At 42.4% G+C, this 63,248-nt stretch overlaps 5 protein-coding genes across 7 annotated transcripts; 2 read left to right on the top strand and 3 right to left on the bottom strand.

The window, feature by feature from the left end:
• Nucleotides 1-4,615: 4,615 nt before the first annotated feature.
• klf5a (Kruppel like factor 5a) lies at nucleotides 4,616-13,371 on the bottom strand. 2 transcript variants are annotated; one of them, XM_030070645.1, is made up of 4 exons: nucleotides 13,069-13,371; nucleotides 10,816-11,923; nucleotides 9,084-9,143; nucleotides 4,616-7,051 (listed from the first exon to the last, which is right to left on the bottom strand). In XM_030070645.1, the coding sequence occupies exons 1-4, from the start codon at nucleotides 13,231-13,233 to the stop codon at nucleotides 6,873-6,875; spliced, it is 1,512 nt and encodes a 503-aa protein (XP_029926505.1). In that variant the 5' UTR covers nucleotides 13,234-13,371; the 3' UTR covers nucleotides 4,616-6,872. The 2 variants fall into 2 exon arrangements, with proteins under 2 accessions (XP_029926505.1, XP_029926504.1); XM_030070644.1 differs by lacking the exon at nucleotides 13,069-13,371 and adding an exon at nucleotides 12,672-12,881.
• A 947-nt stretch (nucleotides 13,372-14,318) lies between these two features.
• Nucleotides 14,319-38,823, bottom strand: pibf1 (progesterone immunomodulatory binding factor 1). Its single transcript, XM_030070643.1, has 18 exons — nucleotides 38,099-38,823; nucleotides 37,739-37,839; nucleotides 37,032-37,230; nucleotides 36,367-36,486; nucleotides 33,646-33,779; nucleotides 32,562-32,670; nucleotides 32,169-32,288; nucleotides 32,018-32,079; nucleotides 30,990-31,115; nucleotides 30,616-30,714; nucleotides 26,297-26,462; nucleotides 23,749-23,899; nucleotides 23,208-23,298; nucleotides 22,360-22,462; nucleotides 20,452-20,582; nucleotides 19,040-19,124; nucleotides 15,676-15,858; nucleotides 14,319-14,926 (listed from the first exon to the last, which is right to left on the bottom strand). The coding sequence occupies exons 1-18, from the start codon at nucleotides 38,360-38,362 to the stop codon at nucleotides 14,873-14,875; spliced, it is 2,298 nt and encodes a 765-aa protein (XP_029926503.1). The 5' UTR covers nucleotides 38,363-38,823; the 3' UTR covers nucleotides 14,319-14,872.
• A 256-nt stretch (nucleotides 38,824-39,079) lies between these two features.
• On the top strand, nucleotides 39,080-48,330 carry dis3 (DIS3 exosome endoribonuclease and 3'-5' exoribonuclease). The gene is given in 21 exon segments (XM_030070025.1): nucleotides 39,080-39,556; nucleotides 39,840-39,997; nucleotides 40,734-40,930; nucleotides 41,022-41,095; nucleotides 41,223-41,390; nucleotides 41,504-41,686; nucleotides 41,970-42,077; nucleotides 42,343-42,480; nucleotides 42,642-42,788; nucleotides 43,041-43,157; nucleotides 43,272-43,373; nucleotides 43,773-43,837; nucleotides 44,080-44,164; nucleotides 44,312-44,439; nucleotides 44,760-44,846; nucleotides 45,048-45,204; nucleotides 46,013-46,227; nucleotides 46,444-46,612; nucleotides 47,201-47,359; nucleotides 47,536-47,658; nucleotides 47,927-48,330. Coding segments are annotated over 21 exon segments (2,868 nt in total). The 5' UTR covers nucleotides 39,080-39,337; the 3' UTR covers nucleotides 47,996-48,330.
• A 217-nt stretch (nucleotides 48,331-48,547) lies between these two features.
• On the bottom strand, nucleotides 48,548-54,754 carry bora (bora aurora kinase A activator). Of its 2 annotated transcripts, none has more exons than XM_030070021.1 (12): nucleotides 54,659-54,754; nucleotides 54,210-54,359; nucleotides 53,553-53,659; nucleotides 53,229-53,274; nucleotides 53,053-53,131; nucleotides 52,863-52,907; nucleotides 52,700-52,756; nucleotides 52,301-52,587; nucleotides 51,979-52,141; nucleotides 51,174-51,775; nucleotides 50,365-50,505; nucleotides 48,548-49,789 (listed from the first exon to the last, which is right to left on the bottom strand). In XM_030070021.1, exons 2-12 carry the CDS (start codon nucleotides 54,357-54,359, stop codon nucleotides 49,769-49,771), a joined length of 1,698 nt encoding a protein of 565 aa, XP_029925881.1. In that variant the 5' UTR covers nucleotides 54,659-54,754; the 3' UTR covers nucleotides 48,548-49,768. The 2 variants fall into 2 exon arrangements, with proteins under 2 accessions (XP_029925881.1, XP_029925882.1); XM_030070022.1 differs by having other exon boundaries at nucleotides 54,210-54,364; nucleotides 54,659-54,702.
• Nucleotides 54,755-54,790: 36 nt separating this feature from the next.
• Nucleotides 54,791-58,419, top strand: mzt1 (mitotic spindle organizing protein 1). The gene is made up of 3 exons (XM_030070024.1): nucleotides 54,791-55,140; nucleotides 55,595-55,740; nucleotides 57,789-58,419. The coding sequence occupies exons 1-3, from the start codon at nucleotides 55,089-55,091 to the stop codon at nucleotides 57,810-57,812; spliced, it is 222 nt and encodes a 73-aa protein (XP_029925884.1). The 5' UTR covers nucleotides 54,791-55,088; the 3' UTR covers nucleotides 57,813-58,419.
• The last annotated feature ends 4,829 nt before the right edge of the window (nucleotides 58,420-63,248 follow it).

Here is a 63,248-nt window from a genome sequence, read left to right as displayed (position 1 = left end):
TCACTTCTTTGCTGACCCATGGCCAAGCTTCGTGCCAGCTTTTGTGAATGCATTTGCAAACTACAGACCTCTTTGTGCAAAGCCCCAGCCTCTCTCAGGTATGCCGTTGTCACAGGACATGTCCCTTTTAGCCAATGAGCATGGAAAATTGGGGCAGTGCCATCTTGACCCCTGACCAAGCTCCCCGCCGGGTTTCATGATGTTATGTGGATGTCTAAGGAAACTACGGCCCTGTTTGTGCGAAGCCCTACCCATTGCCACGCCCCCTTGACGCCGATTGGCCATAAAAGTTCATCACATCTTTGCTGGCCCATGACCAACCTTAAACCAAACTTAAGGTCAGACAGGGCGAGCACATAACCCCTTGCTGGAGGTTTCACCTCCTTGGCAGAGGTAATTATTTTTAAAAAAAAATATAAAAAGTCACATCTCGACATAATGAGGGCTTCTCAAGTGTGTTTCAAGGGTAAGTGCAAATTGAACAAGAAAATTTGAAAATGATAACATCAAAGCTGTTGTGTTTCAACAATGTGTACAATGTGGCTTTTTGTAATTTTACAGAAAACAACAAGTTTTCCCACACTGATTTGTTTGTGGCTGGCCAAAACAAATAAATTTCTCAAACTGAAGCACAATAAGATGATTGAATCCAGGGGCTCAAACAAGCCAGGGGCCAAGTTTGATTCATTGAAATGCAAGTCCGAGTCGAGTAACATGTCATTAAAACTGCAACTCGAGTTGGACTCAAGTCACCGATGGCCTCAAGCACTGAGACACTGTGAGATGAAACTGGTGAGTTTCCAATTACAAAACAGAACAACTAACCAGAGAATGAGCACATGTGCCTCTTTGCCTCTAATCTACACAGTCATAAAACATGTGAGAAGACAAGAGGAAACTATTAACTGTTTGGTCAGGGAGGCATTCGATACAGTCCAATGGTCTAGAAGTCAACAGTTAGCAAACAGCCGTGATTAAGTGTTTGTATGTCTTTATCATATATCTGCTACATGATATGCACACAGACCCTGCTCTTTTTTTCACAGATGATAAGAATTAAAAAAAAAAAAAAAAAAAAAGACCTCCACACTTGAGAGCAAAATGAGTTTGTTGTATACTCTGGAGTGTCATAAGGAGTGTTTTGCAGGTGCACTTGTCTGATATGGAGGAAAGCCTAATGGGTTCGTCCTTTGAACTCATTGTCCATGCAGAGGAACCCACCCAGGGAATGACTGTAGCTCAGTCTGGCCTCAGGCTATCATCAAGTATTAGATTTATGCAAGAGTTCCACTAAAAAGCTCAATTATTAGCAGACTGGTTCCTCGAAAAGGGCCTTTATCAGGGACTGTGTTGATCCAAGATTATTATGTTGGGCTAGTTTTTGTAGAATCTGTCACCTTATTCCTATTACTCATTGCGGAGTGATGTTGAAACATCTCGATGACTGATATGCCGAGGCTATGCTGTAATGTATCGCATGCTAAGATAGTGAAATAATAAAGCTGGAATTACTGAGAATCAGCAGATCGCATGTTGAAAAAAAAAAGAATATTATGAGATTCCAATATTCAGAACAGCAGCTGAAACTACTGAGGCTAGTCTTCTTTTTAGATTTCTGTTTGAGGTATTCGTTTATTTGAAAAAGAAGGACATCCACCAGAAATTAGACTGTTAGTCTTAAGAAGTCGGTACAGGTGGATAGATCCAGTTTCCCATTCTTCTCTGGCATCTTTTTTGTACTTTGGGTGAACTGTTCCTTTAAACAATACTTTGCTGTCAAGGTTGTTTAAACTAAGCATGATCTGTCATCTCATCAGCAGGTTGACATGTTGAGTGTTGATGAGTGAGACGTTACGGGTTAAGAAGTGCACCGTCAGAGTGATGGGAGGTGTGGAAGTGGAATAAACTTTGAACTTTGAGGATGTGTCAGGGTTTTTTTTTTTTTTTTTTTTTTTTCACTCACAGCAGAACCTGTGTGATGATGAAGCAGAAGCATATATCAGCAGCTGTTACACTGAATTTGTTGACAAAGGTCTAACATTTTTGAACTATTGGGCAATTCACATTTTCCAAAATGGACGTAACGTCTTGGAAAGAAACCCTCCTGGATTTTCTACCTCTGATATTATCTTTAACTTAGTGATAGCACGTCAGCTGGCCTGCTATCTTTTCCAATCTCTGATAAACATGTTCTATTCTGAGAATATTGGGAAGGGTTGACTTTGGAGGGAGGTACATGTGTGTGTGTGTGTGTGTGTGTGTGTGTGTGTGTGTGTGTCTATCCGGGCTCCCTGTGGTCATTGTATTGGTCTTCTGAGTGGGTGGTCTGTTCCAAGAGAGCAGTACTGGAAACATTACACCTACATACACACACACACACACACACACACACACACACACACACACAGAGAGAGAGAAAGAGAGAGAGAGAGAGAGAGAGAGAGAAAGAGAGAGACTCCGAGGAAAACTGGGAATCACACCAACGCAGCACAGCAGAGGGTGGAGCAGGCAGGAGCCTTCTTCCAGATGTGTGACATTAATTTACTTGATCCAAAACATGAACCGGTAGCTCCCACTCACTCACTCCCACTGTGTGTGTGTGTGTGTGTGTGTGTATGTGTGTGACAGACTCTATCCCTATACACTTTGCTACATACACAATATATACCTACATGTCACATATATCCAGAAATAAGAGCCCAGAAGAGAAAAGTGGAAAGAGACAGACGAAAACAGAGGAAAAAGGTAAAACAAAAGAGGAGGAGGAGTGTTATCTCCTCTTTTCAGATTTCATCAGTCAAGTTTTACCTCTGAAGGACAAGAAAAGGGGAGGAGGACGGAAAGACAAAGCAGAGAGGAGGGGAGCAGGGGGACGAGGTGCGTGAAGACAGAGGAAAAGATGAGGCGAAAGGAGCAGGTTATGAGAACAGTATCCACTCTGACCTCGGGAGCAGCGCCCCTGGACTTTCATACAATACTTTCCACCGGGGAGGAGAGGGAGGCGGGGAGGAGGGGATGGATACGGTGTGTGGAAAGACAAAGAACGAGAAAATGAAATTAAATAAGAGCGGAGGAGGAGGAGAACGAGAGGAGACGTAGGAGGACGGAAGTGGTTGATTGGGTCCCCCCAGAGATTCTTTTGTTTAGATTGTTCTGCATTTCACTTCTTTCGCTTCTCTTGCAATCCCCCTCTCTCTTCTGACATCTGAGGTAGATTACAATCGAGACCCTGGGTCACATTTATGACTTAAACCAAGAACATATGGTGTGAGTGTGTGTGTGTGTGTTTGTACGTGTGTTTGAGTGTGGTGGGATTCCCCTCTAGTCCCCGAGTGGTGGTCAAATTTATTTTCTTGTCCATTGTCTCCTGCTGTGATATCAAAGGCCTATTGTTTGTTGATCAGCAAGGGTGCTGCAGGTTACTTGCAGGTCCCGGACCAGAGCACATCTCCTCTCCTCTCCTTTCCCGTTCGCTCCCCTCTGTTCTTATTTCCCCCCCTTTTACCTTGTTCTTTTCCGAACACTTCCCTACCCATATCTCCCCTTATCATCTCCTTCTGTTGTAACTGCAGTTTCATGCTGGATCTAATGCAGAAATCTCATGTATCGGTAGCTTGGATTAGTGCGAACTCAGATTTTAAAGGAACACATCACTGAAAATACAAAAAGACATTTTCCCACTTACATCGAGTGCAGTATATGTCTCCATAGTATTTGTGCGATTTGGTGAGGTTCCCTGTCTCCCTTCCCTTAAGTGCTATGACCCTGAGTGGGTATTCATTTGTGGAAAAACACAGTAGCAACAGCTCTTTTCACAAACAATGACATGGATACCTGACATGATCCAAAATGTTTGTGGGCAAGGAGTTTTGTTGGGAAGTGTGTCCTGTCAAAGAACACAGGCAAACTGTATCTATCCGCAATCGAATGAGTGCAAATTAGAGACGGATGGATGCGGTTTGCTGCTGTTTTCTTCGGTAGGCAGTTGTTCCCAACAAAACTTTCCCCCCTTGAGCTGTTGCTGATGAGCTTTTCACAGCATTTCTGAGCTCCACAAATGAATGCCCATTCATCCTTATTGTACTGGGGTACCGAGAGACAGAGGAGATCAGGGCAGACTGGAAACCTTGCCAAAAGCACATGGAAACTATACAGATTGATAGCTTGAACTAGGGGGTAAGAATCCATCTTTTTTTTTTTATTTTGGATTGCAGATGAACAGCTCCTTGAAAATTTTGTCTATATCCCTTCTTCTTAAGGTGAATCCTTGAAAATGCAGTTATTGAAATAGGACTATAGAATTTCGTCAGGGGGATTTTGAGTGAACTGATCCTTTAAAGATTAAGGGGAGAGTGGTTATGCCTCCAGGGATATCAAGCAGGCATCTGCCGTCACAGATGTTTCATTTAGGCGTTCAGCACCTGCAGACGTGCTCATGTAATGTCTGACAACACACTCGGCTATTCATTATCATGAGCCTCTTCATCAACAATAGTTTCAACATAAACCGCACGCACATCAAAAACTCCAGCGCACAGCCGCTGAACACGCCTCCTGTAGGCGCCGGAGAAGAAGAACAAAAGTCCCACCATTCACCTCAGTAAGAGAGCACGTCTGTAAAAGTGTCAGTTGACTTTATTAGGATTGGCTTCACTCAGTTGAAGAGAAAAAAAACAACTTTTGTCTTTGGAACGTTTACCACAAAAAAAAAAAAAAAAAAAAAAAAAAAACAAGATCTACAAAATAGGTTGTTCGAAGGACAATATAAAACAATGGCATCAAAATATCTTTGACAAGGAAACAAAACAAATAAAAGGCTCAAATAGTTTTGGATGCAGGGCATGTTCCTCTCTTTGCCCATTTGTTTACAAAACAAAACTCATAACAAAAGAGGAAAAAAAAAAATCAATAGATATTTACAGTGCATATATTTACATTAAGGCATTTTAGTTGGGGAGAAAACGGTTGATCTGATCCAACCCCACTTCTACACAATCAAATAAATAGTCAGATTTACCATGATACATTACAGTGCTATATTATCTTTAGGCTACCTGCAGTGAATGAACAAACACAGTTATAGACACAGGCTAAATCAAACAATCAAAATGGACACCGATGCATAAAAGCACAAAAGACTGTCCACGTCGGATCAGTTGATGTAGCTGTTGCCAAGTTGCAAATTATTTGTGTTACAGAGCCGGAGGGCGAAATCCCTCCAAGAAAGAAGTGACTCTTGGCTAAAAAAAAAAAAAAATCGTGTCCATGAGGCAACATGAGCCGAGCTGTTACACTGTAGTTCCTGTGGGCCTGGATGACAAATGACCTTGTGGCTTATTATTACTGAGTCAGGCCGAATATCAACACTGATCTTTAGAAAGAAACAAAACAAAAACAGCACCATGTGTTAAAAAGAACTGCCCAAATTGATCACAGCTCTCTGCTACCATTGATCAAACCAGAGATGGAGGCACTTAAAACAATAAGTTGATGATGAAGACGGCTGATACATGAGACGTTACTTTGGTTGAGACACACTGGAAAGCAATAAAAAACTTTGGACAGATGTACAGAAATTTAGCTTGTTTTTTAAGACAGCAATGTGTTCCAGATGCTCCACCATTGATTTGGGCTTGGGTATCGAATGCAGTCATTTCTGTTTAACTCTGCATCAACTCCACAATATGTCTACGGCTTCGGCGGACATTTTCTCCGGTTGAACAGCCGTCGAAACACAAACTGAATAATTCATCATCTAATTGCAGCTCTTTAGCAACCATCCAGCCCCCCTCTCTTTGTCCATCATTCCCAGGTCTTCTCTCAATCTAAAATCAGAAATCTCTCTCCATCTCGCTTTCTCTCTCTCTCTCTCTCTTTCCCTGCCCTGTCTCTCCACTCACTGGAGTATTCAAGGCTTTAATTTTTAATATCTAAAAAGCAATGATTTGTGTAGTGTTCAGTGATTTGAGTCCAGTGGCAGTAGTGATGGTTTTCCAGTGGTGAATGAGATCTCTGGGCCAAAAAGCCTCAGACAAATTGACCAATTCAAGTGCAAACCGAAGGATTGGTTTAAAAAAAAAAAAAAAAAAAAAAAAAAATCAAATAATAAAATAACATAAAACCTCTGGATCTTCCAGTTATATCAAACAACTAACAAATAAACAAACCGACAAATAGACAGACATTTGGTTTTACTAGTTTTGAAAAAAAAAAAAGAGCTTCCCCTTTATAAAAAAAATAATAATAATAATGACAAAACAAAACACAATCATGAAGCCAGTTCTAAAAGTTAGAACAGAGACTAAAGCTTTACAGGTTTTGAGTGGTAAGTGCTTTCATTCCAGTCATACTAGACAATCCTAAAAGGCTGGAAACCAAAGTTGGAGCTACCATTTTTTTTTTTTTTTTTTTTTTATTGTTTGATTTTCTTGTTCTTTGTTTTATTTTTTTTTATTTTTATTTATTTTTTGTCTGAGGAAATCAAATCTACACCTAGGTGGCGGATAGGGAACCAGGATTTAAATCGTCCCATTTTCCATCTTCCAAAACGATCCCCTCTTTATTAAGAGCAACACGTTTATTGGGCCACCCAGCCATTTTAGCACATGATCACAGTGCCAGTAAGAGCTGCAGCGTCAGTGGAAGCTGCTTTGCATGACACAGCTTGTAACATTTTGTGTGTGTGTGTGTGTGTGTGTGTGTGTGTGTGTGTGTGTGTGTGTGTGTGCGTGTGTGCGTGTGTGTGTGTATGTGTGTGCCTGTGTGGCAGGTGGAAGGTGTAATGTAGCGCTTTTTGAGGCTTGTGTGCCCGGTGACATGGCACAAGGCAGCGCTTGTTTACTCCTAGTGTGTGTTTGTCTTTGCGAGCGCTGTTAGTTCTGGTGTCTCTTCATGTGCAGGGCGAGGTGGTCGGAGCGGGAGAAGGAGCGCGAGCAGACGGCGCACTGGAAGGGCTTGGCACCTGTGTGCTTCCGGTAATGGCGTGTCAGCTCGTCTGAGCGGGCGAAACGCCAGTCGCAGCCGTCCCACGTGCACCTGTACGGCTTCTCACCTGAAGAGGGAGAGAGAGAGAACGAGAAAAATTGGTTTTGGCTGAGCACAGCGGCACTCTTTAAAACAGCGCAGGGTGTTCTCTTGCTTGACCACCGCTGTACCATGTGATCATGACCGAAAAACTACAACACAGTATGACACACTAGAGAGACGTGGGACTTCTGACAGAACCAGTGGCACTGATGTTATCAGTAATTTAATTGGAACAGGCACCCATTCCCTGACATCCCAGGAGTCATGTATTAGGGTGGAGGAACTGGGAAAACAGGCCTTACTGGAAAGTCTGGTTGTCTAGCAACAAACGCACTCGCATCAGTGTCGCTCAGGCTTTCATTTATCACTCAGAAACACTGAAAGGAATGGAATTTCCCAAGGACTACTTGCCCAATTGTCTGCCTTTGAAATTTCATGTTTCCCTTTTGATGGTTATGCTTTTTTACTCCAATAATCTCCAGCTGCAAACCCAAGCCCCAGCTGAAGCCCCACAGTCTTGCCTCCCAGCCGCTGTCCTTGCCCCCCCGTCCTGCCACAGTCGCAGCCGCAGCCCAGGCAATCACGACGAAGACTCGCTTAAACAAGCACGCCAACCAGGGGTGGCATTAAAGCAACAATCTATTACGAGACAAGAGTCTCCAAACTGACTCACACACACCTAAAACCTGAAGCTGGGCCATGGCACAATGAAAAGAGAGCAACAAGGACTGCAAGACAGGGAGGAGTGTTCGGTTCTCACATTCACAATGCACTTACACACATACACACACACACATACACGCAGGCGTGCGCACACACATGCACACAAACAATCACGGTAATGGATGTTGATGGGGATTAGAGTGGGGACTCCCACGGGGGCACAAACGCATTAGGAATCATCTCATACAGATTACTGACAGGTGTGTGTGAGTGCATGAGTGTGTGAGAAAGTGACTGAGTAAGAGAAAAAGAATGAGTAACAGACACAAAGACGGAGAGAGGAGGAGATTCAGAGAGGTCGGCTTGGCTGAGCCGGGAGGATGGCAGAAAGCAAAGAGGAAGGGGGTGAGGTGAAAATGGTGGGGGGAAAAAAAAGAGAAAGTGACGGAGAGATTGACAAAAAGAGAAAATAAGGACGTTGCCGCTACAGCATAGCTGGAGCCTGTCCCTCGTCATGTGTCGTGTTCTCATCTTGTGGTCTGTAATCATCACGCCGCAATCAGCCTGCAGTATGAATGACGCCAGAACTAACTGTTGTGTCATGATCACAACAGTGAGATGGAAACCACACACACACACACACACACACACACACACACACACACACACACACAAGGAGCTCTGTATCAGAATCACTTGGAGATTTTATGTGTGTGTGTGCAGCCAAGGAGAGTGAATGTGTAGATATCAACAGAAGCTTGGCTTTGTTAGCCTATGAGGGAGGGGCGGGGGGGCACCTAACCACTTGTTTGTTGACTTGTGAACCCACAAGTATTTGTTTTATGCAAATGTGAGACAGAGGGGAGGAAAGAAAGAAAGAAAGAAAGAAAGAAAGAAAGAAAGAAAGAAAGAAAGAAAGGAAGAACAGAGATGAGGAAATGGATCTTGAAAGCCCCCAGAGGAATGGCAGAAGTACAGATATGAGGGATATGATGATCCAGGATATTTTGGTATCAGTACAAACAGATCTCGTATATTTATAGTGGCAAACAACCCAACTAGTCACAGAAAATCAAAATATTTTAAGCAGTGATGTCTGAACAGGAACCCGGGGTCGCAGGGGAGACAGCACCACCGTCTAGCGCTGGCCACAGTGACAGTCGTACAGTCATGCGCTGGCAGAAGTGTGTCACTTCCACCTGTTTTGATGGAATAGTATATTGGGCAGAGGATGGGAATGGGGTAGGATAGACTTACACACACATGCCAAGAACACAACACTCTGCCTAGCAACATGGTGCCAGCGCAGATACCGAAATATGAGTCGCGTGGGCAGCGACGCTTTTTAACGAGTCCCTTTTAAAAAAGATATGTTAATTAGAGGAGGGTCTTACCAGTATGAGTCCTGAGGTGGGCTTTCAGATGGGAGGACTTGGTGTAGACCTTCTTACAGCCTGTAACAGACAGAGATAAACACAAGAGGGGTGGGCTTAACATCCAAATCAAATTAATCCAAGTAATACATGTGCCAAAATGTATTTACCAACTTAACTGCTGTACTGCATGCCAGAAATTTGATCTAACGGATCGGTCAAATCTCATTAATCCAAACCACCCAAGAGCAGAGCCAGTTTGAACTAGACAAATGTCTGTATTATGGAAATTATTGGTCAACACATCATTTAGATTATCGAACAGTACAAGTAAATGCACTGCCAACTGGCCCGCGCACACTCATTAGCCAGAAGAAGTGTTTAATTAAATTTTATATATCAAAAAGGAAATTCCAACAATTTCTTGCAAAAAATGGAATGTCATTCTTGCAGCGCTGAAAACTTTTCTTCATGGTGCCAAATAGTTTGACACAGTAGTGAAGTAGTAGTTTCAGATGACTAAGATCCTAACTGCAATGTGTTGCAGGCAGCATGTTGACTCGAATGATGCAAAACCAGTTTTAAATTATTGTAGAGAGAGAAGCAGAAAATAATTATGTTACAATAACGGAAAACACAGATAGTGTTCAGTTTCCGATGCTTTCATATATTGCAGAGCAGAAACAGAGAGCAACTGCAATTAAAGAGTGAGCAGTGTGCGTTTGGTTAAATGGTGGATGTGTCCAGCTTGTGTAGCTGTGAGGGATCTGCTGCATCTGAGTCTTGGAATAGAGTTAAAGAAGTTATAAAAGTCCAATCTGGCAGTGTGTGTTCAGAGACGTGTGCTAACATGCAGCAGGAGGCTCCTCTAAGCCCATTTTACACACTGCCACAGGCTAGTTGACATTACATGTCCTACAAGTAGCTGCACATCGTATAACTTGTGTGTGTGTGTGTGTGTGTGTGTAGCAGGTTTGACAGTACTTGCGTGCCACACAAGTATGGCATGATTATCACAAAATGACTTATGAGGATATTTTCTCTGATCCTCAGAAGGTAAAGGGCGATTGTGTGTGTGTGTGTGTGTGTGTGTGTGTGTGTGTGTGTGTGTGTGTGTGTGTGTGTGTGTATGTGTGTGTGGGAGAGAGACAGAGGAAGAGATAGAGAACAAACTGTCTTCGCGCAGTAAACACAGTGGGTCAACCATCAGCAGGTTAAACTTAATCTATTAACCATGTAGGTGCATTCAACAAACACCCACACACCACAGGTTCATGCTACTGAATCACACCAGAGCTCAGTTTACAGCCACAGCCATCTAGCAGAGCTCATTGTTCAAAATGCCACAGACGTTTGAGGTATGATAATAGATGGAAAGAAATTTTCAATCCGAGCAGCTAATTGAAAGGCAGTGAGTCATCTGCTACTGCCAATTTAACAGTAGCAGTTTTCAAATGAGAATCTTCCAACTCTAATTTTTTTCTTTACCTGAAATAAATGTTTTTTTTTTATTTTTCTGTGCTGTGTGCTGAGTGCTATGAATGATTCACAGGCCTGTGAATTTAATTAAGAACACACCACAATGTCAGAAATGCATGGGTGTCTGTGCAGTCTCAGATGAAACCTATTTTCTTAAATCTGACCTTCTGTGGTTACTAGATATTCACCTGACTGCAGTGCAATGAGAAAACAAAGCATCAGTGTGGTGAGGGAGTGTGTACACACGGCAGTGCACACGTGTCATAGCTCTAACCTGGATAATCACAGTGGTGGATCCGCCTTTTCTCCAAGTCAGGGTTGTTCCTACGGTTGTAGCGGACAGGCATGGTGGTCTGAGCTGGGGTAGGGGTGGAGGCAGGGGGGAGGCCTCCAGCTGGGCCTGGGACTGCGGTCGGACCTGTGGCCAGGGGCAGGGCTAGGCCTGGGCCGGGACCAGGGCCGAGCCCAGGGGTGCTACCTGCCAGCTTGGAGGCGATGGTGGCTGCATAGGAGGGTGGAGGAGACAAAGTGTGGAGCAGCTCCTTCTGCCTGTCAGGACTGCCCGGTTCAGAGCTTGGCGGAGAGGGGGGCAGGTAGGGCACCTGCTGCTGAAGGAAATGGGTGTGTGTGTGAGCGTGAGGGTGTGCATAAGCCCCGCTATTCAGACCGCAGTAGGCAGGCTTTGCGGTCTGCTCTTGCTGAGATGCGGAGGAAGCTACTGACAAATCATGGAACGGTGTGTGGATAGGTGAAGGGCCCGTGTGTGGTATTTGCTGCTGCTGCTGATGGTGCTGCACCTCCATGCCATTACCATGGTGATGGTCCAAGTCGGAGTTTAGGAGCTGAAACAACGAGCCGCTGTCGTCATGGTGGTGCAGAGAATGCTGCTCAAACTGTGACGTCATTTCCTGTTTCACAAACACCTGTGACACCGAGTCAGTGCCACGGCTACTTCCCGACTGGTTGAAAACACTGAAGTCCGGCAACCCTGGTAATGTCATGTTTATGGCTGACGTTTCCATAGCAATACCCCCGCTGCCATGCCCAGAGGTGCTGCCAGCACTGGTGGGGGTGGTGTTGCGGCACTGGGGCTGCATGTTGGGGGAGAAGGACGGGGTGGCGGACTCTGTCTTGACTTGGGCGAGACCTGTGTGGCTCTGCGGCTGAGGGTGGCGCGCCTGCCGACACAAACCCATCCTCAGGTAGGCCACTTCAGGCAGGTAAAGATTCATGTTGAGGGTGTAGGGAGCCCCGGCTTGATCATCACCAAAGAACAGATCCACTGAAGATGCACTGTCTCTGTGTGATTTCTGCTGGTTGTCCCCAGGTGGTGGAATGGTGAGAGGCTGAGGGGAGAGATACCTGTCCAGCTCACACTTCGCCTGCAGACACCAAAACAGAGAGAGAAGAGGGAGTTATTTCATTTTATTGTCTTAAGCTACACTCTGGAAGGAAATTAAATTCACCCGGTGATGAGCCTAGTAAAATGATTACTGCCCAAACACAGGTTCCTCAATGAACCAAGTGCTCCATAACAGTCATCACCAAGCTATTCTGGGGCGCTATTCTGAGAAGACAAAGGTTTGATAGGACAGTCACCACTAAAACATTTATCAAGTAGTCATCAATGGGTGGTTGCTAAATTCCCTCTCTGCTTGCAAGGCTGAACTCATAAGGCAACCAGACAGGGCCAAGTAGTTGAGGATCAGGCTATTTAAGTGGCGAAATTAAGTAATCACAACTATAGCCAAATTTCTGGCACCGGATCTGCTGAATTTTGCAGACATGATGCACAAACTGGCATTACAGGTGCACGACATTATGTAAACAAAACCTTTCTCTTATAGGGGTGTTCCCGGGATAAAACCCTTTGCGGGATAGGGGGGGTTTGTGCTCTCATGCACATGAATCTGGGTGATCCTTGACATAAAAAAAAGTTTGGGAAGCTCTGCAGCGAAGGATGAAACAGAAACAACATGACAGGGGAGCGGGGAAACACCCATGCCTCCCAGTCCGCCGCAGCAGTCTTCTGGGGCTGGGCTGCTATTTCTAGGGTCCTGATCCTACCAGCTGTTAGAGACCTCTCTCCTTCACAAGTTTTTTGGTTAGTCGGGACGCAGTTACCGGGACCTTTCTGTGCGAGGCTGGAGTCAGTTGTTGTCGGCGTGGTATGATGGTGAGATCGGACGCCAAGAAGAGACCAACAACTGGTGACCAACTGGCTCCATAGAAAACATGCGGTGGAGAATGCGTTTGCAGGCGGAATAGCTCGGCTTCACGTTGCCGTCCAGCTGGCTTTACAGGCATGCCCTGATCGCAGTCTACGCCTACTAGCTGCGATGCCAACAGCGGTACACGCAAAACAAAGTAGGCCGAAAGAAATTTGGAGGCTGGGAATTAAAAAAAAAAAAAAAAAAAGCGGAGGTCTACAACCAGTCTGCCACGCCCATTCAATGAAATATGAAGGGTTTCATCACTAGTCATAAATCGGCGTTCATCAACCCGGTTTAATTTCAGGAGGGGTTACCTGTGTGTAGTCGTTGTGTCCACTCCGGTCCGTTTCTGTGATCTTGGAGTCCAAGCCGAATAACGCCGAGTCCTCCAAAGGGAATCCGCCGGGCAGGGTCGACTTCAGCAGCGGATAGAAGGGTTCCTCCTGCCCGCCGCCGCTCATCGTTAGTGTCGCGGCCATAAACCTCCGCTGCAACCAAACCCTCTCCACCTAAAACGTGAGGTGCCTTTTTTTTTTTTTTTTTTTTTTTTTGGCAAAAGACAGATGCTACAGCGTAAAAGTGAAGGGAGTGGAGCCTGCGAGGTTATGTGTGTGTATGTGTGTGTGTGAGTGGTGGACTAGTAGTGTGTGCCTGTCTGCTACATCTCCTTTCACTTGTTTCATCTCCCCACTGGACCAGAGACAGTTTTCTATCTCTTATTATAGGGCGGGGCGGACCGGAGCACTGTAAATACAGCAGATGCACCGCCCACCAAACCTTTAAAAAGGCTTTGATCATTCATTCACTGGCCACCGCCCTACGCTCCATCTAAATACATTCACAACATTGTTGCAAAGTGTCCACAAGGCGAGTAGAAACGCATAGTGCCTGACTGTGATTACTATATAAATATATACGTCATATTAAGGGATGTAGTAAAGGGTAAACCCACCTAAAGGCTACCCAGCTTTTTAAAATTTATTTATGACCCTCCACCCCACCACCCCCTTCAGCTTATATAAATCAAAATCATAGAAATTCATAATGTAGCCTATATATCACTTGCTAAATGACTGATTGGAAATTACATATTTTATCTTTTTTTTCCCCTTTCCATAATTGGCCTATAAGTGTAATTACAGCAATGTCACCACACATATGCTTATCTTAATCTCAAAGAATCTTGCCGTCCACAGCAAAGTAAACCATCTGTGGCAGCAAGGCATTTTTTTTTTTTTTTCCATTTTACAGGATATCCCGGTTTGTTCTCACAGTCTTGTCATACAGTTTAAATGGAGAAACTTGGAATCAGATAAGGAATGGACTTCTGACATCTGAGATCTGAGAAATGATATGATTTACAAATAATCACTGCAGATTTATACCACAAAATCTCTGTTTAAATTATTTCAGATATTCAGGGAGGATGGTGGATTTTTGGTAACTATGGTAGTCTGTCATAAAAAAAAAAAAAAAGAGTAGAGGGGAAATAATCGTAAACAGGGGATAGAGAAAGAAAGGGGGCTGACAAAATGGCTGGTCAGCTGTAGACCATTGAAGTCCTGTGGCTAAGTTTAATATGACACCAATAAGAACATGGGTCTGAAATGATAAAGGTATGCCTAGTATGTCTATATTTAAAGCCAAAGGAGTCTCAGCTCGTACAAATCAAAGGCTAAGGTTCTCTGTGAGAAGGCCAGCCATGCTGCTCATCTGCAGCCACCAGTGTTGGCTAACTTGGAATGGATGAGGAAATAATGATAGACAGACCTAATACAATAGCTGACTGCCAAGGCGGAGGAATTTTTGGGCAGTCAGTAAGCTGGGAATGTGTACCCTGTAGAAGGTAATACCTCTGGTTTTGGACCAGTGCTCTGGGGCTTTATTCTTCCTGAGTCAGACCCCAAATATGTAACAAAAAGATGATAATAACAAAACAATATTCCACAAATAACAGATCTCATTTTTATATATTTATATATATAAAAAAAAAACGTATTGACATTTGATGAGAAATTTCATTTGCATGTTTAAAACACAAAAAGTTGACAAAGGCATCAGATGCCATAAAGCCCTGAGTGTCTGTTAAAATCAGTGGTGACAGCACACGATGACTGGTCATTTGGGCTGGAGCTTCAGTTTTCGGTACCAGTCAGGAACTTCCTTATTGGTCTGAAGTGAAAAGAGACGAGCAGAGGAAAAACAGCAGTTAGACAAGCATGACGAGCATGATGGCTGCAGTTTATGTGGATTCTCAAGACATTCTCTCTTATTTTCCTGTCTTTCTAACTTTGTATTGACCTTTCTCTTAGAATTTTAGAGTGACAAAGTCAAAATAAATAAATAAATAAATAAAAATAAAAGAAGCAGTCATTAATAAAATATGCAGCCATTGTTAATACCATCAACAGAATTCAATAGAACTTAGGGTCAGAGATATAAAATGACTATTATTACTGGGACCAAATTAATAATATAGCGATTATTCTCTGTGTTTTTCAGTGTAACAAGTATTGTCATTCCAGCACAATAAAATATTGTAGTTTATTACTTTATTCTGGTTCAAAGGACTGCAGTAAAAACCTCAAATAAAACAACATACTGAATTTTAAATGGCCTGATGGATTACAAGATGAAATTCAAGCCCTTTAAGTCTGTCCTTCCTTAACATTTAAAAAAAAATAATGCAACATTATCATGCAGACTTGCATTTATGCTTCACAATTAAGCATACTGATACTAGACATGACTGTATTAAAGATTTCTGAGGAAAGTGTCACGCTGCTATATTGTATCAAGATTTTTTTTGTTTGTTTTGTTTTGTTTTGGTAAACCCGTAGTGCTGATTTGACTCAGCTTCTCTCCAGGGACGTTAACATGGTGTGATTCATGTGAGAGCGACGCCAGGAGACGATACTTACGAACACAGTTGGTTTGGGTCTGTTTGTTGGCTCTTCTTCCACTGTTGCTCTGCTGGTGCGTTTAGACTGCTGTTTCCCGGTGCCGGCGGTCCTGATCCCAGATCTGTCTGCCTCCAGCGGGCTCAGAGTGTTTCCCTGTCCCGACCGCATGCTGATCAGGACCTGTTTCATCACCGCCAGCTCCTGGACAACCACATGCAATTACTTATTAAATAAACAGGGATGTCACAAGGACAATGAACAAAAAGACAAAAACAATAATAAACAGCAGGAAAACAGGCATTTTCTAAGAAATGAGTAGGAGTGTAGCTTCTGAACAACTAAATCCCTGAGAAATTGTGATAAATCACATCCGTGCACCAAGACACACCAGATCCTCAACAGCTGGTTGTCAAACAATAAGACAAGAAAAACTGACCCAAGTCAGTGTGTTTGTCAAGAGACAGCTGAACTAAATCCTGAGGTCATTTCTGACCTGGGCTTTCTGTACCACATGAGCTGAAATTTTTTATTTCATCAGTGTAGCACAAACACACTGTATGAACGACATTTTGTATAGATACTCTGTGGCACAAAATGAGGCCCGACAATAATTTAAAATTGTGATGATATGATAATAATGTGATATCATGATAAACAATTATGTGGTCTACATTGATTATAAAAATATTTAATTTCATAACTGACAATTTAATTTATGAATAATTTTATGGAATATTACCTTAATGTATCCGTTTTGTGTGACACCACACTTGTGTCAATGCAATGAACATCTATTTGTTTATTTAATATGTGATTTTACCCAATAAGACATATCAAAAGAAAAAAAAATATTTCAACCATGACGGTGGTGGCACCACCAAGAACTTCTTAAGGTAATAGTGTTTCAAAACGGTGTGAATCATTAACATTTTTAAATATTTTTCTAAAACAGCAATGTGGTTCAATGTCCTGAACCTAAAGGTTAAATAGTTTAACTCTTTAAGTCCAACTGGGGGACCTTTTGCAGTGAGTCCAACAAGCCCAAGGGCCTGCTGGGGTGCCAGCAGAGCAGAGGGGAGAACTCCGGGCCATTTCACGGTTCTATTTATCACCCCAGAGGGCATGAGCCCTGGCATGTTTCTCTCTCTCGCTCTCTCTCTCACACACACACACACGCTCACACACACACACATCCATGGCATCCCAAACAGCCAGGCTAAGGAACAGCTGTCTATGACAGAGCACATACTTCATACACCAAACGGCTGGCTGGGGGTAAACGCTCACACATGCTCACAGACACACACACAGAGATACACACACAGACACACACAGACACACACACACACAAACCAGAGTGATCACTTCTTAATGAAGGACACATTTCAACACACTGCCACAACTTGCCTCATGTGAAGATCAAATGTCCTTTCATTTCACAGGGTTCCTACACATTTTCCATTTCCAAATTCCAGACCTTTCGAGACCTACATTGCCTACACATCTCAGTGGATCTTTTTCAAACTATGTTTTAGGGATCGACTGATTTTCAGGGCCGATACAGATTATCATTAATCAAGGATACCAAGAACCAATATTCAGGGCCAGTATTGTCTGGCAATAAATTTGTAAATTGCAGTGTCAAATTTTACGGTATTTATATAAGATATAAGATTTTTTTTTATTAAATTTAAAAAAAGAAAGAAAGAGAAAAAACAGAAAACAAACAAAAAAAACAGGAAAACAATGATTATAATTATTACACTTATATACTTAAACATCAGATGCAATAGACTGAAATGAAAATTATAACTTTTCTGTCCATCAAGAGGGTAAGTAAACACGCTCCTTTGCGTTTTTGATGAGACACTGCATGTTGACGATGTTTTCACAAGATCAACAAACTTTTTCCCTTCCATTTACTAGTGGTGGCTGGCTAGAGATGTCAAATAATTTCATACGGTTTGTACCATGCTATTTTCTCTGTTTTCGGATCCTTCTCCAACCACTAGATATGCCATTTCTCAAAAAAAAAATTGAATTTTTCCATCGTGCAGTCCTGGATCGGACGGCACAGCAAGTGCCACCGCTGAATTGCGCACTGCAATACGTACATGTATCAGAATCGCTTTGCCCTGTCCACTCAAAAGAAAACTTACTCACCTGTCTGCCCCAAATTTCAAGACAATCAAAATATGCTGGTTGTGTGATTCATTTATTACTGCAATTTCTGAAGTATACTTAGTATACTCCTGCTTTATAGAAAACTGTAAATCCAATTGAAAGTCTGGAGACCCGAATATTTTTCTCTTCTCTCTCTTCTTTTCCAACTATCAAAATTATATTCCATAGTTTTTCACATTAGACAGTGGAGGAGCCCTGGTGTCATGTGTAAAAAGGTTTTACACATCTTGTCACAGTTAGCAACAAACTCTCAAACAAGAATATATTGGTAAGTATACCTGGTCCATTTTATTTCTACAGAGCACAGCTTAGCACCCATGACTTATATAATAACAGGGTCAGACAGGTTCAAATAAGAAAATGCCACCATTATGAAACAAAGGCTGAAAGGCTACAGTGGCACAACTTCACCCACAAGGTGTATGGGGATGGGCAAGTAAGACAGCAAACAGATTCAAAAGAAGCAACATTTCAGTGCTCAGAGCTTTAACCCCCCGAGGAAGACCATGATCCACAAAGCAATGGTTTCAAGTTCAGCAAGTGTCACAGGAATTTCCTCTTTCTCACCGCTCTAAAACAAACCAGAATACTGGAATGGCACTGTAAGCAGGCAGGAGAGAAAGAAGCAGTCATAACGACACAACTTTCACAACACCTGCACCTGAGGTCTGTTATTCTATCAGGCTGGCGAGCTGCTAGTTAGGATCCAGTAGCTTGACTGAACTAACAAGTCAACAGTGAGCATGACGTCCACCACAACCTGTGCAAGTCTCCATGGATTATTTATTCATTTATTTATTTATTTATTTGTGTGATGTGGGGTGTCTAGAACATTGCTGCTTTAAAAAAGATTTAAAAATGACTTTTTTGCCTGTTGGTGGTGCTGTGGCAGGCCAATCACTTTCACTCTGTATATTCTGAATATCAAAGTAAAAACACATCATCCCCCAAAGGTTAATCTCATTTAGCTCATCAGTTTCCAACATATTGAACATGAAGCTTATTGCCCTGTTGACCTGGTGGTGGCACTGTGGTGGTCCAAACAGGGTCAAAATCCATCGCTCCCCGAAGTTTTGTTCAAAATAAACCAGCAGAGGCTCAGAAATGGATTGGACAAAGCCTGATCTATGGTACCTTCTTTTATCTTTGATTGGGGGGATAAGTAGCAAAACATGCACATCATCATAGTCATGGGTACCTCTCGATGATTGAGGAGTCTCTCCAGATCAGCAGCCATGTTGTTCTTCACCTGCTGCAGAGCATTCCTCTCTTTCCTCAGGGAACTACACACACACACACACACACACACACACATGCATACAAGCAAAACACAGGCAGAGTAGTCAAGTAAGCAAGTAAATTATTTAGCTCCTGCTTGAGTTCATATTCATGGGGTCAGGGTGCTGTCTATCAAGATTTAGCAGCAAGGTGACAAAGTGCCATTTATCTCTATTCATTTACATGATAACATTCAGATGCATGAGAAAAGAAGAACAACTGATCAAAACCAAGCACACACCGTACTAAAAACCAATGAATCAACTGATCTATAATCCTCAATCAACATAGTGATTTAAAATGGCAGCTCTTATGTGTAATGGCATGGAGGATGTAAACTAAGGCTATAAAAAAGTCTAAATTGTCCTGGGTGATGAATTGGTTTTCATTAGCTTCTTAGTTGTGTAGCATCTAAGAAAACCTTGAGCTTTCAACACAACTGCACAGGTGCTCTTTCCTGTGAAAAAAACAGCAAGAGGAAGCCTGTAATAATGGTGCCATAAAAGCAAATCAACTCAAAACCCCCCAAAATAACAACTTGGTAGCTTCACCACTTCAGCAGGAACTCAAGAGAGCACACTCAAGGGTGGTATAGCTTGACATCTGTCCTGGGAAGGTGTTAGAGAGCAGAGGAGCTTAGTGAATTTTGCACATTGCCTGACAAATATTGGACACATATAATGGTCAAGTACTGTGAAGTGATGGTATTTTTGAACTCTATGCAATACAAAGCCTGATTGCTTCCAAGTTGGAGGTTCAGCTACATTTTTGGGCTGAACCAATCTCCCCGGTGAGCTGCCTCTCTACGATTAAACAGACAGCGCTGTACAGCTAGGGAAAAGCTTCAATAGTTCTGTGAGAAGCTTGAGATGATTTAAGTGTTTTTGCCCTCTCCTGCTCACCCCAGGTGAGCGCTCAACAATACTGAGCTGCAAGAGGGAACCTGTACACTCTATCAGTGTGCATATTTCTCAGGCTGAGAAAAAGAAGGGGAACAAGGGAGATTTAGGTCAGTGTGGAGTTGGTGCATTGATGTGAAACGGTCACTAATGGGAGACTAAAAAAAAAAAAAAAAAAAAACACAAGAACACACAGGTCTGCACACAAGTAGAATCAGAAAGGCCTGAAAGAGTAAAGAGGAAGAGGTTGTGAAGGAAATCATGTGGGGAGCATTGGAAAATGAAAGCATACAGGTATAAAGGTTAAAAAGTTACCAAAGGAAGAGTGCGGCAAGCTACAGGAAGGCCAAGTGCGCCTCATTTTTACAGGATGTGTTTGTTAGTTCAGTTTATTCTTGAGCAGAGGGAAAAGAAAGTCTGTCCATTTATGTACCTGACATCGTCCTCCAGCGAGGCGATGCGCTTCTTCATCGTGTCAATCTGTGCGTCTCTCTGTCGCACCGTCTCAATCAAGTAGCTGTAGGGCTGCTGTGTCTGCTGCAACAGCCGGTTGGCTGCCGACAACTAAGAAGCAACACACACATGCACACTTACGCTTATTATTGTCCATGTGGCATAAGGCAATGACAGGAGTTTGTATCTGTCAGCATGACGTGCATTATACAGGACAAAGCTCTAACATCCATTTAAATGAGCTGATGTTAGTACTGAAGGGACATGTCAACCTTAAAACTGAATTTAAACCTGTTTAAATTGTTTTGCATGGTTCAGTCAATATCTGTGAGAGTTAATGACTTTGACTTTCTCAAAGCTAGGAAAAGAGTCTGACCTCCCTTATCTGAGACACTGGTTCAATAGACAATAGGCGTGAATTTCAATGGATGTTTATTTGAGCTTCGACATTTCAGAGAGCTTTGTTTAGAGTAGCACGTGCAAAGAGGTTATTATGCAAGTGCATGAATGTCATTATGTCTTCATATCTGTTGATGATCACATAACAGTCTGCATGTGCCTGTATCCAGTTAATTTTCAGTCAGCTCAAAATCTTGGAAAAAAGATAAAGTCACAGTGTTACATATTAAACCATTTTTACAGCCAGTAGTGTTTGAAGGTAAGCAGAGTGGGTGGGAGGAGAAGGACAATAGTTAGTTACTCAGGGCATCTGTGTGGGTGGTTAAGTGGTTAACACCCTTTAATATTCTTGTGAGAAAGGAAGTATAATTTCTCTTCCTTTCATGTGCTATGAATCAGATATTTGCGACGAAGTGTCAACTAATCAAAGCTGACAGCTGAATGGCTGGCTTCTTTAGTCACCCGTCAGCCCACCAATACTATTCTGCGTTGCTCAATTTCTCATTTCATTAGCCAAGATTATAAGGAACTATAAAGTGAAGCACACTGGCTACCAGAGCTGCCATTCGCCTGACCTATTCGGTGTTTTTCACCTTCAGAATACAAGTGAAGGCTGTGTGACTTCACAGGTACCCAGTCACACACAGACAAAATATACACACCCAAACTGACTCTCAGTGTTGCGTACACATGTGCACAGCGTGCCAAACAAAACAAAAGCCTTGGTGGTTGTTGCAATGAGTTGTTGGAAGAGTGCAGGGAATGGCCGTCACGCTTTTTGGTGCTGTTTTCCTCTCTGTCAACAACTCTGACAGGCACTAAGTCTCCAAGTTCTCACTCCTCTCATTTAAGCTCTGCGCTGTCTACTGCCTCTTCTCCCTTGACGTCCTTTAGTTTTCCTGACATGGCTTTAGAAGCTAGACTCAGGGCCGGTGGTTAAATTGGGACATAAGAATGTCAAAAAGCAAGCAGAAGTTGTTTAAAATACAAAAGAGTGACATATGAGGCAACCTTTGAAAAAAGCTAACCTGAACTGCATGGCATAGCGTCAGATCATGAAGTCCAAGAGAGCAATTACCTGTACTCTGACTACCTAACAGTAGACTGGCATGCCATGGTGTGAGAGGGTAAATGCTGGTTGATGAGAGAGGAGCATCAGACTTGACTCTGTAATAATAACACTATTATGTCATCAGAGAGCATGGTAATGGCCCATTGAAACAAATCATTACAGCTTTAACAGACACTCTAGTGAAGTAACCATGTTATTGTAGGACATTTGCAATGGTGAGAAAGGAGGCTCCAGAGTACATGTGTGTATGTTGCATGCACTGACTTGCAGTGTATTTTTTTTAAATACACTTACAGTTGATCCCACTAATGATAATCCCCAGCTACAGTAGACACACACCCTTGCCCTGGATGCTCTGTGTGTGTGTGTGTGTGTGTGTGTGTGTGTGTGTGTGTGTGTGTGTGTGTGTGTGTTTACCTCCTCAGAAATCTGCCCCGTCTGCGTGCTGTGTCTCTCCAACTCTCTCCTCAGTAACGTGTTCTGCTTCTCGAGCTGCAGGACCCTGCGGGCCAGGTGAACGCTGCACAATACCCACACAGGCAAAACACACAGCTTTTAAAAAAACATTCCCAAACATAAACACACACACAACTCACTGCAATTTATGCAACAGTGATAGTGGCAATTTGGGTTTTGGCTCACAGTCATGTTTAATTTGATCCCAGATGTGGTTGTAGTGTAGAATGTAGTGCCACAAGTTTTGTTGTTTGGATGTGGAAAATAATTTCTGTCTGAAAACCACATCTCAGTAATTGTTCACATTTGAGAAGAAAACATGGAATAAATATGAGTTTTGTTGTAATTCTGGGGGGGTTCAACCAATATGGGTTTTTGAAGCTTTATATTTTGCACCTACATTTAAGTTTAAGTTTAAATTTGGCTATTAAAGTTTAAATTTGTCTATTTACATGTTAAATAATTGGGGGCCAGAATATAGCAATGCAATATTCTGGTCGGACCTTACTTATATTTATCAATATTACCACTGTTATATGAGCATAGAGGAAATATTCTCACAAGGACACACACACACACACACAGGAGTGACCTATCAGTTTAATGTGTTGTCAGGTTTTACTCGCCTTTAGGTACAGGAACAAACACCAATTACACTCAGGAGTTATGTTTAGACTGATAAATTGGACTTGTCATTTTTCAAGCCTGACTATTACAGTATCTGGTTTTGAAGATGTGATAGGAATATGGCTCAAATCCCAATTTGGTGCAACCAGAACTGCCCTGTAATGCACTGTCACAAACATTACCTCTGTTTTAGTCTCCTTTTGGCGGTTGTGGGAACATTGGCTCCATAGCCGTACGAGAACAGAACTCGCTCTGCCTCCTCTTCATTGTCAACTGGAAATAGACAGAAACAGAAATACTATTATCATGAAGTCACTGTGGTTAATGCTAACTTGCTCTGCTTCTGTGCTAGGCTTCTGCCAATATAATGAACAAAGTCTGTAGCAAAATTCTGTTGCTTAAAACAAGATCTCTCTGCTCTCTTTCACATGTGTTTCTGCAACACTAACCAGATCCTTCACTGCCTATGTGAAACTATTGATTATTGTTATTGATGTATCCATCTTAATCCACTGACATGCTACCTGTAAATTTGAATTTTTATCACTTAAAGATCCCCCCATTGTTTGTTACACCCTAAGTAAACATGTTGATGGATATAAGCCCCCTGTTAAATGCACTTGAGAAGATTTTTTTGTTTTGGCCTATTCCTTATTCTTTTGACTCTCCAATAATGTTGTGTGTTTGTAATGGGTAATGCAAAGGGTAATGTCACATCCTCACTCTCAGCAGCCTGCATGGTGACCTGATCCAGCTCCTGCTCCAGCTTCTCATAAGTCTCCAGTCGAGCCGCCTGCTCGGCATTTTGAGCCTGCAGCTCAGCCAGCCGTTTCTCCGATGTCGTCTGCAGGCCATAAAACTCCTGGGTCAGGACCTGAGGTAGTGAAGGAAAGAGAGAAAGGGTGAGCAGCTGAGGGGAGTGAAAAACAGACAATGAAAAAGTGTGTGAAGGAGAGACAGAGAAGGAGTGAGGAAGAGAAAAAAGGAGAACAGTGAGGATGAGACAGAAAGGGAGTACAAGAAAGTGTAGGAGCAAAGAGTGAGGAAGAGAGTGAGGGTGAGAAAAGGGGCGAGGAAGAGGAGCTAGGGAAAGAAAGCGGAAGTGAGGGAGGCATTATTGCTCTGTAGCTGACCCTGTGCTTTGACTGTCTTGTGGACAGGGTTGAGCAAAAACATTGATTTCTCATTCAAGGAATCATAGTGAAATAAGCATTTCATTTTGTTGTCAGTGACGTTGATTATTGTGTGTGATGTGCATTAATTGAGGATTTTATGCCTTGCTTTCAGTGATTAACTATGCTGTTTATCACTGACATGCATGATGTACATCGTATTCTTTGTGCTGCTTGCTCCACAAGTAAAGCCTGACTACAATGGTAACAAAAGCATCAATGTTGATCAAGTTATAAATGCTGTTTTTAAAATGCTGCTCACTGCTGAGAACATTGTACACTTCATTTTCATGCGATAGCACTGAAAGAACAACCTGACAGATAATCTGCCTGTGATGTTGACTCATGAATGTGTTGACTACTGATGACGACATACATTGTTTTCTGTGCTGTTATGATAAATTTATAAATCTACCAGAAAATGTGTACATGTACTTTTCACCATCACAAGCCTGTGAGTGTATTTTCTATTTTCATACATTTGCCGTAACACCAAATAGTTGAATTAAACTGACTGTAGCCCTCTCCTTTGCGCTACTGGAGAAAAACAAAGAGCAAAAGAACAGAGATAAAAAGAATAAGAACTGAAAGCAAGCCCATGCCCACACTGTTTCAAATCTAGCTGATAAGTTACTGTCAACAGATATTCTTCAGCTGATACCTGCCACAATTCAAATACAGCAGTATAAGCCAGGCTGTAATTCACTGTGTTTTCAGAAGAAAGATGTCTAACTCAAGTGCCAAACTGCCATTTTGACCTGACGCTTTACAGAGTTTTACAATTCCACCCACTTGCTCCAACACACCGGATGGACCTGTTGCCTGCTTGTTCATAAGCAATATATCATTATACCATACATATTACTGTGGTAGGGCAGAGGTTGAGCGCGGGTTGAGACCTGCACTCAGTTAACCCCTCCTGCACCTGTGTGTTACAAGAGAGGAGCCGTGCTGCAAAGAGAAGCACAGCTTTACAAGCTGGCAAGAGAGGAAGCCTGGACAGGACACATGTATAAAGACTGGCTCAAATTATTCCCAAGAGGGGAGAATTTATCTCTAACAACAGCAGAGTCATCCCCAAATGGGGTTACATTAATTTCAGCACAGTTTGTGTGTATTTTGTGGTATAATAAACACAAGCAACAACCACAGCACCTTCTCTACTGACATTCCTGGTGTTCACAAAAACAAAGTGTGGGGGTATTTCAGGCCTCCACTGGGCTTTCTCTTTGATTCACTCATTACACAAAAACCCACTGGTGTACTGGACCTGATTGAAGAACGCCAGGAGGATGGTCCAAGTATAAATATGGCTGAAATTCAATATAACCAGGACCTGTGAGTAAAATACCATTCACTGTGTTAACTGTGTTTAGAAAAGAATGCTCCAGGGACAGGAACATGAACAGCACCTGTAGACCAGAGTCAGCAAGATGAAACCATTTCAAAATGCTGTAGCGTGATCTTACCAGGTTAAAACACTGCAGATTTACTATCAGAATTCAAAGAGCTGAAAAAGCTGGGCTACAGCGGTGAACATTACCACATTACAAAATGTATATACATGTCACTATGTCTGATAAGTCGGTGTGCAACATTTTTCCAGTGTGTTCACAAGTAACATGTCAGGATTTCATTATGAGCAGTATATGGGCCCACATGTGGACTTGTATTGTATTAGGGAGGAGAACATGAATTTTCTATTAAAGCTTTACTGTGGAAATATTGATTTATATGGAGGTTGACACTGGATTATGTGAGTTAACAGGTAGTAAATGATTTTATTGCTCAAGTTTTAAACTTCCTAAACTTTATTGTACTGATTTGTTAAGCTAATCACTGTGTTTTCCGGTGACAAGTGATAAATTATGCAGCCATCTACCCTTTAACCAAGAAATTAGCAGGTTAGATGGCTACATAAAAGAGGGTGGAACTGCAATTTGCAAACATTAAACATTATTGTAAGGTCACTTAGCTGAAATAAAAAATGAGAGCGAGGCAGAGAGCAAAGATGCAGAGATAAAACTCATAAATGGAGTCACCTTTCTACTGGTAATCACTGAAACCTTTTTCATCTCCTCTGTGTGTTTACACAGTACCTCAAGTTTTTTCTGCTGTTTCTCACATTCCACCTGGCACTGGGCGAAGGCCTTGGCCGTCTCTTCCTTGACCATATGAGCGCGCTCAGCCTCAAAGGAGTGCAGCTTGGCCTGGTTGGACAGTTCTGCTACCCGACTGTCTGTACCCAGCTGGAGCTGACGAAACCTGGACACATGGAGAGACACAAGCACACACACCTCACTAAATAATATGAATGCGAGCAGCTATGTGGAATAGTGGATGTGGATATGTGCTTTGTTACAGGTACTTTTTCTGTATGTGTTCACCTCTTGACAGGTCACTGGGCTAATAAAGTATTTACAGTATATCTCTTATGAAGTATTCACAGTGTGTCTTTCAAGATGCTAACCAATTCATCCCCCCCACTAGGCCTCTGATTGAGCTACGACATGCCTGAAAGTTTTTCTCAAAATCTTAAATGATGTTGTAGTGGCTACATTAAACAAAAATGTGTCATTAACTTTATTATTTCTCTTACTGCTCAGGTCCACAGTTGCTGGTTTCTGACTGCTGGCCTCCTGTATGATAACATGACAGCCTTGCTGGCAAGAAACCAAGAAGTTTGTGTGTCTTGGTCTTGTGCAATTGACAATTTGGAGTTTTATGCTTAAACAAGGTGTGCAGTGGCATCTAACAGCATAACAGGTACTATACAAAGTCACCAAGCAGGAAAGTCAAAGTCCTAAATCATTTGGTTATAGAGCAGCATTTCTCAATTATGCTCAGGGCAGTGTTTCATCTTGTTATGTCTTGAATGAGTTTAGCTGGAAGCTAGACAAAGGTGTTTCTACTTAAGAGTTTGATCATCAGAAAAAGAGGGGGTGGGGGTGGGGGCATGATAGCCTTGTGACATAAATGCATTTACACATGCATACACACACACACACACACACACACACACACACACACACACACACACACACACACACACACACACACACACACACACACACACAAACACACACACACAAACACACACACACACACACGGACTTTATCAAGCCACGGAGATAGGCTGAACAATATTAATAACCCTCGATTACAGCTGAGCTGATGGGATTTCATCATCCATAAAGCGCAGGCCTGAGCTGCGTGCTCACTGTGACAGACATGTACACATGATCAACATTTTATAGCCATTTTTGTCAATGGAAGGAGCATTCTGAATGCTGTAACTTTCTCACAACCGTATTCTTTAAGTGGGCTGTAGTGAGCCACGCTCTATCCCTGCCCTAATTTGCTGATGGTAATGAGTTGGCAATATCTGCAGCTACGTCTGCAGCTACGCCCCCGACTAGCAAGCTCCCCAAGGCAATTTCTCCACAGCACGCTCAGGCCTACTACGGAGGTGCAAATGGAACACAGCTCTAAATACTTTGTGTTTTTGTACAGGCTCTACAGCATGCTCTTAGCAGCGGCAGGCGTGTTCGCCAGCATTCTGAAATGGGGCGCTGAGATTTTAGCTGTCCTTCCATGCTAGAATGATCACTGACGCCATTTCAAGCTTGTCCGCTTCATTCTTTGCCCCAAAAATAGAGGCATGCGTGGGGTTAGGGGTTAAAGGCTTGTGGCTAGCATCTGTCATTGCTGGCTTGGGATGCGACGCAGAGTGGGAATGTGATCGCAGCAGAGTGAGAGAGAGTGAGAGAGAGAGGGAGCGGGAGAGAGAGGGAGAGAGAGAGAGAGAGAGAACCAGAAAAGGGGGGCAAGGAATGACCAGCAGCTGGTGGTTTGGATCTGGAGGAATGACTGGCATGTTGAAGTCACCAGTAGAAACCAAGTGACACAGACACCAAAGCTGCTGCTGCTGTGTGTTAGACATATTGCAACATACATATGCAATACTTCATTCATAATAAAACTGCAACATGAATTGTGATATATTGTTGATACAGTTTTTTCTACATTGTTTTTTTCTTCAGTGCTTGGAAGAAAAAAGTAACAAGATTTTGGTCATTTACAACTTGATTCCGCATTTGGTCATTTTGAGTAACATTTAAGACAGGCGACTTGATTTAAGTGCCGGGGATATTGCACAACAGCAGAATATCTTTTTTAGGATCTGAAGCACCTTCTCCCCTGAGAAAATGCTGGCTTGATCTGTGTGTGTGTATATGTGTTGTGTGCATGCGTGTCAGGGCTCACAATGCATCTGCTGCAATATCCATGCAAGAGGTGGAAACACCCCCACCAGGCCATGACCCTGAGGCAGCTTTTGAGGCAACACAGAGATGGGCAATGCTGTCTGAAGCAGAGACAGGGACAGGCAGCATGGACAAGTATCACTGAGGATGTTTGTGATTAAAGTGTGATTAAATTATTATCATAATAAGAAACTTAATATACCACTTTTCCAAACAAATGCCTAGAAAGGACAGGGAACAGCTTTTCTTACGCTGTTTTCCAATAACAAGAAAAAACCTAGAGTGTAAAGAAGCAGCCTAGAAGTATTGGCCATCTTTTTAGCAGGATATTTCCTAAGCAAATAACTTGTCTCTCGTCCAGCTCAGCAACCTCGCTTTCACTTTGTGGTCAACCAGAAGTATTTCATTCCTGAGAGGCAGGCAGCCGGGTCACAGACATTAGCTGGTGGAAAACTGACCTTTCACCCCTTTGTCAACTCTTGACTTATAGGTGACCCTTTGACCTGACCATTACACCAGAGCTTTCATGTGATTTTTAGTAAAGAGCTTGTAAACCACAGCCACCTCAGGCCTGCCACACCCACAACACGCACTAATGACAGGCTTTCACTTGCTCACACACAAACACACACACACACTTGAAAGCACAAGCACACAGTGTTCCGAGGATTCCCAGCACGTCAAGCTGTCAAAATCATATAAACTTACTGTATACAACAGTAATGCACATAGCTGGAACCAAGTGTTTGTTTAGTGCAGTGATGACAGGATGCTTGTATTGATTACACAATTTTGATTTCATACATCTCCACATGACTTTGCTCATTTACTTACAAAGTGGAGCAGTAAATTTAAAACCTGATGCGGCTGACAGCGACAACAGAAACTGGACAACCTGGCAGGCTTGGCAACTTGAGTGTCTTTGGTATACGGCCATGAACTGCTGAAAAAGTGAGGGTGCCATAAAAGATAGGTTTCTGGCTAGATACTTTGAGGCCAGGAGACAGTGCTTGCAGACACTGCCTTGTTGTCATTTTCCTGGAGCCAAAAAAGCCAGAATGACCATGTGGTCATTTCTAGCAGTAACTTGGAAGTTTCAGCCTTCCAAGTAGTAAAAATCCCCTTGAATGGCCACACAACTCAGAATTCTGAGCCTGGAAACTCTTGGCTGTCTCGGAGCTCCAACCTCCCTGAATTGTCATTCTTGGACATCTTTGACATTTTGAAACAAAGGTATAACAGCTATTCCAAAACGTCTGCTGTTATGAAACATAATATCACCCTGGTTAACCACCAAATGACTGCCGCACTGCACATTGGGAAGTGTAGTTTGATCTACCCCAACCACTCAGGCACCCTGAGGCAGGAATTGGGAAGTTTTGAAATATAAACAAACTTTCCAGCTCTCACTTGTCATGAATGCACAGTGGAGCCAAGGTGACATGATAAATGGACGACCTGTCAATCAACGTGAACCACAGCTCCAAACAACTCTGTGTCACATTCTATTAGTGGGACAATCTTTTTTATTTTTAATTGCTATAAGGTGACACATTAGTAGAAGTAGAAGTGTGATCAGCAACTGAGATTATTATTTCATGATGAAAAAGGTATTGACTATTTAGCTAAAAGTTGGGGCTGTGGTTCCACTGACTTGCATGGAGTTCTTCTGGAGCCAGCCACTAGATGGCATTACAAGAACTGTCTCTGCTGCCACCGCTGCATTGGATTCAAAATTCACTTGAGATTTGGCTGTTTGTATACAGCATAAATGCCAACAGTGCACTCTTGAAGTAACTTACATTGAGTGCAGCACCTAAAAGACCAGCAAGGCTGTCAAAGAATGTGGCATTTGCTAAAAGGCTACATTATGTCATGGCAGTGATGATGCAATCGCCCTCAAGCATTTACCACTGTCTAAAATCGACCAAAGTGACTTGATCTCTGAATGGCTGCTAAAAAGTTGCTGTCTAAGTAAGAGGCTGTGTGAAATGATTTCACATCAAAAGATGGAAATACAAGTCAAAAGATTGGTCTATTGGCTTTTATGTTCTGACTGACTAATCCTAACCCCTTTAAACTATACCAAATTGCACTTTTAATCAGAAAAATGAATGTCTAAATATTTGAAATGTGCAAAGTGAAATACTCACTGTTCCAGTAGTTGGTCATATCTGGACTGGGTGTCTCTCTCAGCAGCCACGGATCTGTCCTTCTCCAACACTGCATTGTCTCTGGCTTCACGCAAGTTCCTGATCATAACACACACACAAACATAGCAATCAGTAAGGTGTTTATAAGTGTGGCATTAGATATTTCAACTACCAGGTTTAAGATTTACATACTAGTTGACTGAATGACAATATGGGACATTTTAATTATATATAATTGCATGACAGGAACCAAAGGTGCACAAATTCCCATGATTACGATAACAGTACTGTAACAACTTGTTTTGATGTGTGGTTTAATTCATAACTTTTTTACATATGTATGTATGCTGTGGCGTCTCAGACAAGAGCGGTACCTGTTCTCCCTCTCGTACATCTCCCTGGAGGTTCTCTGCAGGTTGTCTATTTCCTGACTGGTTTTCAGCCTGATGTTCTCCAACTCTTCTCTCAACTTGGTCTCATACTCTGACTTGTAGTGATCTCTGGAATGCAAAGAACAGGAAAAACTTGGATCCAAATGTGAAAAGAGATGTGAACACAACTACAGCTGCAAGAGTCTGGAAGTATGTCAACGGGCTCATGGTGCACACAGAAACACAGAATGCTTTTGACCATAATTAACAGCAACAAACAAAGTTTGAAGAATGCAGAGAAAAAATGCTGTCACATTTTCTTAGCCCAAAGTCACATCAGAGTTGAGAGAGAGCTGAGCTGATTTCTACAAATAGATCCCAGGACTTCTGATGTGGTGAGATTACACTGATTAGATGTGATTATTGATTGCAGCATTACATAATACATTTTTGTTGATTGTTTGCTTCACAGACGACATGTTTGCAATTAGAAAAACTTTACAGAGTACAAGCAAAAAAAAAAAAAAAAAGCCAAGAGGACGTTAATTTCATTTCATTTCAACACATGCATTATCAAATCATGAGATAAACCTAACGCATGCGATGCCTAAACTGAAATGAAATGCAACTACACAGGAATGATGCAATGGCAACTGATTCTTCCATTTGAGATCAATGAACAGACATTAGAGAGTAATGTATGTGGCGCACAGTCAGCTATACTGCGGTGTGCCCCTGAGGCTGCGAGGTCAAGTAGCTTGTTCATGGATACACTGACAGGTCAGGAGAGCAACACGCAACACTGTTTTTTTTAATAGTCTGAGGTCTGGATCACATTTACTCACATGGGAGGACCGAGCCAGAGCCCCTCTAGTTGGTGGGCAACCTACCTACTAAGACATCTAGACACTCCATGCAGAAGTCAGGTCTTTGTTTGGTCTAAGACTTCAAGGTTTTCAAGTATTTAATATGAAAAAATACTGTTAGACTGTTAGATATGCCTGAATGTCTGATGGTCACGGAGACCTCACCTGGATGCCACATATTTTTCATAAGCCTCCTCTCTGGCCTTCTTGGTGTCTTCTAATTGGACCTGCACCACAGAAACAAAATGTGAGAGCTTGATAGATGAGGTTTCTTATGAATAACAGCCGTTCACATTAGCTGTCCAACCCTACAAACCTGCAGCCTCTCAAGGCGGTCTTCCTCATGTGCACAGCGTACACTGAGCTCCATGTTCTGCCTGTGCAGGTAGTCCTTGTCTTTCTGCAGCAGAGTCACTGATTGCTGCAATGTTGCCACCTGCAGGGCAAAAAGAGAAACATACTCTGGTATTTGAGTGTGTCCAATAAATAGATATCATGAGGACAAAGCGGTAAAAGCAGGAAACAATGTTAAGTGGAAGGGACAAAAGAATTGACATAAGAAATGAAGAGTTGCATGTACAAAATGCCTGAAACAGGGAAAAAAAAGACAAAACCCACATCTCTGCACGGGTAAGAAAAGATATCTAAAAATCCATGTTTTTTTTGTTTTTTTAAAAAAAAGGTACAGTATTGTGTATATGTGAAGTACCTCTTTGCTGAGGCTGTCCCTTTCCCTGGTCTGTGCAATGTGAGTCAAGTCTAGAGTCTCCAGTCTCTTCCGCAGCTCCTTCACCTCTGCCTCGTAGCTGTCACGTTCACTGCAAGCCACAGAACAAACACTAGAGTTACTCTAATGGTGAACCAGCAGCATAACCAGAAAAAAAGTATAATTTCCATTTGATACGAAAGGCTAAAGGACAGTGTTATAACTAAGAGAATCAGTGAACAACGTCCCACAAAGCAACTGCCATACATACTGCCTGGTGTATCAATGCAGATTATATTTCTCTTATGCAAGTGTAAAATTCCCGTAAGTACTGCAAATAATGCAAGCCAACGAACAGACAGATTCCAGCTCTTATTGAGGAGCTTCTCACAAACACCTAATAATACCAAAGCAATTACACACACACACACACACACACACACACACACAATACACTAAAGAGGCCTTCAAACAGTTCTATCAAAACCAAAACCAGACCCTTGACTGTCTAACCCAGACCAAAACCAGACCTCTCTTCAAATCAAATGAAAGAAAATAAAATGAAGTAGAACAGACCTGGCCTCATGTAGACCTAGATCTCACTACAGCTGTCTTGCAAGCCAGGACGGTATGTTTATATTGTAAAATATATATGTGTGTGTAAATGGTAAATGGACTGCATTTCTATAGTGCTTTTCTAGTCTACTGACCACTCGATCTGATGGCAGAGGCTGCCATGCAAGGCGCCATCATGAGAGGCGAGGTGTTCAGTATCTTGCTCAAGGACACTTTGACACACTCTGGAGGAGCCGGGGATCATGCCAGGAACCCTCCGGTTACCAGACGAGCGTTCTACCACCTGAGCCACGCCGCCCCATGCCGCCGTGTGTGTGTATCTGTAACTATCTATATCTGCCTTTATCTATAGATAGATATCTATAGATATGTTTGCGTGTGTGTGCATGTGAAATTCATTGCAATATGATTTTTTTTTTTACCGTATTGTTCATCCCTAGTGTCTGGCATGCCTCTGTGGTTACAGGACAGTATCAATCATAATCTCTCTCACACAGACATGCACACACACCGTTTGAGGTTGGGGTAGTTGTCTCGGCGGTAGTCTCCCTCCTGGATCTGCTGTTTGGTGTCAGCCAGCTCCAGGGTCAGTCTCTGGCTCCTCAACTCCAGCTCTGCACGCAACCGCCGCTCCTCCTCATAGCTCTGCAGGCACACACACACAGGCACACACACGTGCAAAACAGCATTTATACACACGGAGCATCCACTTTATTAGGTACACTGAGCTAGTACTGGGCAGGACAAGACATTTTCCCCTTCAGAGCGGCATGAATTCTTCAAGATGTGTATTCAACAGGGTGGTGGGAACTTTCCACAGGGATCCTGGTCAATGCTGACTTAACGGCACCTCACGGTTCCAGCAGATTTTTCAACAACACATTCATACATCAAACATCCCAAAGGTGCTCGATTGAGTTGAGACCTGCAGTCAGCAAGTGTTTAGATATGCCGTTGGGTTCAAACGATGCTCAGCTGGTACCAAAGAGTCTACTGTTTGCCAAGAAAACATTCCCAATACCATTACACAACCAGCAGCCTGTGCCTTTGACACCAGGCAGGAGGGAGTCATGTTATTTACACCAAAGTCTGGACCTCTTGTCAGCATGTTGCATCACTGTCTCATCAGCCAGGCATTTTTGTCCACAGGGCTGCCACTGACTGGATGTTTATAAACCGCACACTCTCTGTAAACTCTAGACACTGGACTGTGTGAAAATCAACAAAGGCTGAGCAATGCTAAGATGCTGTAAGTGACGTGTCTGGCACCAATGATCAAACCAGCTTGCTTAAATCAGATTTCTTGCCTATTCTCACATTTAGCTGACAGCTCACTGAAACTCTCTGCTCTTTTCTGTATGGATCTGTGTTCACAAACTGATAAAGGATACAAAAGGCAGCGGCTGGTTTGTATGCTGTGCACACATACATATCCTCTAGAGCTGCAACTAATGATAATTTTCATTACTGATTAATCAAGAGGAACAATGTGGATTCTGTCCTGGCCGTGTAACAGTGGACCAGCTCTCCACTCTTGCACAGATACTGGAGGGATCATGAGAGTTTGACCATCCACTCTACATGTGCTTTGTGAATTTGGAGAAGGCTTAGGACCGTGTCTCCTGGGGGGTCTTATGGGGGGTGCTGCAGGAGTACTGAGCACTGCTGCAGGCCATTCATTCCCTGTATAACTGCAGTGAACGCTGTATCCGCGTTCTTGGCAGTAAGTCAAGCGTGTCTCTACTAGGTGTTGGACTCCGCCATGGCTGCTCCCTGTCTCCAATTCTGTTTGTGATCTTCATGGACAGGATTTCAAGGCACAGTCCGGGTGTGGAGGGTGTCCAGTTTGGTGCCCACAAGATTGCATCCTTGCTCTTTGCAGATGATGCGGTCCTGCTGCCTTCATCAAGCTGTGACCTTTGGCATGCACAGGGGCTGTTAGGGTTAGCCGAGTGTGAAGCAGGTTGGATGAGGATAAGTACCTCTAAGTCCGAGGCCATGGTTCTCTGTCAGAAGAAGGTGGTTTGCCCTCTCCAAGCAGGGAGTGAGCTACTGCCTCAAATGGAGGAGTTCAAGTATCTCAGGGTCTTGTTCATGAGTGAGGGTAGAATGGAGTGGGAGACTGATCGATGGATCAGGGCGGTGTCAGCAGTTATGCGGTCGCTGTACTGGACCATCGTGATGCAGAAGGCATGGCTCTCAATATACCGGTTTGTTTTTGTTCCAACCCTCAACTATGGTCACGAGCTCTAGTGACCAAAAGAATTAGAGGCAGAAATGAGCTGCAGAGATCAGATTCCTTTGCAGGGTGGCCAGGCGCACCCTTAGGAATAGAGTGAGGAGCTTGGACATCCGCAAGGAGCTCAGAGTAGAGCCGCTGCTCCTCCATACTGAAAGGAGCCAGCAGAGGTGGCTCCCAGTGGAGATGTTCTGGGTGCAACCACCTGGGGAGACACCCTGGGGCAGACTCAGGACACGCTGGGGGGATTATGTATCCCGGCCGGCTTGGGATATATAATCCCACTAAGGAGCTGGTGGACGCAGCAAAGGGAAAGACCGTCTGGGCTGACTTCCTCAGCCTGCTGCCACCACGACCCGGTTCCGCAAAAGCACCCAAAAATGAATGAATGAATGAATGATTAATCTGTTGACTACTTTCTTGAGTAATCGATTAATTGTTTGGTCCACAAAGTGGTGAAAAACATTGATCAGAATTTCCAACAGCCCACAGTGACATCCTCAAATGTATTGTGTTGTCCCAACCAACAGTCCACAACCAAAAGATATTTATTTTACTGTCATAGAGAACTAAAGAAATCAGAAAATATTGATATTTGAGAAGCTGGAATCAGAGAATTTAGAAATTTTCTTCTAAACAATGACTCAAAATGATTAATCAATTATCAAAATAGGTGGTGATTTAATTTAATAGTTAGCATCTAATTGATTATTTGAATAATCGTTGCAGCTCCAATACCCTCTTTGTCTATCTAAATAGTGATCACACCAAGAAGCTGACAAGTACAAAATGTAATAAAGGAAACAAGTGGTGATGAAATCAAATACCAGAGCAGTGTGTAAAAATATCTCACCTCAAAACAAATAACAAAAAAAAATAAAATAAAATAAAGATGACAGTGTGGAAGTAAAGCGTGCGATATCAAAGCCTGTGTGTGTGTGTGTGTGTGTGTGTGTGTGTGTGTGTGTGTGTGTGTGTGTGTGTGTGTGTTACCTCCAAAAGGGCCTTCATCTGGGTCCTGTGTGTGTCCAGCTCGTCCATCAGACTGCCTTTCTTCACATGGAGCTCTGCCAACTCGACCCGCAGGGGAGTCACCAGCTCATAGAAACGCATCTGAGCACCACACAAACACAAAATAAATAAATAAATAAATAAATAAAAATCAGAATTTGTCAGCAGGTAGATATCATCAGTGCTCCATCTTCCTTTCCCCTGAATCATGACAGCTTTGAGCTTAATGTGTCAAGCATCCTCTGCATCAAGGGTTTTCTCTGTTTATTCAAGCATCAAGTGGCACACCTAAATGTTTTTTTTTTTTCTGACCACTTCGATAAAACATAGAATGTGTGGCCCTCTCTCAGTGCATGTCTTATGCATAAACCACTGCTTATGGATTCTGAATGGGTCCTTCTGTTTAACACACACTTGCATAAAATCGACAGCAGTATTACCAGTTAATCTTATCAAGACCCAGGGACAAACTACTCATATCCTTAACGATCCCCATCATTCATTCATTAATATTTTAACTGGCAGGACAGTCAGTTTGATGCCAAGATCTTCTCGACAACATTATAAGCTTCTCTCCTCTCTCCCATCACTCTCAGCAGGGTGCAGCAGGGAGCCACAGTGTTTCAGAAGACCTTCCAGTTACTTACAGCTACATACTCAGGTATGGAGAGTTTGTCCTCAGGGAGGTCACGGAGCTCCTGGTACCTGCCCTGGCTGATGTCCAGGTCCCTGAGAGACCTCCGCAGCTCCCCGGCCCGCTCACACAGCTGCCGGTTGGTCTGCTCCAGCTGCTGCTGCCTCAGCAGGATGGCCTCCATCTCCTGCTTTCGCAAAGCCTGCTGCTTCCTGCAGACACAGGTCAAGGTCGAGACAATCTCTATTTGCCTAGTTCAAGATTGCACTTCCCAGCAAAAAGGCAAAATACAGAATAAAGACATTTATCTTGGTTGAAACTTTATTCAGGTTATTCAGGGAGTTTGTAAATGAAATAAATATGAGTTTTAATCTGTTGCTTGTTTTACACTTATATTAAGTGACCTGCTGCAAGAAAAAAAGGTCACACATGCCAGTTTCACAATCAGCCAAATATTGACAGTAAAAATGATTTTGCACCATTACTGATATTGCTTTAAAGTTGACATTGGCCAGAATATCAATTGATACTTTGTTTGAAGTATACAAACCATAATGGCATGCCTTTTTGTGAACTTTTTCAGATTCCTGTGCAATTTACAACATCTGTAAGAGCTGCAGATGATGAAATGATGGCATTAAGTTTGTTTGTTTGTTTGTTTGTTTGTTTGTTTTTTCGCTTTTGTGTAGCTCTGCTTCCCACTGCTTTCATCTCCCTCACCTGTTCTCCTCCTGAGCAACTTTGAGCTGGCTGTCCAACCTCAGGGCCAACACTTGTTTCTGGTGAAGAGCATCGTTTAGCCTCTCCTCCAGCTCCTCAATCTGAAACACACCGACACAACCCCAAATCGGAATCAGGATCAGAAATACTTCACTGATCCCCAAGGAGAAATTGGGTCAGTTGTTGTAGTTCAAATTCTCAATAGAAGAATTAAATTAGAAGAAATCGAAAACGCCTGTACCTATTACTCACAGTCTTCTTTGTATCTCTAGTAAAACAGTTCAACAAGAAATTAATGCTGCAACTGGAAGTCTAAATGTGGTTCCTCTTCTTCGTCTAACACTTTTTTTTTTTCTTTACCTTGGTCAGATGGTCGACCTTCATGTTGTCTATCACCAGGTTCTTCTGGGACAGCTCTATCTTCAGCAGCTGGAGGCTGTGGAGCAGCTCCTTCCTCTCGATCAGCTGGCGGGTCACCTTCTGGGAGCCGTCCCGCTGCTCGTCGGACGAGGAGATGTCCTCCGTGGGCACGGTGGTCTCCAGGCTGATGTCCTCCGACTCCACGTCCAGGGAGCTGGACACGTTGGCCAGTTTCGTCTTCGTCTGCTGCTTTTTAGGAGGCATTTTTGGTCTCGAGTGTCCTCTTGTCTAACTTTGCTAGCTAACCTTACTTATCCTAGTTAACATGAGCTGGTTAGCGGGTCACAGACTGGAGGATTACAAAGTGAACAAGGAGTTCAGGGGCATCGCGATGTTTGTTTCCTTGCGAGCAGCTAAACGACGCATTCACCGCGTTAATGTCGTTTAACGTTTCAGCAAAACAAAAGCGGAAAACAAAGTTCAAACCGGTATATACCACACATTACTCACGAGTTAACCCTCACAACAAGACGGTTCAAGCTGCGAAGCGTAAATAAAACGTCGCCCCCCGCGGCTGACACGAACAAATGGTCGGCTGTTTGTGTTTTCAAGGGTCCCGCTCCGAGCCGAGGGCTAACCGCCAGCAGGGTTTGACTTTGACACGGAGGGTGTGGAGCGGCGCACGGACCGACAGACAGCCTAACAATAACGACCCACGGCTACAGCGCCCCCTGCAGTCGTAAACACACACTGGCGTCAACATCCGATTGTTTGTACTGGGTATCAGGCACAAATTAAGCAGTACCACTCCCCGCCATGGGGGGCACTCTATTTATGTAACTATCTCTTATGTATCTGGTCAGAGGCTCCCTCTTCTGTCTTCCTCTGCTTTGTTTTCATTGAACATGCGACAAATGGCCTGCAAAAATTAAACACAGTGTTTAGACTATTGCACGTAAAATACAGCAAATGCTCTTCTTAAATAATTGCTTTCATGCTATTTAGGAGTGTTTTATCAGGGAGTGTTAAAGACTGGAGCTGGGTGTAAAACTGTATGTCAGAAAACAGGGTTTTGTTGTCACTATTTACTCAAAACTCTGGGAAAGTTTTCGTCGCCCCGCTACACGAGCTGGTTGGTTACACATGTGTAGCTAGCTAGTGAGCCAGTTGTGCGAATGATCATCAAATGGTAGGGTTAAAAACATCATAATTCACGGTGTCGAGGTCTTTGCTGCCGTTATGTTGAAGTCTAAAACATTCGTGAAGAAGACCCGCTCGGGCGGTGTGATGAAAATAGTGCGTGAACACTATTTGAGAGATGATATCTGGTGCGGGAGCGAAGTTTGCTCCGAGTGCAAACAGGAGTCCACGGTGCTGCAGAGAGATGCGTGCATTGAGAGCAACCTGTGTCCCTTCCCGCATTACTTGGTCCCTGACACGAATGTGGTCCTGCACCAGGTAATGTCAACTATAACAGCTGTTGTGTAGTTTCTGCTGGGTCGATCACTGCTTGTATGAAGCTGCACTCATAAAGACAACGCGCGTTTGGATGATCCCTGCTTTGTGGGTGTGTCTGTGTAATCATATTAACTAGCAGCACTGAAAATCTGGTGTATTATATATCTGTCGCAGCTTACAGAAGGACATCATTACTTGACCCAGCTTCACTCAGCCATCATTTCTGGTTTTGAACCCTTGTCACTCCCTGTAAACCTGTGTGTTGTGCTCATGCGTCCTGTAGATAGATGTGTTGGAGGACCCTGTGATCCGTAACGTGATCATCCTGCAGACTGTCATGCAGGAGGTCAGGCACCGCAGCGCTCCAGTCTACAAGCGCCTGAAGGACCTCATCCACGACAAAGAGAAACACTTTTACACCTTTACCAACGAGCACCACAGGTGAGATGGGTTTACAGGACCTAAGGAATCTTGGTTTGATTCCTTAGGTCGTCTAGCGTCTATGTGATTCCAGCAAGGGGACGAAATAGGGCTTCAAAGTTAGGCTAAATTTTGGCGAGGGAAAAACTGGCATTTTCAAAGGGGTCCATTGACCTTTGACCTCAATGAAAATGGGTTCTGTGGTACCCACGGGTCTCTCCTTTGCAGACATACTCACCTTATGCAAATCCCATGCCCTTACTTGCATGCAGTACCAGTGTGTTAATTTGACGTCTTTTAAAATGGTGTATTTGTGCAGACTGGGGCCTAGATAGTCTTCGAGTTGCATCAATTGGGTCTGACTGGAAAGCTGAGACTCTTGTGGATTCAATGAACCTAATTTTATTAATGTGTGATGATGTTAGCTCCCATAGTAGCCATTTCGTTGTAGTGAGACCATTTTTTTAACCTTTAGGATAATCATAGCCTCATGAAACTTTACATCCACAAGCTAGAGGAGAATTCAAAAAACAAATAATGCAATAAGTCATAATATCGAATTGCAATACTGTCCTCTGCGCCTCTCCATAATTAAAAATATCCATTAAAAATATCTGAATCTGAATATTGAATTGGCACCCTGATATTATTGAATCAGGAGATAACCATATCCTCCCTGCCCTAGTATTCATCCTCCACTTTCCCCAGTGTTGCCATTCTTCACTGAAACAGCACTATCACATTAACGTTCTTCCAGAGAGACATTCATAGAGCGTGAGCCGGGGGAGAGTGCCAACGACCGCAATGATCGCGCCATCCGCGTGGCCGCCAAGTGGTACAGCCAGCACCTGAAGACACCCGAGGCAGAGGCAGAGGGGCTGCGGGTGGTTCTCATCACCAACGACCAAGGGAACAAGGCGAAGGCGGAAGAGAGCGGCCTGTTAGTGTACAGATGTAAGTCGACATGCCGCAGTGTGTGGCAAAGTGTCAGTGCTTTGTCTGTATTTGCCACATTTTCAAACATATCTATGTATTTCTTCTCTAGGTGAGGAGTACATAAAAAGTCTGATAGCCAACCCTGAGCTTGTGGATCGCCTGGCGCTGAGCAACAACGAGCAGGTAAACACTGGCATGCTCCTCTGCCGTTTAGTGCAGTAAGTAAATGGATGAACACTACCTTTAGTATCAAGAATCTAAATCTGTGCTTTTAATTCTACACCCGTTGCTTTCTTGTGCTGCTGTTCAGAATGAGATCAGCAGCAGCAAGGTGTTGTTCCCAGAGCACTTGCCTCTGTCCAGGATCCAAGCGGGCATCAAGAGTGGCACCTTCCTCCAGGGCACCTTCAGGGCCAGCAGGGACAACTACCTGGAGGCCACGGTCTTTGTCCAGGGAGAGGGGGAAGACAGCACCGAGGTGTTTTGCTGTTGTGTATTGCGGAATCTAAATCTTCTGGCAGTGATATAACTTTTAGGGAAATGTGTTCATATCCACTTTTTACTGTAACCGTTCTCTGTCCGCTTTCTCAGATCATCCTGCAGGGCCTTCAGAACCTGAACAGGGCGGTACACCAGGACGTGGTCGCTGTGCAGCTGCTGCCGCGGGATCAGTGGGTGGCGCCCTCCTCGGTGGTGCTACAGGACGATGGTGTGCCAAAGGATGATGAGACAAATGAGGAAGAAGATGGGAGGAGAAAGCGGTGAGTGTTTAATGTACAGAAAGGAGAGCGAGGCTTTTATTTTGTGTTTGCTTGCAGTTCGACAATTTCTTCTCCCTTAAACACAATATAATCAGGTAGAAGTGCTACGTAGCTTTGTATGTGAACAAAGCATATGTGTTGAAGAACATATGTGTTGTGTTACTTGAAAAAGTACAACCTATGTAGTTGGTATGGCCGGTTCTCTTTTGAAAGACAGAATGGCAACTATGCTGCCTTTTTCTTTTTTAAGGCCGTATTAATGTCCGCTGTGTTCGTATTTTTGTGACCAGCTGAAGATTGTAGCAGCTGAAGCAGCCAGGAAGCCCACAGGCAAAGTGGTGGGAATCATCAAAAGGAACTGGAGGCCATTCTGTGGCATGCTCAATGTCTCCCAGATCAAAGAGGTAAGGCTGCTCATCCCATCCAGTTTTGTCTCCCACACAAGTGTAACTGTTGCTACTGATCGATGCAGAGGCGTCTCTTACATTCTTTGCCACACACATGTTTTCTATAGACTTTGTTGTTGTGTTGGGGAAGGCATTTTATTGCATTACTTGTGAAATAAACCTTTGGATACAAGATTCAGTACAAACTATCTGCCACAACTGGTCTTTCCTAGCTACTTTGACCCTCTCAATCTGCTCCACTTTTTATTTTTTCCTTCTTTAGTCAACCCGGCACCTATTCACCCCAGCAGACCGCCGCATCCCACGCATCCGTATCGAGACACGTCAGGCGTCCACATTGGCAGGCCAGAGGATCATGGTGGCCATTGACGGCTGGCCCAAACACTCCAGATACCCAAATGTGAGTGTAACGTCTCCAGATAGTCACGACAGATAATTGAACCCATCATGTCTTTCCATATTTTTCTTTGAGGCTCACTCATCAAACAACTGGGTGTGTGTATGCAGAGGATTTGCTCTGTGTTTACTCTCTCTCACACTGTGTTTTTGCTCTGCTCTCAGGGTCATTTTGTGCGCAGTCTGGGCAGTGCAGGGGACAAGGAGACGGAGACAGAGGTGCTGCTGCTGGAGCATGACGTCCCTCACCAGGCCTTCTCTCAGGCTGTGCTCAGTTTCCTTCCCAAGATGCCCTGGACCATCACACCAGAGGTAACCACTCGGGCTGGGAATCACTGAATTATTTATTGTCCCACTCCTAACTACACTACTTCCAAAGAGACACTAGCCAGTAATAATGGCTGCTCTAATGTAGGTGGTGTTAATGCGTACTGTTTTGGTAGGGGTATTTTTTCAAATATTGTAGCTTAATGCACTTGGTTATTGCAGTCAAATTTTTGGTGTGAAGCCTTGCTGTTGCTATTAGCCAATATTTGGAAGTGTACACATGTGTGTGTGTGGCAGGACATGGTGAAGAGAGAGGACCTGAGGCAGCTGACAGTGTGTAGTGTGGATCCTCCAGGATGTACTGACATAGACGACGCCTTGCACTGCAGAGAGCTGGACAATGGAAACTTTGAGGTGCATGCAGACACACACACACACACACACGATTAATTTGTACAGGTGTAATTTATTACTTTATGTGTATTTCCTGTGAGTCTTTCTCAGTTTGTCCCTGTTTGTTTGCCGTAGGTGGGCGTCCACATCGCCGATGTCAGTCACTTCATCAGACCTGGCAACGCTCTCGACAAAGAAGCTGCCAACCGTGGCACCACTGTCTACTTGTGTGGCAGGGTGAGGAGAAACAGGCACAAGCACTCTCCTATCTTTAGTTTAACATATAACTTATATACCAGTACTAACTTTAATATCCAACCATGTGGCGTTACAATGTCACAACAAAAAAGAAAAAAATAATAATAATCTGTTTTTAATTTAATCTCTTTGGCTCTGTAAGCCAAATGGCTCCATATTTTTCTTCTTGTAAGTGTTAAACGTCAAATGTTTGTAGAATACAGTGCTAATAGAGTAGTGCTGAAGTTTTGGTCATTGCAACAGCATAATTATATCCTCACTGTGCTTCCTTTTAAAGAGTTCAGTACTGAATTTGGTCAACAGTTGATATTTTAACCTTAAAAAACAGAAGCTGAAATAAAGCAAGTTACATGTTGTGTTTGCTGTTGTGTCCACCAGAGAATAGACATGGTTCCTGAACTGCTCAGCTCCAATCTGTGCTCTCTGCGGTCCAATGTGGAGAGGTGAGGAGTTGGCACACACACACACACACACACACACAGATACAATCCTCAGTGTCTTATTCTGTTCCTTAAATGTTTCTTAGATTAAAAAAGATGTATATAGCTGCTCGTTTTAATGAATTTACATTGCTAAAACATCAGTTTAAAAAAATCTATTGCTCCTCATGCCATTACAGTTGATGAAAATTGAATGCAGTGCCTCTGGGTAAGATATTTGTCTCTGATTGTGCTTACCTCACCAGGATGGCTTTCTCGTGTATCTGGGAGATGAATCACAATGCTGAGATTCTAAAGACCCGGTTTACAAAAAGTGTCATTAACTCCAAGGTATAATAAAATACGCTTCATCCTGCATTTGTAGCTGCTTAATACCCTGCTGATGTATCTGGCCACTCACTACAGCTCCCTGGTAGAGTCGTAGGTAGATAAGGAATATTTGACATCATCTCTTCTCTTGGCTCTGATTTATCCCAGGCGTCTCTGACCTACGCTGAAGCTCAGATGAGAATTGACGACACCTCCATGAATGATGACATCACCAAGAGCCTGCGAGGCCTCAACAAACTGGCCAAGATCCTCAAGAGGCGGAGGATAGAGAACGGGTAAGGGCTTGGGAGCAGGAGCATTCAGGATACCAAATGTATTATAACCCTATGGAAAGTGATGCCACACTTTGTGTTTTTAATTGGTTTAGTTTAGGTTTCAGTTGCCCATGAAATGCGAAAAAAAAAATCGCCCTAGTAGACTGGTAAATGAAAATACAGCTCAGAAGCATGTTGGGGAGGAGTAAGGAAAAAATGAGCATAGAAAACAGCTCAGTGAGGTCAACACATACAGTTCAAATGGCTGTTACATATCAAGAGAAACTGGTACATATGTTGTATTTAACCTTTTTTTTTTTGCTGTATTTGGTTTATTCCAGTGCACTGACATTGTCATCCTTGGAGGTGCGCTTCCACATAGACAGTGAAACCCACGACCCCATCGATCTCCAGACCAAAGAACTCATGTACGTATCCTCCTGTATACTCCCTTCTCAAAAATATTTCATGTTTTATGCATGTTTAAAGCTCTATTGTTCTTGGTTACAAGTCGTCATGAGACAAAAAAACAAGTCTCTTGTAGCTGCAAACAATACGTTTTTCTCTCTCTAACTCTGTCATACCAAGTTTTGGATAGAAATAAAACAAAGTCATCTCTTGGATATTAGGGAGACCAACTCCATGGTGGAGGAGTTCATGTTGCTGGCCAACATTTCAGTCGCGCAGAAGATCTACGATGAATTCTCAGAGTGCGCCCTGCTGAGGAAGCACCCGGCACCGCCTCCCTCGAACTACGACATCCTCATCAAGGCTGCCAAGTCCAAGGTGGGTGGAGATGGACCAGAAGTGCTTTTGTGTCCATGTCATTTGCTTGTTTATTGAGCTGACTTCATTCCTGCTCACTGTTAATTAAGGGAAATCATGTCCAAAAATTAGCATTCATCAGGGGTTTTGCCAGTAAATGACAAAATACTTTTATTTTTTGCTTTGTGACAGTATGTGTCACCTTCTCATGGCACGGTTTCCGGCAAATATCAAAATATCAAATTGGTTCATCACACCATACAAAGAAAGTAAACCTGGAGGAAATTAGCATTTAACTGGGAATTAGATGTACACCATGTCCTGGGCTTTTGCAAAAAAGCATCTCAATATTAACTCAGCCTTGGACTTGTTTAGCTGCTACATACCAGAGAAATAATAGCTGAGTGCACACAGAAATTAGATAAAAGCAGTATGTATTTTGTAAATGTGAGAAAGCATTGGAGGTGTTTATGGAGATAAGAGAAGGCAAATTCAGGAACGAGCGAAGCACATCGCTGTCCACTTATTGTAAGTGTCTCTGGATAAGGACATTCACTGCATGCATAAAAAGCACAGTCCAAAGTGCTAATACTCAGGCAGCGACCTAATGTTAGTGTTTTTTCCAGTGACTCATCGACAGGATATTATGGATATAACATTGAAAGGTAAGTCTAGGGTAAAAGGTCAGTTAACTTTTAATGATAGGTTTTGGCATCCAAGTGACTCAGTGTTCAAATAAGAAAGAAAAAAGAAAAAAAAAACATTTCTCTCCCAGTTATTTCTTCAAGTATAAATACATATTAACGTTGTTCTTTCCATGCCTTTTTAGGGCCTGGAGATCCACACGGATTCGGCCAAGGCATTGGCAGACTCCCTCGATGTGGCCAAGGTGGACGGTTTCTCTTACTTCAACACACTTCTGCGCATCCTGGCCACTCGCTGCATGATGCAGGCTGTGTATTTCTGCTCAGGCATGGACAGCGACTTCCACCACTATGGTCTTGCCTCGTCGATTTACACCCATTTCACGTCACCTATTAGGAGGTATGGAATCCCACATTCTGTGTAGATTATATCAATTATGCATCTTGACTTTGAGCTTGGGTTATGGACATTCATCTACTTCTGTCTGTCTCTTGTCACTGCCATCCAAACGTTGACTTCCTTGTCTTTCTTCTGCCTCTCCAATTTCCCTATCTTTCCACGACACTCTTCGTCATCTTCCTCACCCCACCCATCCTCTCTTCAATCCCTCTACAGGTACTCGGACATCATAGTACACCGTCTGTTGGCAGTTGCCATAGGAGCAGACAGCACTTACCCAGACCTGATGGACAAACACAAGCAGTCTGCCCTGTGCAACAACCTCAACTACAGACACAAGATGGCTCAGTATGCGCAGAGGGCCTCTGTGGCCTTCCACACACAGGTAAACACATGCATACGTTGTTTTGGGGTCTGCTCTTTGTAAGCATCTCAAGATTATAATTTAAACTAGAGATAAACCAATTAATCATTCATCGGGCCAATATCTGGCATTTTGAGATAACTGTCATCAGCCTTTTTTTTGTTACCTGTGGACATTTATGTAGTTGATTCATTTTTTAAATTTAAAATAAGTCTATTGTGGACAGAGTGTAGATCTACCTATGCAGTAAGACAAAGCAGACAATAACTGTTAAATAAATGTTCATTTAAGTTTCACTGAAGTGATTTTGTGTTGTATATGTTATTATTAAGTTAATATATTTTATCATATCATATATTAGAATTTTCAATGGCCAATATTGGCATTAGCCATTGAAAACCCCATATTGGGTGACCACTAATTTAAATCCCTGACCTGAAATGATCCCTTTCAAAGTGCAAATCAGTAAAATGTCCTCATTTTCCTATCTTCATGAACATTTGGTTTTAAGACTTACAAAAAACAGGTTCACCCAATAGCTCATTGTCTCCTGCCAAACACATGTTCTTAACTGACTGTAACACACACACACACACTCTCTCTTCCCAGTTGTTCTTCAAGAACCGAGGCATCCTGAATGAGGAGGGATTCATCCTCTTTGTCAGGAAGAACGCAATCATCGTCCTCATCCCCAAGTTCGGCCTCGAAGGAACTGTTTTCTTTGACGGCAAGGGCAAGACTGGCGTAAACCTCAGATTTGATGAAGAGGTATATGCCCTTCATGCAACTCATTAACACTTCATTAATAAGCCACTGTGATCATAGACCAATAAGTTGTGTTTTAGTAACCCAGAGGTTGTTTTTTGGGGGGGGTATGATGATTAACTTAATTAAAACCTCTGTTAAGAAGAACTTGTTCCTCTTGCATGTGTACTCCCCTCCAGGTCCCCAGTCTGACAGTAGAGCAGCACACCTTCCACATGTTTGACAAGGTGAACGTGACAATCAGCCTGGACGACTCCAATATTCAGCACCAGAAGATCCGAATGGCCCTGCTTGAACCCGTGGTAAGGACAGACTGGATTTAGTAGTGTAATGTGGATTTTGCTGTGGGAACAAATCAGTGTTACATGATTAGGGAGTGCTTTACATCTTTAATTGTTGCTATTTTAGTCTGTTTTCTACTTCTAGTTTGTCATAGTGGTATCAGCTATGTATCTTTAAGATTGCATGTAGAAGGCTAACACATTTTTACTTAGCTTAGGTCTCAATACAACAAGTTAACCAAAATGGCTTTCCATTTGCATTTACTATTTCTGTTTGGTATTATTTCAGATTCCTGGTGTGAGTGTTCCAGCCCCAGAGGTTGAACCACAGCCGAAGAAACCTAAACTTGACCGCTGACACAGAAAGCAGTGCAGCATTTCAATCGCACCAGCAGTGTCATCTTGAAGAATGAGACCATGTCTTATTGATGCATTAGCACACTGTTTTACTTAGAGCTGTTATGTGTATTTTTTTTACTAGTTCTGACACAGTGAAAGTACACTGCCATTCTCTCCAGTCTCACACTCACTACCCTGGTCCTGCACTAGTCATTTTGCATGAATTTAAATACATATTTGTTCGTAGGCATGAACAGGGTGCGGGAAGTGCCTAACATAAATGCAGTGTGACTTGTGATATTTAACAGTGTAGTGGGCGACTCAACCATTAAAGAGTTTCATTTTGATTTTTAACAAAGGTGCTCTGTGTGTTTTCCCAACCTAGTATGAAGCAGAAATGGAATTAGGTGCATAAAGGGCAATACATAACACCAACAGATGCTGCGCTGTTTACTTCAGATGTTACTTTAAACAGCATGGATTCAAAATTTAATCTCATCAGTTGTTTACACAGTAGACACACTCACAAAACACTGTAGAAAGACCCAGCTGAGAAGCAAACTGCCAGACAACAAGTTCAGGTAGATTTAATGTGACAATGTTGCAGCCCAAACATACAATTTGAAAAAGCTATACATATGGCTCATTGTCAGCTTTTAATTAACTAGCGGCATTCAGTGTGGTTCCACAAGAATAAATATTGTAATCATCAATACCTAAAAATAATTTGAATTTCAACCATTAAAAGTCATTTGTTCAATTAAGTTAAAAAAAAAACACACCAGTAGTGTACAGGCTGGATTCATTGTCATGATAAACATTTTGAGGGGAAAAAAAGCATAAGTATAGTACAAATTTGCTAAGAGTTGAAAGTCAGGATTTATCAGTCCCTTGTTCATGTCAGCACCAAATGAATAAAGTTAAATGTCACAAATACAGCATTCAAGGAGGTTATTGTGCAGGGTTCAGTGCAGACATAATGACATAAAATTTTATCTTCCCTATTCTGGTGAACTGGCCTCAGGTTACAAAATAAATTTTGATATAAGATCATTTTTCATTGGTTTATAATGGTAATAAGATCAGAGCTGTGGGCAAACCCAGCTCTTGTAAACAGTGATGACACCTGGTTGAGCTACAACCGTGATAAAGATATCAATATATTGGTATCCTGATATAACACTAAATATCCTCTGGGGTTTTAGATATCGCACTATCGTGATACTGCACAAGTGTTGTCTTATCCTGGTTTTAAAGACTGCATTACAGTAAAAGGATGTAATTTTGTAAACTCTTTAGACTGTCCTAGCTGTTCTATTATTCGCCTCTAACTGGTTGGTCATTATCTCTCCATTACTAATGACTGTTTATCTAAAAAGTCATTGTGTAATTATTTTGTGAAAGCACCAATAGTCATCCCTACGATAACATTACAATATCAACAGCAGTATTCATTCAAAAATATTGATATTTGATTTTGTCCATGTCTCCAACCCCAAGGTTGAGCATTGTTTCTTTAGTCAAAAAGCTTTAGTGACGCTGAGAATCTCCCAAAACTGGAGAGTGAAAAATAGTGTCCACGAGCCAAAACCTTAGCCAGTGGAGATAGCAGCTCTGAGCCAACTCCCCAAAGTCAGGAACAACCACATGTAACCCCTGTACCACAGCACAACAGTGTGAACCAACTGATCTCCATATGAACGCTTCCAACATTGTGTAAACTTGTATTTCATTTCATTTCATTACAGTTCAACTGGAAGAGGCTTCTCTGTAAATGCACCAATCAGATCAGTCAGTGATGAGGATAAAATGCCTGGAAGATGAAAGGAAATTTATTTTAAAATTCTGCATTAAAATGTGATTTAAAAACATATTTGATTTGTTTAAGATGTAAATGTGTGAATATGTGCATGGTACCCTAAGGGCAGATATATAGCTATAGGCTATAGGCTATACAGTTTCTAAAGGGAAGGTATACCAGTTTGTTTATTAATGTTAAGGATGAGGCTGAGGAAGAATAAAACTCAGGTTCATGCTAACACAGATAAACCATGGAAATAACATGGCACTTTTAAATGCCTGTCTCAGATCTCATGTTTTGATGTCTAACGTTATCAAAAACATAACCACTGTATTTTTAAATGCTCCTATATTTTGGGTTATGATGGGGTAAAAGAGTTGTTCTGAATTCCTGAGGCATTTCTAAGTCATTTTTTGAGAAGTGAATGGCATTCATTATTCTTTACCACATCATTACAAGGGAACCTTTGAAACTGCATACTCCTTCTTTAAAGTATCTGTGTATGTGTATTATACTGGTGTCTGCAAATAAGTGTTATATATTAGGTACAAAGACATAGTCCGGTTTCAGTGTAAGGGGTATAGTACCTTAACTTTAGTGTGCCTAGTGAAGGGGAAGGGCTCTTCTGCAAGGTTTGAACTGAAGGACTCCTTGCTGTGACAGTCTGAACTGAAGCCATCTATAAGACTGGCAGCGCCCGCTGAGGTAGTGTTGTATCCACTGTCCACCTGGATACACACAAACACACGCACACACATACACCTTAGTCATTAACCAACAACAAGTTAAAACAAAGAGTCACTCTTTATGTTATGACATCATGTGGGCATGTGGTTTTTGCACCATGGACGGCTTCATTTGACAGCAACTAAATAAGTCAAATGCTCCCATTAAGAGTGATGTAAAATTCTAAATACACATACACACAGTCATGACATTCTATACAAATTCAAGGGTATAAAAATACAGTGACATTTCCTATTCTATCCTTGTTTCCTATTGTGAGTGCTGCATTTGTTTTAGAGAAAAGACTGGGCGGTGTATTGACATGTCAATATTGTGATACGAGACTAGATGTCATCTGGGATTAGGGGTATCGTAATATTGTGATATAGCATAAGTGTTGTCTTTTCCTGGTTTTAAAGGCTACATTACGGTAAAGGGATGCATCCTGTTCTAGCTGTTCTATTACCTGCCTCTACCTGTTTGGTAATTATATCCATATTAAGGACTTCTGATCGAAAAACTCTTGACTGTCTTAAATCCACCACCAGTAATCCCCACAATTTGATATCTGATTTTGTCCATATCTCCCAGCCCTATTTGGAACGTACTTTGTGATAGCTGTTGAAAAAACATGCCATTAAAACAAAAAGCAGACAACCCTCGCACGTACCTGCATGCTGGAGTCGTAGCGTATGCTGCTTCCCTCAGCCAGAAGAGACACTGATATCTGAGAGAAATCAGCAACTGACACATTCACCATCCGAGAGCTGGTCAACTGAGCTGACAGCCCCTCAGGCTCCTCCTCTTCCTCATCTTCAATAATGTTCTCTAACCTCCCATTCATCAAAGTCTCTGTCCCTTCCTCCATTTTTACAGGTTCCAGAGGCTTCAAGCCAGCTCCCTCACCAAGGCCATTCAGACACTGGTGTGACTCAGCATTAATGGGGTGAATGTCCTGCGCTGGGGAGGGAGACAGGTCTAACTCCATAGAGGGGAGAGAGTTTGAGGGGGAATGGTCCTCAAGCTCCTGACAGTCCTGGAGCTTAGGGTTAAGGATTGGGGAAATGAGGGGAGGTGAGGCCCAGCATCGAACCCTGGGCCTGGGCTTGGGCCTGGCACTGTGCTGGGGTTCGCTGTGGCAACTGAGGTGGTGCGGGGAATAGCTACGGATTGGAGAGCAGCCCTCGACAAATGGGCTCTCAGTGCAGGAGGTGACATTCAGGTCTAGAGGGACATCGTCTGGAGTCAAAAAGCTCAGCTGCTTCCTCTCAGCTAAGGAAAGGAGAGGCAAAACACAGATTTCAAATTTAGCAGAGGAGAGAAAGCAAATATAATTATCTGTGTACTGTCGTTTATGATCTTTTACAAAAAATTAAAATACATAACATTTTAACCAATTCAGCCTTTTTTAAAATAAACACTATACATTATATTACATATTTTGATACAGTATAACAACACAGCAAATAGTCTACCTGAGCCTTGGGGCGTGTGTGCTGATTGTGCACCAATAGGAGAAAGCGTAGGGGACAGGAGGCCAGCAGGAGACGACCTGTCGGGGACCAGAGGACTGGTGATGCTGCCCAGGCTGCAGTCACGGAAACGACCATGCTGGATGGGACTCGAAGAGAACTGACCCTATGGTATGGAGAGTATAATGTGTTGATCAACTAATCAACTCGAACGTTCACAGCCAACAATGTATCTGAGCTAAAAACTGCAGTAAAGTGTCTTTGTCAAATTAATTTACTGTTTTTTGCTTTGCTATTTTTAAACAGTTTGCACTACTCCACTCACCGTAGAGGGGGTCTGAGTTGTAATGCCACATGACAAAGGGGAGGAGCAGATGGAGGGAAAAACTTCTCCCTCTGTGCTTTCACCTCCTCCCACAGCTCCCTTTCCTCCCCGGCCCAGCGACAGCTTCTGCTCCCTAGACGGCTCTCTCTCTGGGCTCGGCGGGCTGGAGTTGTCAGAGCCACTACTGATGCTGCCTTGACCATCGAGGAAGAGTTTTCGTCTGAGAGAGGAGGAGCTAAGGCTCTCCTGAACAGCCTCACACACCTCCTCGCAGCAGTAATATTCCCCTGGTGAGAGGAAAGAAATGGTCTAATGGGCACATCATGGCCTTACTGGTAGAATACTGCATCAGGATATACTGTCTGGCTTGGATGATATGGGTATTTAGTCAAGACGTACCTAGTATTTTCTCCAAATCAAAAGTCACAGGTAGTGAAAGGGTTGTCTGACATGCAACTGCAAGACGAACATACCAAGAGAAGCAAACAAGTTACTACCTAGTGGAGGTCAAAGCAGAGAATGATGTGCTATTTGCCTCAATTCTCTTAAACAATATACGAACCAGTGAGTTTTTCTGGCTCCTCAGTTATTAATGGTGATATTGACTCTGCAAGGAAAATGCAAGGACACAACAAACAATACATAAATGTGAAATGCTTGAGTAAAGTATTAACAAATTAAGACAAATTAAGGCATTTGAAAAGTTTAAAGTAACATAACAACCATATTTTGAAAATAGTGGGAGTGCTCACTTTTCTTAGAAATCTGAGAGGCTTTCCGGATGTCTGGGGCCGCCCAGGGAGAGGGGACTATGGCTCCTTTGGTGAAAAACTTAAATGGAGGACAGACAAATGACATGAACAATCATGTATGATGTTAAGTGCAATCGACACATTTGACTTTTCTCTCCTTATCATCATCAACATACCTCTTCAATAGCATTCTGCCGCTTCTCCTCAATATCAGAATCTATCCTGGATGTTTGGGAGAGGAAAAAAAGGATCACATTCTATCAATGCCACTGTTTTTTAATTCAGATTTTATACATTAAACAATGTATAGTCAAGTAAACCACTGCATTTTTCCCTTCCCAGGAAATTTCAGTTTTCACGCACATGAACTATACATACTACATACAAGCTAATGAAGGGAGAAATGACAGCATCGCATGAGCTTGGATATAAATTCATGCAGTTAAATGCAGCTTGCATTGCAGATGCACAACAGCTGATCTAGACACCACTATACACACCTTGTCTTGCTGAGGTAAAAGGATTGTCGTTGTATGTCTTCTGGGTCTATGTGCACTGGCAGCAGACTGGCCATCTCATCAATGGACCAGTTAAACTTAACTGGAGTCTGGGGGAAAAGAGAGGAGATGAGGTGGTAGCAGGAAGACAAAATATCACCTTCAGTAAAGTCATTCTGGTGGGAAGAATACAAACATTTGCACAAAAAGTTGTGTGACCATGTATCTATTCCCATTAGGTGTACAACGGTTCGACAAACCCACAGTTCGGTGTGGTGTGTTTTTTTGGTCACAGAGAAAAAAAACACCATTCCCAATGTTCTCTGTATTTTGTTTCCTTTGCAAAAATAACTTTTTTTCATTCAGACTTGATAACAACATGAATTCAACAAACATTCTTTCAAAGGCAAAAGTGCTGCTTAGACTATTTAAAAAAAAACAACATAAAAATACTTTCGGTATCATCATTAATTCATCAGCTGAGTGAGTGATAGTATGGCTCTCATACAGCGGATGTGTTTGTAACACTGCTCTCTTCATCAACCAGTTAAAAATGTAATGAACACTCACAGTCAGGTAACTTTAACCCCTAATTCCTATGTCTCAAAACTGTGCATTTTGCATGTGGTGTGTGTGTCACAGACAGGTGTTCAAACCTACAGCTTTGCAGGGCTTGGACTTGAAGACAGAGGGGCTGGGCACCAGGGGCTCATGGAGACGGTGGTAGTCAGTGGGACTCTCAAAGGGGTTCCTTATGGAGGGCCTGCCTGGAGTCTCTGGTGTGATCTGCAGCTCCACTCGATCCCCCATCTGTGCTGGCAACAAAAAAGTTCCTCATAACTTAGTCCACACAGGATATTCAAATATAATCTGGCTAATCCCACTGATACCCAACAAGAAAGTACATTTCGGCATATATGAAGCCGTTAGCTGAATAAACCAAGTTAACATCACAGTTTCTCTGTTTTCCAACGTTGCTTGGCACAAACAAACAGCACAATAACGTTAGCAGACACGTTCCTTCTTACTCTCTGGTTACCAGTACCAACAATAATTTAAAAAGCGAGATGGAAATGCACATATGTAATTTTTTTATCATTGATACTCACCGTTTTAAGCAACCCAAGGCTTTAAGCACACTGCTAAAGCGAGTTTCACTGAAGACCAAGCAGTGAGGTTCAAACGTCTATTTATTTCAATTTCCCCACAAGGCTCGCTAGCCAATAGGAAACTTACAGGAAGTGCTCGGGAACCAATGGAAGCGTTGTGTCGTCACTTCCTCTAACAGCTGTGTTGGTGGTGGTGTAGCCTGCTAGCTGCTAGCCTGTGTAGTCTAACGTTTAGTGCATTTCCGTTCGTAAAACAGTATTGACTTTTTGAGAATGTACATGAAGCCATGAAAGTAGTATGTTTGGACTGCTGAAATACCTCACCATATTGAGTTAGCGACCCTCTCAAGTCTCGCGAGGAGGCTAACGTTAGCTAGCCTAGCCTCCGCTGGCTAATTGACACCATTCAGTGTGAAGGGTCATCGACACCATGGCAAGTGCGGCAAACGCAAACATGAACGCGGTCCGGGAGACGATGGACGGTAAATATATGTATTTTTTAAAAGCAGTAAACACTGAGCCAAGTTACCTAGCTGACTCGCATTTTTGAGAAATTTGGCCATGTATCTCTGTGATCTAGCTTTTTGGCTAACCCTTACTGTTACCTTGTTGGTATAAGTTTCTCAAAACACTCAGTTCAAACTTTGAGAATCCGAGATTGTGAGAATATCAAGTGTTTTGATCTTGTTTCTATCACAGTAGTCTGATGTTTAAAATTTTTTGATCATATGATGAATACACTTCACCTTTTCCAGGTATATCTTTACCTCTCATTCATTCATTCATTCATCCTGTCAGTCAGTCAGCAAACAATATTTTAAACAACTAAAGAGAAACCCACACCTCTTTTTTGTTTCAAAATCCATTCCCTTTAACATTTTGTTCTGCTGTCACTGGATGACTTGTTTTTAATTTGTCTTCCTTTTCCTGTGATAGTGCTGTTGGAGATCTCCAGACTGTTAAACACTGGCTTGGATATGGAGTCTCTGTCCATCTGTGTGCGACTGTGTGAGCAGGGCATCAACCCAGAGGCCCTGTCGTCAGTCATCAAAGAGCTGCGGAAAGCCTCTGACTCACTCAAGGTACAGAAAGGCTGCCAGACTGCCTCAATTTTCACTGCTCGGGATAGATTATTATTCTTTTATTTTGTTTATTTGTTTTTTGGAGTCATTAGCATGGGGAAGGGGAATTTTAATTCTGGCTCCATGCCCTATTTACACCTGGCGTTAACATGCGTCTTGGGTGGACAGCTCAGTTCACACCTGGCATTAGAATACATCTCCACATGCACCTCCAGTGACTGCTTTTTGATCTTTTTACACTTTCCTACTCAATGTTGCTATTATTAAACTATTGTGCCGGGGCCTTGAAATTATCTTAATTTGAAGAAAATTAAGGGTGGCAACGAGTTGGACTCTGCAACATGTGGTGGGATACTTGAGATATGTTTTTTAATGTCTTTCCCTCTAAACACAGATCGAGGATCAGATTTCCCAAACATTAGTTGTGAATCTTAAAAAGAAAAACTGATGCTGAATCAGGAATCAGGAAATAAATTTAACTTATGCATGATTTCTATGAAATGGCAAAATTATTGTTCATGTGGTCACTTATTGGCATTATACTGCATCACACAGAGTGCAATAATAATCATACCTCTGGCAAAGATGTCCACACTCTATATGCAAAGACACATCACCTCCATTTGTTTGACCAAATGCATTATTATTTTTAAATGTAGGCAGCAATGCACTTCCTGTACCTGGTCTGCCGGAAATTAAAAGAAGATGATGATGTTTGCAAAGAGGCAGGCAAAATCAAAGCGACTCCATCCACGAGAATTGATTTTGCCTGTTGTTTCTACTGTTTGTTCTGCTCTTTAATGGGATGCTGCTGGCGCATAAATTAGTACGTACCTTTCATTACACAGAGGACGTCAGTTGAGTAGGGGATCCCTCAGTGTGGCACAGGACACAAGTTTGCATGTCCTAGTACAGCAACAGCATTTCTAAGTGACTTAAATTCATTCTCTACAGCCTGTCTCTCATGTTAGCCATAACAAAGTTATGTCTAATCCTAACCTTAACCCTGTCTTAACCAAGCTAAAATGACTACCCAAAAGGTAAAAAATGTTGTCTCTGTACTAGGAAACACAAATTAACACTCAGGACACTGAAAGAGTGTGGCCACATGTGGCCCAGAACGCCTCTAAATGTAGTCTGACCAATCAAATCTTAATTCATCTTGGCTGCATTCACACCTGTACTCAGAGTTGTCCACTTGTGATCAGCTCACCCAAGACGCATTTTATTGCCAGGTGTGAATAGGGCCTTTGTTCTAGGGATTTTTAAAAACTTAAAACCCAGCAAATGTTTAGATGTTGGATGGATGTCCCTGTAACAGCCTGTATTAATGCCAAAATCCAGTGTAAATGCCATGCCAAAAGGACAGTTGAAAGCCCATAGTAATTCAATCCATCTGTTATTTACATTGTTTTGTGGGATTGGGACGTAAACGTCTGAGATGATCAGTTCAGAGTATTTTTCAAAGCTGTATTCATATGGATTTTTACTTTCTTATATCATATTCTTATCATGTTATATGATTCTCATATCATTATGACAGTGCTGTGCTCATTTGAGTTGTTGTTGAACTTGGCCACTTCCTCTCATCATCTCAGTACATCAAATATTGATTGGGATTATATAAACCTCTGTTCTGCAATTGTAGCACATTTGTTTACTTTGTGTTAAACAATAAGAGCAGGTCAGGTATTTTTACATTTTGAAGCTGAGGACATAGAGCTTGGAGTTAAAAAAAAAAAAATACAGAATGTTTATTGTTTCATGTAACTTGTGTTTCACTCATACATTAGAGCTCATGACTCATTAGAGTCATTAGACTTATTATTGCCCTCAGCATTTTCCCTCCTGGAATCTGGAAGCAGGGTCTTCCATGATGACAAGATGTCTTGTACACAGTTTTAACCTGCCGATAAAGCAGATGTGAATTAGTTATAAGATGTGTAGTAATACAGTCAATCAGCTATCACGTGTTATACCTTCTTCATGCATTATGTGCTGTATTTAAGGAGCATTATTTTGAATCAGTATTGTCTTTTGCTTTTCAGACGTCTGAAAACTGCACTAACTGAAGATCCTGCCTGAACCACTCAGTTTGGATCCTTAAATGGAGTCAGAACCAGATCTGAACCACAGATCTCCAGCCATACAGATTTCTGCTGTTGTGATGGCACCATAACACAACACTTCCATGGTTGGCACGCAGTCCTCGGCCACCCACATGTTCCTGTTTTGTGCTTTGACCAGTGCCTGAGTTCTTGTACACAGGTGTGGTCCTTGTTCCTCTTGTTAAATGCAAGGCTTCTCTCAACCTGCAGGAGCCATTCAATTGCTGCCTGTTTGTCTTACCACCACTTGCAGACTGCAAGTCCAGAGGGGGGTTTGCATTGACACCCTGCCTTAATGTAAAAGCATGTTCTTTTCCATTTTTGTTGACAGTCAACCTGTATAGCACTAGTCCTGTTATTGAGGGACGATGGGTTTATATTTTATTTGTCTATGTTGTCCTTTTTTAATGGCAGTGATATATTGTGAATTGTTTTAAGTTTTTTTGTAAGCATAATGCATTTGTTTTTGTTTTTTTCCAATTTTGCTTACTTTCAGCCTCCTATGTCCCTTGTCTCCCTGAGCATCAATGATGAATGAAATCCAAATTAAAAGTGTTACAATCAGCAGCCACCAGGTGGTGTTGTGCCTTTCTTAATTCAATCATTTGATGGTGTGGTACGCTGTTCCACCAATGCAAATTTTATAACTGTGCAGCTCACCTGGTACTGCATTGTAGAATCAGCCATATACTGTTGTAAGTCTCTACAGATATTTAACACTGCTCAAATTCACTTGATAATAGGCATGATGTTTTCAGCTTTTGTATTGTTATGATCCCATTTCTGAATGTAGTGAAGGCATAATTCAGTTTCACTGTTAAGGTTTTTGGTTTCCCCCAAGCTGCATGCATCTTGTTTCCTCTTTGAAGGATTTTAAAAAAGGGCACATGAAACCTTTCCTGTCACACTTAGGACAAAGATGTAGCTAGGATATTGGTCATGCCGAAATGACCACATCCACAGCCTACAAATAGTGTAGTAGAGAGGGCCAAAGTGAGGGTCATTTCTTTACTCCTGACTACTCAGCAGGTTGTGCTGTTGAACCGAACATAAGAAATATTTTGCCCCTTTCGTTTTTGTGCTCTACCGGCAAAGAGGATTTTGGATATACTGCAAACTTGACAAAAAAATAACATCTTTGATCAAACCAGAAGTGAAGGCCCTGCCATTGCTTTATCCAACCGCACAGAGCATTGTTTTGTTTCTCCACTGTCTGTAAAATAGCTCTATTCATCTTCTGGACGAGGGAAAATGCTGAGAGCACAGAACATTCCTCCACAGGCCAATATATGGGCTAGAAGAGACCCCTCATTGGCAAAGGGCTTGTATCAGTAGCTTGTGTGTGTGTGTGCGTGTCTCCATATGGGTGAGTTTTAAGTGTTCATTCAGCGTAGTAGATGTCTACAAATGAGAACCCCCCTAAGCCATCTGACAATATAATGCCTCATCCCTCATAGACACAAGCATCGAGAAAGAGAGCAGGAGTGTCTGTGTAAGCATTTCTGTCTTCTGCTGCTTTGTCTCGTCCTCCTGACTGACAGGCTGCGGGTCTGAATCTCTGGACTGCTCCTTTGATCTCTTAACACAGTATCTCTCTGTTCCTCAGCACCGGCATCATGTTAGTCAAATATAAGAGGCATGCAGATGTGGTGCAGTGGCTCTGTCCTAGTAACTATAAGCCTAATCAAACCTCTGTCTCTGTGGAGGGTGGGGGTGAAATGGTGTTGATGGAGGGAGACCCACATTACAATCTATTCTTTTACAAAGGTAAGGGTTATGCCTCTCGATTGGTTGGCATGGGTATGGGATTCAGAATGCATTTCTCTCTGTTTGATGTGTTCGAGGGGTTTCTCCTTATTCTGGCCGGTTACTTTGATCTCTGTAAAACAAAATATTCCCAAATCCCATAGTCCTGACTGAGAGATTAGCGCCCATATATACATGCATAAACATCTAAGAATAGAGCACTCAACTAGGGCACTGGTCAGGTCACATGACCACATAAACTTAAGAGGCAAGCACACCCTCACATCAAAACTTCCAGTGATGCTTAGCATATGCCAAATAATTAGCCTATACAAGCACTGGATTGTTTGTCTGATGAGTGAGGGTGCTCTCCTTTTCTTCGCTGGCGAGAAATCCTTTTGTTTCAGGTGCAAATTTCACCATATTATACTTTATTTCCAATTGTAATTAGGTTGTAATTAGGTTAAGTTGATGCCCGCATATACTAAATGTCCAGAAGAAATATTATAGGCAGGTTATAATCCCTACAACTGAGTTTAAACTGCAGGAATCCCATCAAAATACAGCAGTTCTCTGTTCTGGTACTGTTAATGTCCCTTACAAAAAAAAAATCATCACCTACTGATGTATTTGCCCTGAGAGGAGATCAGTGACCTTATCAGAGCTCACTGCAATATACCACCCTTGATTAAATACAGGCCATACTTTTACACCATAAGATTATACTATTTAGATCCCAATTAAATTCATTGCATGGGAATTGGATCATAAACTCTTTTAAGGGATCGTTAACAATCATTAGACAGGATAATGGCTTAGCAATCAAAATATGTTTAAAAAACTTCCAAAGTCTTTATAGTGACTTTGTTGTTTTTGGACGTTTTCCAAGCTGATTAATGTGGAATTGATTGATTTACAGTTGTAATTAGCTGTCTCCTGCATAGATGCATAATAATCATATATCTGCTCGCTTGTTTTAAGGTATTAATTGGTTTCATTAACAAAAGCAGTTAATTGAATAACAATTAACAAAGTTGGCAATGGCATCAACACTGTGCGTGCAAACTCCCTTGTGTTTTCCCTATGATGATAATGAAACCACCTTTTTATCAGATTGGAATTTTGTGTGTTGGACTATGTAATGACTAATATCATATTAGTTTATTCGAGTGGCTCACTGATGCGTTGAGCTGCTATTGAACGCACTGTGTTTAACAGGTAGGCACCATATGCTGCGTTAATCAGACATTGGAATCACATTTGGTTGTTAAATGGTCTTCTAATAAAAACAGGTAATAAAACAACTTGGGGTATAATTCAATTTCGGACTAGTTTGGGTGAAGTGAACAGCTGTTCATATTTGTTGAATTGTTTTAACCTTCCTTCTCTCATTTGATTTTTTTTTTTTTTTAGGTTATAAATTCCAATAGCCTATTTGTTCCTCAACTTTCCTTGTTGAAAATAGAGATGGAGGGTGGACTAGCTGTCCACTCTCCTTAAAAGAAGACAATGCCAGGCATATTGCAGTGACAGCTCGCATTGTGTGTGTGTGTGTGTGTGTGTGTGTGTGTGTGTGTGTGTGTGTGTGTGTGTGTGTGTGTGTGTGTGTGCGTGCGTGCGTGCGTGCGTGCGTGCGAGCATGTGTGTGTAGGAAACAGGAGAAAGACGGCATGTGTGTGCATGTTAGAAAAACATTGCAAAAATAGAGGAGTGTGTGTGTGCGCGCGTGCGTGTGCGCGGGCCACAGTGACAGCTTGTATTCTCCGTGATTAATGATGTGCTGTGTGACTTGATAAGTGCTGCGGAGGACCAACGCTTGTTTCAATTAGACCTTGTGAAGGTCGCGACGCCGCGCCGGCCTCTCATTATCATATCCATAATCAATCCACATTATCATAAGGGAATGTGGAGTGGATGTGTGATATCTTGGTCATACACACACGCACACATACGCTGATGAACACACACAAAGACACCTAATCGCATACCAAAACACAATGACAGACTCTCTCACTCACAGCAGCGCGCGCACACACCCTTCACTCCAAATTGATTTGAATCATAAAAGTGGCTGTCGGAACGGATTGTCTGTTCAGATTAAGCGCGTGGATCTGATAACTGTAAGCAACGGTGATAGTAGTGGCATTTTCAGATCTTCCTCCTGCACACAAATGCCACACCACTTACCCTTTTTCTCAAAATACAAATACACACACAGGCTTACACAGGACCCCAGGGCATTTTTGATAGAGGAGACGCATAGGTTTTTACTCTTCTAATGAGAACAGATTGAGTGGTATTTACACTCCAACGGCCAATCTAACCACCTACACATTCCCCGTGCTACTGTACAGTAGCTAAGATGAGCAATGCTAGGGTTTCCAGCAACACATGATTACCATACAGCAAGGCAAAACTGGACTCATATTCCATCAAGTAGCCTAGATCTAAGTCTGTGTTGTGTGTGTGTGTGTGTGTGTTCAGACCATAAAGACGGTGGGTGAAAAGTGTTCAAAAGTCTAAAAAGGATAAGAAAAACTGGATTCAAACCTATGGCAGGCTCACTGGTCCACAGGAGAGGACCCCCAAGGGAATCGAATGGAGTCTCCCACTTGAATCTGTAATCAGAAGAAGAAGAAGTCTCCTTGAGATCAAAATTTCCTCTTCTCCAGAGTCCCGAGCACCAGAAGACACACATTAAAAATGGCAAGATACAGTTCAGTCACACGTTGCAAAAACACACTCAAACAGCAGAGATGGACTGTATATGAGACAATCACATGAATCAACACAAATGTTAGAGATTAAAGCCTTCAGTACAGACTATAGTGAAACAATTACAGGAATCAAAGAAGATGTCAGAAATTGATTAACTTGGGACAGTTCAGCACAGTGAGAATCTTCCCTGTGGTCAACATACTGTATATAGGTGCAAGGAGGCAAGCAAGAGTGTGTGAATTCAAAGCACAGAATTAGTTTCATTGCATATCGCTGTTTCTCACGTAAATCTTTATAAATCCTGTTTCCCCCCCCAATTTTTAACTTAGCTGAAGGATCCTTTTCAGTATTTTGAGACAATTCTCCAATCTCTCAGCCTTAGGAAATGCCAAGGTCCTAACCCCTCCTCATTAAGCCGAAAAACAGGGCTGCTTTCTTTAATTTTCTGAAAAAAATGAGATTTTGGAAATGCCAGGTTTTCAGTGACAATATTACATATATGGTTACATAATTACATATATGATTCAGCAGAAGGGTTCAAACATGCAAGCAGAGAGATATGTGTGGCTGTAGGGCTTCAATGCCTTGCTAAAGGGATTCAACCTCAAAGGACTATACCAGTGATTCTGCATGGTCTGTGTAATATCTACAAGATGTATATACTTCACGTTTCTGCTAATCTTTTCCTAATGCAAGTGGTCGTATAATTTTTCCTAACTTTTATCCAGCGGCTGGTTTCCATTCATTCCACCACAACACAAAAATGAACTTTCAGAGACTTCAAACTTTCTTCGCTGCAGTATTCCACTGACAGAATTAAGTCACCCACGTTAGTTTTCCCAAAAGAAGAAGTATTGCTGTGTTTTAATCGGTTTTGATAACTTAAAAATTGGGCAGAGTGAAACATCCCACTGCCAGATAATAGTCCCCGGGGAA

This window comes from Myripristis murdjan, chromosome 15, assembly GCF_902150065.1.
Source record: "Myripristis murdjan chromosome 15, fMyrMur1.1, whole genome shotgun sequence".
Classification (NCBI taxonomy): Eukaryota; Metazoa; Chordata; class Actinopteri; order Holocentriformes; family Holocentridae; genus Myripristis; species Myripristis murdjan.
Note: the sequence above shows the minus strand (reverse complement) of the source record. Positions and strands in the feature narration are given on the sequence as shown.

What these genes read in the sequence shown, in the direction of transcription:
- pibf1 (XM_030070643.1), bottom strand. Translation starts at nt 38,362, where the DNA reads ATGCCTCCTAAAAAGCAGCAGACGAAGACGAAACTGGCCAACGTGTCC. An exon ending in GAAAAATATGTGGCATCCAG is followed by an intron (nt 31,116 to 32,017) that starts GTGAGGTCTCCG and finishes TTTGCATTCCAG; the next exon opens with AGATCACTACAAGTCAGAGT. An exon ending in CGGGGCAGATTTCTGAGGAG is followed by an intron (nt 20,583 to 22,359) that starts GTAAACACACAC and finishes GTTGCTTCTTAG; the next exon opens with TTGTCGGCAGCCAACCGGCT.
- klf5a (XM_030070644.1), bottom strand. Translation starts at nt 12,848, where the DNA reads ATGCCTGTAAAGCCAGCTGGACGGCAACGTGAAGCCGAGCTATTCCGC. An exon ending in CTCCAGCCTCGCACAGAAAG is followed by an intron (nt 11,924 to 12,671) that starts GTCCCGGTAACT and finishes TGGTGTCTGCAG; the next exon opens with GCGAAGTGTGAGCTGGACAG. An exon ending in CCACCTCAGGACTCATACTG is followed by an intron (nt 7,052 to 9,083) that starts GTAAGACCCTCC and finishes CTCCCTCTTCAG; the next exon opens with GTGAGAAGCCGTACAGGTGC.
- bora (XM_030070021.1), bottom strand. Translation starts at nt 54,359, where the DNA reads ATGGGGGATCGAGTGGAGCTGCAGATCACACCAGAGACTCCAGGCAGG. An exon ending in TTTTACCTCAGCAAGACAAG is followed by an intron (nt 53,275 to 53,552) that starts GTGTGTATAGTG and finishes CCAAACATCCAG; the next exon opens with GATAGATTCTGATATTGAGG. An exon ending in TGATTTGGAGAAAATACTAG is followed by an intron (nt 52,588 to 52,699) that starts GTACGTCTTGAC and finishes TCCTCTCACCAG; the next exon opens with GGGAATATTACTGCTGCGAG.
- mzt1 (XM_030070024.1), top strand. Translation starts at nt 55,089, where the DNA reads ATGGCAAGTGCGGCAAACGCAAACATGAACGCGGTCCGGGAGACGATG. An exon ending in GGTCCGGGAGACGATGGACG is followed by an intron (nt 55,141 to 55,594) that starts GTAAATATATGT and finishes TTCCTGTGATAG; the next exon opens with TGCTGTTGGAGATCTCCAGA. An exon ending in AAGCCTCTGACTCACTCAAG is followed by an intron (nt 55,741 to 57,788) that starts GTACAGAAAGGC and finishes TTTGCTTTTCAG; the next exon opens with ACGTCTGAAAACTGCACTAA.